Raw genomic sequence first — 72,089 nt, 5'->3', positions numbered from 1 at the left:
TTCATTTTGTTGATGTTTAAAAGTTATTAGTGTGTTTGAATAATTTTGTAAAAGTATTATTATAATCAGTTAAGAATAAATTCTATAAATTAGAGGCCAAAGAAGTTACAATAAAGTTGGAAGAAATAGGACTGCAGCCAGAGATAGTTGCCAGGGTTATCCTTGATGAAAAAATTGTTAAATGCTAACAGTGAAAAAAATCACTCAGTGGTTTAAACGAAATACTGCACAACGACATTTCATCTTTTTATAGGAATTGTTTTCAACCGCCACTCTACATAAGTATATTTATTAAAAAGTGTACAAAAAGCACGTCGAGGTAGAGCACGTAACTTGTAAGGATCTTTTTTGCAATATCATAGTTATTCAATTTAATTGAGCATTCCCTTACATAAGTTCCTTAGAATAATGTAAGTAAGGCTGGTTTTAGTGTCACGCGGACCGTCCGGCGCGGACCCGCTCCACGGCCAATCTGTATGAACTTCTAGGGAGCGTTTTAGAGTAATGCGGTCCGGAGGAACCGCTCCGCTCCCTAGCAGTTCATACAGATCGGCTGTGCGGAGCGATCCGCACTGACAGTCCGCGTGACACTAAAACCAGCCTAAGTATCCTACTAATATTATAAATGTGAGGACAGTGTCCGAGAGAACGAATGGATGGATAGATGGATGTTTGTTACCTTTTCACGTTTAAACTACTAAACTGATTTAGATGAAGTTTGGTGTCGAGATTGTTTAAGATAAAGAAAAAAGCATGGAATAGTTATCGCTGTTATTGGGGGGCACGCGCGTTATTAGAATTTCTGTGATGGACGATAGAAGTCGCGGGCAAAAGCTACTTATTGAAGAAAAGAGTCATACATTCATACTGATAATAACAAGACTGTAAATAATAAATCAAGACGTTTGAATATAATTGTTAACAACTCAATATGATTGATCATCTCGATGCAAATTACCTAACTTTCACTTGTGATTGGAATGGAAGTGAACGTGTTAACGTGTATTCCAAAACTGACACTAATATGATAATGATGATTGTAACCAATTAGTGTTGTTGGAGTATAGATGTTTTTGTATCGATAATTGGGCAGGATTAGTAAAATGTTAGTAGGTCATCAGAATAATAGGATCGTTGCATTTGTGTCTAAAAGTTGATAAGAAAGTGCCTATTTTATCGGAATAAATAAATAAAAAATGTATGGAATAGACACTAAAATCGAAGACAATATACACAATTGCCAGCTAAATATGCAAGCAAAAAAAATTACTTTGAAATAATAAAGCATTTAATAGAACTTCACTTACACAGAATCTATTGCGTATTAAGTAGGTCAAATCCTGTTTTACCAAACTCTGAAAAATCACGGGAGTCTTACACGTTTCGTTTAAAAATACTTTATCTAAGTTTTCTTTCAGTAAAATTAGTCTTTCGCAATTATCGTCTTGCGTAATCTAATTTTAATTCTGCTCATGCTGAGATTAAAATATGCACTTATAATATGAATTCAACATTATTTTCTTAATGTTAAACGGTTGTATCGTTGAAACAATGTATGCTCCAATTTAGCCAATACAATATCTTTAACGCATTCGCCAATCGCATCAACGCTAGTAGCAGTATAAAATTGGTAATGAAGCGATCATATCCAGTTTCTATCATCAACTTATTATGACTGTCGTTGATGGATGGACGGATGGCTAAGCTCACTTTCCCATCGTGTTCTAGGCTCCAGAGAAAGTGGAACCATTAAGATAATATTCTTAGTATTATAAACGTGTCCGTAGAACCTAGAAATATAATTTGCAATATTTAATACTAGTAATTTATCCAGGCATTAGTAAAGTAGCAATTTCACGGAAAAATCGACGTCCTGACTTTCTAAGTAAGCTTTTCTTCTTAGTTTGAATAATATCCTCGATGACTATTTCTCGGTCAATGGATAATTGAATATCAGTAATGGGGCTATAATTAAAGCAGTTTATTTCTAAAACCAGTTGGCATTCAATACCAATGCTAGTCTTCTAAATAATTCAAAGGTTGACTGACTGACTGACACAGTGATCTATCAACGCACAGCCCAAACAACTGGACGGATCGGGCTCAAATTTGGCAAGCAGGTAGATGTTATGACGTAGGCATCCGCTAAGAAGGGATTTTACGAAACTCCACCCCTGAGAGGGTAAAATGGGATCCACGCGTACGAAGTCGCGGGCGGCCGCTAGTTGTACCATATTAAACGATTGCTAGTTTGAAGTAAACGCGACAATCGCCACATTGGTATAATGTGCGAAGAAGCATCCAATAGTTTTCATGCACTAATTGTTGTTGCTGAAAAAGTTAATCTTTTAATTAATTGTTAAGTGGTACGAAATTGATCATTATCGTCGTTGATTATCGAGTAAATCTTAGAAATTGTTGTTTGAAAGATAAAAAAAATCGGATGCGAATTGAGCGGCTTTCTGTGGATATCTTCTCGTATCTTCACTTTTCCCTGTACTTGACTATCCTACTCGTTGTACATTATTTTTATTTTATGTCTTTGTATTTATTATTATTTGATATCTAATAATATCTATACTAATATTATAAAGAGGAAAACGTTGTTTGTTTGTTTGGTTGTAATGAATAGGCTCAAAAACTAGTGGACCGTTTATAAAAATTCTTTCACCATTCGAAAGCTACATTATCCACGACTCCACGTGTAACATAGGCTAAATTTTATTTTGAAAAAAAAAAAACAGGGTTCAGGGGTACACGCGCGCGAAGCCGCGGGCGGAAAGCTAGTTATTTATAATTTTAAGCGTTCTTCATTTATAATTTTAAGCGTTCTTGGGTCAAAAGCTTTTTCAGGCATACGGAGAACAGATAAAAAATATTGTATTTTTTTTTTCAATTGTGCTTTTAAAAAGCCTTTTTAAACGTCAGAATTCCCGTTTAGAGTTATCCCATACAAATTATTTTTACTTATGAGTTGAGAGATTTAAAATAATCATATTTGATTTTGCTAAAATCCACTCAAAGCATCAGGCAGTGGGTTATACCAATAAAATCAATGTTTCCCATCCTATTTTGTTAAATATTTATAGAAACTCAGCGTCCGATGGTATCTCGGCTTTGTAAGCCTTAGGCTCACTGTGAAAGGGACCCAAAGGGAAACCTTGTGAAAGTCTGCTTTCACCAATAACCTAAAATGTTGGTATTTATTTGTACATATCTTTACAGTTTACTGCTGAAGACTTTGTGGTATAATATATCTATCGACACTGATAATACAGAGGAAATATTTCATGGTTTGTTTGTATTGAGTAGAATCCGAAACTACTGGACCAATATGAAAAATTCTGTCATCACAAGAATCTCACATTATCCCTGATGATCATCTATGATCAAAAGTTCTTAATTTATCAATGTAGAGTCTACTCTACATCGATAAATTAAGAACATTTTTATTGGCGGTACAAAGTTCGCCGGGTCAGTCATGTGCTATGATATTGTCTTAAGTACTCTAGCCTGTATTTTACAGTGAAATCAACGGTGTTGATATCATGTTCATTATTCAATGCTTGTATCATAATGTAAAACAGTAATAAATTATTGTAGTCCCAACTAATATTATAAATGCGAAAGTAACTCTGTCTGTCTGTCTGTCTGTCTGTTACGCTTTCCCGCTTAAACCTCGCAACCGATTTTGATGAAATTTGGCATAGAGATAGTTTGAGTCCCGGGAAAGAACATAGGATAGTTTTTATCCCGGTTTTTGAAACAGGGACGCGCGCGATAAAGTTTTTCTGTGACAGACAAAATTCCACGCGGGCGAAGCCGCGGGCGGAAAGCTAGTACTGAATAAAAACGTGAATGGTTTGAGATTTTATTCTTAAAAGCATTTGTTATGAATGTAAATTGTTCTGGTACTACACAATGAAGTTACTTGACCATGGTAGTCCATTGTGACGTGATAGAAAATTATTTATTCAATGAATAAAAATGACAAAAATAATGTTTCGTATTTCTTGAATTGTTCGTTTTTGTGTGGTGTCTTACGAGGAATTTTAATATCTCTATTATCATACTTGATGTTATTTATACCTAAGTTACTGTCATCACTATTGTTGTAATTTTACAATGTGAAAAAATAACAAAAATAGTAGTAGGTACAGTCAGCGTCTAAGAAGAAAGAAGACAAAAAATTCGTAACACGTCTTTGTTACGATTGGAGTAGGGTAAGGTGGGGCACAATGTTACACGGGGTACAATGTTACAATGCATATTTCTCCGTCAATTTCTATTGGTTGTATGATGTTGGTATACACGTTTGTCAAGCTCATAAGAGCTGCTGAACTGAGCCGCTGAACATCATACAACTATAGAAAGGGACGAAGAAATAATGCATTGTAACATTGTACCCCGTGTAACATTGTGCCCAACCTTACCCTAAGGTTGCGTTGTTAACTTTTTGGCCACTTTGCGTGTCACGAACTATTTGAAGCTGACTTTACCTACACAGGTCTACTGTCGATTGATATTTTTACAAATTGGGACATAAAATCAATTTGCTTCGCAATAAAAATTAACAGGGTATCCCAACTTGACTATGAGCGGGTGCCTTTTTGTCAGAGGGGCACAAGCAGTTAATTGTCCACTTTTTTTATCTCTCTCTGTTTGAATCTATGTCTTGCCTGCTTGTATACCTTTCTTGCAAATAAAAAGTTTTCTATTCTATTCTATTCAACTTAGCCATAAGATTATCTTAAAAAATAATGACTCAATACGCAGATGCACGTCTAAATATACCAAGCAGACTTGTCTGTGCTTAGGCATAAACATAGATATCTGTTGCTACGCCTGGATCTTTCTCACGCACTACTTCTCACGATCAAGTGGATCCATCGAAAGTAATCATATCGCTCTGTTATACTCATGTATCTGGAACATCACATTCTGCGGATTTTTATACATTAAATCCGCATTTTTTAACACTTAGTGATGCAATTTTTTCTTATCGATAAAATATTTTGAAAAAAAAAATACGAATTTTCCACTATCGGCATAAACACGAGTCGTTTTAATCATACAGGTATCGATTTATCCCTAATTTTAACGAAATAAACGAAAAACGAAGTAATTTTGTCTGGTTTAAAAGCTTGCTAATATTATTTCACATTATGATGACTGATATTGACGTGCTAATAGATACATACCTACCTACGTTTAATCTACTTAGTGATAAGCTTCGATTGCTTTTATTTTAAAATAGCGTCGTATCAATCTTCAGTTTTCTTTAGACTAATAAATATTGCTTCTTGTTTCAGAATCTCACCATGGACGACTGAACACGAATAAAAAGTGCTACCAATAATTTAAGTGAACAAACCAAGACTGATAGTGAATAAAATAAATTTAGTGCCACCACAATGGAGTTTAGGTCACAGTTTTTGGCGACAGCAGCTCTTCTTGTCATAATCGGTAAGCTATTTTGTTTATTCTCTATTTCTAATCATTTCTTGAATATTTTGTCAAGGAGAAAAACAGGATAGTTTTTGTCGTCCATGATGCAATGAATAAATGAATTGTGAATCCCTATTTTTAAAAGGGGAATGCGCGCGATTAAAAAAAGTTAGTCTTTGTTTTCACGAGGACAAAGCCACGGGAAAAAACTAGTTTGTTGTTAAACATGACACGCAATCATTAAGCTAAAAAGTGGCACATATTTTTTTTTGTAAAGTAAACTAATGAAGTACGCTTTAGCTTCTATATGTACCTAACCTACACGTATTTGGCTATCCAGGATGACAATTTTTTTGCCTTCAAAAACACCTACAAAGGAGTGTAAGGTTAAAAACTTCTGTCAAACCAATCGTAGAGTGAAAATACAAAATACTCTCCATCAAAACTCTTTAAAATTATGAAAACAAAATCCATTACTGACACGCATTAAAATGCAATTAACAGTGGAAAAAAAAACAAAATAGTATATCTGCACGGACAAAATAAAGCTGTTATTTTTAACACAAACCAGCTTTTAATTGGCATTCGATTCGATGGCACTCCATGTGCAATAGTGTGTTATACTTATCGTTTGGAAATCTATCGATAAATGATAAGGCGTTTTTATCATGCAGTGTAAATTGAAAGTAAAGAATTAAGTGTTTAAGGACGTATACTAATTATTTTTTAAGTAAATAAACAGAAAAAACATTTAGCATATTTAAAGGGCGTACGTCCACATTATATGTTAATTACATCAGTCAATTTGTGTATCTAATCATTTTTTAGTTGCTCCATGAGTAGATCCACGAAAAATCTATCGATATCTCAAAAATGTCGAGATTTTCAGCGTCACAACACTAATTTTGAAAAAAGGGTTTTGACCCTTATAATAATATCTTCAACAAAGAAACTTAGAAGCAACTTTAGTTTTTGAACTTTTTGATACGTGAGCGAGAGAGCACGTCTTTTTTTAGCTTGTCAGTCATATCAGAGTGCCTGAGAGACTCTGGTTCGCTACTGTGGAGTGTTGAAAAAAGGCTTGCCCGTCTCGCGTGAACTGTGTAGGCCTGTACTTTTATATGTGGTGTAGGTACTATCATCAAATATACTGTATACAGGATGTAAAAATGCATTATGAAGTCTGAAACTTTACATTTTGTGTCTCCACACGTTTATATTAATATAAAATGTAGTTTTTACTTCTAACTAGGTAACAAACTGTAACTTATAATTGAGTTAGGCAATGAAAGAAATTTAATACTAAAATAATACTCTAGTCATCTTGGGTCATATTTAAGTACCTATCATGACTCTACTCAATACTGCACTAAAAACTAACCTTAAAGGTTACTCACATACGGTTTATATCTGTGTAAAGTTAGTATTTTTACTTTTTTGCAAAGATACGAGGGGCGGCTGAAAAGTTTTGAGCCTAAGTATCTTCAAGTGTTATTATTGACTCGCGCTAAATTCAATTAATTTGCCAATAATCTCCTTAGTATATGTACAAAGTTTCATTTCATTAGCGTCATCAGTCTTTTAGTAATTCATCCGTAAACAACATCATGTCTCAGTCATCCGCGCAAAGTACGAAATTGAAGTACACAGTTGTCATAAAATACCTCAAAAAGAGGAACAAAACGCTGACGGTATCATTTAAAGAGCTGTCTACAGTTTATGGGGAGTCTGGGCCTTCATTTGCCACCATGAAAGATTGGATCCGATAATTCAAGCATGGCAGGGAGTCGCTAAAAGATGACCGCAAGTTAGGGCGGCCAGATTTCGCCATTAACGAATAAAATAATGAAAATTTAAAGAATCTTGCTTTAGAGATCAGCGAATTAAGCTGTGACATATAGCTGAAGCCATAGGCATTAGCAAGGAACGTATTGGCGATATTTTTCATACTCATTTGCACATGAAATAGGGGTGCGTGCGATGGGTGCCAAAAATGCTCACGCCGTTCGACAACCAGCGTCGAGTCACAACTTCGCAGGAGTTTTAGGACATCTTTGGCCATAATCCTAACAATTTTTTTTCTCACATTGTCACTATTGATAAATAATAGATCCGGCAGTACGATCTAGAGTCAAAATAAGAGTCAATGCAATGGATTCAAAAGGGAAAACGCCGCCGCGGAAAATCAAAGTGGAGCGATCGTCACCCAAGCTCATAGCCACTATTTTTGGGATTGTGGAAGAATTTTATTCATTGACTACATACTTAAAAAAAACAACAATAAACGGGGATTATTATGCTGTACTGCTGATAAAAGTGCGTCAAGTGGTTGTTGAAATATTAAGTGGCAAACTGGCGAAAGGAAATCTGTTATTGCAAGACAATTCGCCCGCGCACACTGCGCATTTTGCATGGCTTACCCCGGGTAAAGCTGGATTTCAAGAAATTAATCACCCACCACACAGTTTAGTCTGAATCCCTAGCTATTTTGTCTAATTCTCAAATCGGAAAAAAGACCTCCAGGAACGAAGATTTTTGAGTGACAAAGAAATGAAGGCGACGTTAAAGGCTCATTTCGAAGGCAAAGATTGCGATTTTTTTTTCAGTGGGTTAAAAGCTCTTTTACACAAATGTAAGAAGTCCATTGTAGTAGAGGGAGATTAAATAGAAAAATATATTTTTTATACTTTTCTATCGGCATTTTTAATACCCTAGGCTCAAAACTTTTCAGCCGCCCCTCGTAAAGTCATAATGAAGCGCCACACATACCTCTTGCTCACACACTGACCTTTTATTGTGGTAAATAAATAACTGTAAGACGCAAACTTTTTGTGAGATTTTTTGGTTAAAAATTGTGGACAAAAGAAGCGAAATTCTTTTGATGAAATTATAGTAGAAAGATAAAAGACATTAGTGAGGTGAAACCAAATAATGATGTCAAAAATATTAAGTACGAATTTACAACATCATGGCAAGAAACAACTATCTACTATATAAAAATAAGTCGGGTTTTCCTCCCTGACGCTATAACTCCAGAACGAACGAACCGATTTCCACGGTTTTGCATTCGTTGGAAAGGTCTCGGGCTCCGTGAGGTTTATAGCAAAGAAAATTCGGGAAAAGGGGGTAAAACGGGATCCACGCGTACGAAGTCGCGGGCGGCCGCTAGTAGTCTTATAAGTATGCCAATTATTTAATGCTGTGAACCAGCATGAAAGAATAACATGTTAACTGTTAGCGTTTGTAATATTATTTAACTTGCCCTATGATCTACTTTTTTTTTTAAATTGACTTCAGCCAGTTACCAAAAAATTTTCAATTCAATTGAAGACAGAAGCAAACTTAGACTATCGAGTTCAGAAACGCATCGCGTGCAAAGAACATCACTTTTACTATATTAAAAGCTCTCGTAAAATGAAAAAAAAACACTCCTAACGACACGTCTTTATAAAATAATGATAATGACATTCTAACGTAATGATTTTAAACGCTGCATGTGTTTGAAAAGCATTTATCTGATTACTCATTCTATATCATTAAGCCCAGTGTAAATAAATAAGGTAGAGTTAATTTTATAAGTCAGTGTACCTTATTAGTAAGGTTCGTGTACCTTATAAGGTTCACTGACTGCTTCAACAATCAGCTTGAGCTAAGCAAAGCTCTACATGACTACAGTAGGTAAAGGTAAAAGTTTTAAAGGAAGTNCACGAACGAAGTCGCGGGCGGCCGCTAGTTGTACGATATTAAACGATTGCTCATCATCATCATCAACAGCCCTTTACAGTCCACTGCTGGACTATGAGCCTCCTCCACTATAGTGGAGGGTTTTGCCATAATCTCCACGCTAGGCAGGCGGGTTGGAGATCGCAGTTTAAAAGATTGATGTTTTTCAGAGAGCGCTGCTGCCCATTCTCTGTTTGATGTGTAGTCCCTAAGTCGCCTCTTACGACACCCGCGGGAAGAGTAGGGGGTTGGTGACAAATGTATTCTACTCTGCCGTCACCACACGGCCGTGACAAATGTATTCTACTCTGCCGAGTTTGAAGTAAACGCGACAATCGCCACATTGGCAATGTGCGAAGAAGCATCCAATAGTTTTCATGCACTAATTGTTGTTGCTGAAAAAGTTAATCTTTTAATTAATTGTTAAGTGGTACGAAATTGATCATTATCGCCGATTGATTATCGAGTTGTAAATCTTAGAAATTGTTGTTTGAAAGATTAAAAAAAATCGGATGCGAATTGAGTGGCTTTCTGTGGATATCTTCTCGTATCTTCACTTTTGCCTGTATGTCTTTCCAGATTTTTACTCTATTTTTATTATGTGGCTCAGTATTTGATACTAAGTATTTACAATTTTAATAGTTTTTGATTATAGAGCTTTTTCAGGCATACGGAGAACAGATAAAAAATATTGTATTTTTTTTTCAATTGTGCTTTTAAAAAGCCTTTTTAAACGTCAGAATTCCCATTTAGAGTGGTCCCATAGAAATTATTTTTACTTGTGAGTTGAGAAATTTCAAAGTAATCATACTTAATTATTCTGAAATCCACTCAAAGCATCAGACAGTATCTTATACCAATAAAATCAATGTTCCCCATCCTATTTTATTAAATATTTATAGAAACTCAGCGCCCGATGGTATCTCGGCTTTGTAAGCCTTAGGCTCACCGTGAAAGGGACCCAAAGGGAAACCTTGTGAAAGTCTGTGCTTTCACCAATAACCTAAAATGTTGGTATTTATTTGTACATATATTATCTTTACAGTTTACTGCTGAAGACTTTGTGGTCTAACTTATATCTATCTACACTGATATACAGAGGAAATTTTTCATGGTTTGTTTGTATTGAATAGAATCCGAAACTACTGGACCAATATGCAAAATTCTGTCATCACAAGAATCTCACATTATCCCCGATGATCTACATTGATAAATTAAGAACTTTTTATTGGCGGTACAAAGTTCGCCGGGTCAGTCATGTGCTATGATATTATCTTTAATACTCTAGCCTGTATTTCACAGTGAAATCAACGGTGTTGATATCATGTTCATTATTCAATGCTTGTATCAAAATGTAAAACAGTAATAAATTATTGTAATACTGAATAAAAACGTCAATGGTTTGAGATTTTATTCTTAAAAGCATTTGTTATGAATGTAAATTGCAGTTCAATGTGTGATAGAAAATTATATATTCGATGAATAAAAATGTCAAAATAAATCTTTTGTGTGGTCTCTCACGAGGAATTTTAATATCTCTATTATTATCATACTTGATGCTATTTATACCTAAGTTACTGTCATCACTATTGTTGTAATTTTACAATGTGAAAAAATTAACAAAAGTACCTACTACTGAGGTACAGTCAGCGTCTAAGAAGAAAGAAGACAAAAAATTCGCAACACGTCTTTGTTACGATTGGAGTAGGGTAAGGTGGGGCACAATGTTACACGGGGTACAATGTTACAATGCATATTTCTCCGTCAATTTCTATTGGTTGTATGATGTTGGTATACACGTTTGTCAAGCTCATAAGAGCTGCTGAACTGAGCCGCTGAACATCATACAACTATAGAAAGGGACGGAGAAATAATGCATTGTAACATTGTACCCCGTGTAACATTGTGCCCCACCTTACCCTAAGGTTGCGTTGTTAACTTTTTGGTCACTTTGCGTGTCACGAACTATTTGAAGCTGACTTTACCTACACAGGTCTACTGTCGATTGATATTTTTACAAATCTATATATATAAAAGAAAGTCGTGTTAGTTACTTCGCTTATAACTCAAGAACGGCTGAACCGATTTAGCTGAAAATTGTCAGGGAGGTAGTTTAGAGCCAGGAGAAGGACATAGGATACTTTTTATCCCGTTCGAAATTAAAAAAAAAGTCTGCTTATTTATTGCCATTAATGCGGAACAAAGTTCGCCGGGTCAGCTAGTTGGGACATAAAATCAATTTGCTTCGCAATAAAAATTAACCGGGTATCCCAACTTGACTATGAGCGGGTGCCTTTTTGTCAGAGGGGCACAAGCAGTTAATTGTCCACTTTTTTATCTCTCTCTGTTTGAATCTATGTCTTGCCTGCTTGTATACCTTTCTTGCAAATAAAAAGTTTTCTATTTTATTCTATTCAACTTAGCCATAAGATTATCTTAAAAAATAATGACTCAATATGCAGATGCACGTCTAAATATACCAAGCAGACTTGTCTGTGCTTAGGCATAAACATAGATATCTGTTGCTACGCCTGGATCTTTCTCACGCACTACTTCTCACGATCAAGTGGATCCATCGAAAGTAATCATATCGCTCTGTTATACTCATGTATCTGGAACATCACATTCTGCGGATTTTTATACATTAAATCCGCATTTTTTAACACTAAACTTAGTGGTGCAATTTTTGCTTATCGATAAAATGTTTTGAGCAAAAGATCGATAATACAACTATCGGTAAAAAAAATGGGTTAAAAAAATGAGTCTTTTCAATCACACGGGTATCGATTGATCCCTAATTTTAACGAACTAAACGAAAAACGAAGTAATTTCGTCTGTTTAAAAAAGCTAGCTAGTATTATTTAGATAATTATAATGACTGATATTGACATGCTAATAGATACATACCTACGTTTAATCTACTTAGTGATAAGCTACGATTGGTTTTATTTTAAAATAGCGTTGTATCAATTTTCAGTTTTCTTTAGACTAATAAATATTTCTTCTTGTTACAGAATCTCACCATGGACGACTGAACACGAATAAAAAGTGCTACCAATAATTTAAGTGAACAAACCAAGACTGATAGTGAATAAAATAAATTTAGTGCCACCACAATGGAGTTTAGGTCACAGTTTTTGGCGACAGCAGCTCTTCTTGTCATAATCGGTAAGTTATTTTGTTTATTCTCTATTTCTAATCATTTCTTGAATATTTTGTCAAGGAGAAAAACAGGATAGTTTTTGTCATCCATGATGCAATGAATAAATGAAATATGAATCCCTATTTTAAGTACGCTTAAGCTTAATGCGTCAGAAATTCTTCCACTTCTATAATGTACCTACATGTATTTTCACTATTTGTAAATTTTTTTGCCTTCAAAAACACCTACAACGTTAAAAACTTCTGTCAAACCAATCGTAAAGTGAAAATACAAAATACTCTCCGTCAAAACTTTATAAAATTATGAAAACAAAATCCATTACTGACACGCATTAAAATGCAATTAACAGTGGGGGAAACAAAAACAAAATAATATATCTGCACGGACAAAATAAAGCTGTTATTTTTAACACAAACCAGCTTTTAATTGGCATTCGATTAACTCCATGTGCAATAGTGTGTTATACTTATCGTTTGGAAATCTATCGATAAATGATAAGGCGTTTTTATCATGTAGTTTAAATTGAAAGTAGAGAATTAAGTGTTTAAGAACGTATAATTAATGTTTAAGTAAATAATCAGAAAAAATATTTAGCAGATTTAAAGGGCGTACGTTTACATTAAATGCTGATTACATCAGCCAATTTGTCTATCCAATCATTCCTTCGTTGCTCCATGAGTAGATTCACGAAAAACCTATCGATATCTCAAAAATATCGAGATTTTCAGCGTCACAACACTAATTTTGAAAATTCACTTTTTAATTACCGAGTAGGTAATTGACCGTAAATAAGGGTTTTGACCCTTATAATAATATCTTCAACAAAGAAACTTAGAAGCAACTTTAGTTTTTGAACTTTTTGATACGTGAGCGAGAGAGCACGTCTTTTTTTAGCTTGTCAGTCATATCAGAGTGCCTGAGAGACTCTGGTTCGCTACTGTAGAATGTTGAAAAAAGGCTTGCCCATCTCGCGTGAACTGTGTAGGCCTGTACCTTTATATGTGGTGTAGCTACTATCATCAAATTACTGTATACAGGGTGTAAAAATGCATTATGAAGTCTGAAACTTTACATTTTGTGTCTCCACACGTTTATATTGATTGATATAAAATGTAGTTTTTACTTCTAACTAGGTAACAAACTGTAATTTATAATTGAGTTAGGCAATAAAAGAAATTTAATACTAAAATAATACTCTAGTCATCTTGGGTCATATTTAAGTACCTATCATGACTCTACTCAATACTGCACTAAAAACTAACCTTAAAGGTTATTCACATACGGTTTATATCTGTGTAAAGTTAGTATTTTTACTTTTTTGCAAAGATAAAGTCATAATGAAGCGCCACACATACCTCTTGCTCACACACTGACCTTTAATTGCGGTAAATAAATAACTGTAAGACGCAAACTTTTTGTGAGATTTTTTGGTTAAAAATTGTGGACAAAAGAAGCGATATTCTTTTGATGAAATTATAGTAGAAAGATAAAAGACATTAGTGAGGTAAAACCAAATAATGATGTCAAAAATATTAAGTACGAATTTACAACATCATGGCAAAAAACAACTATAGTTTTATAAGTATGCCAATTATTTAATGCTGTGAACCAGCATGAAAGAATAACATGTTAACTGTTAGCGTTTGTAATATTATTTAACTTGCCCTATGATCTACTTTTTTTTTTTAAACTGACTTCAGCCAGTTACCAAAAAATTTTCAATTCAATTGAAGACAGAAGCAAACTAGACTAGTTCAGAAACGCATCGCGTGCAAAGAACATCACTTTTATTATATTAAAAGCTCTCGTAAAATGAAAAAAACACTCCTAACGACACGTCTTAATAAAATAATGATAATGACATTCTAACGTAATGATTTTAAACGCTGCATGTGTTTGAAAAGCATTTATCTGATTACTCATTCTATATCATTAAGCCCAGTGTAAATAAATAAGGTAGAGTTAATTTTATAAGTCAGTGTACCTTTTATTAGTAAGGTTCGTGAACCTTATAAGGTTCACTGACTGCTTCAACAATCAGCTTGAGCTAAGCAAAGCTCTACATGACTACAGTAGGTAAAGGTAAAAGTTTTAAAGGAAGCTTTCACAAATGCAGTCGGAGGCATCAAATACTCTTCACCAAATTAAAACTATCACGAATGGCACTATGTTTATTTATTTATTTATACTTTTGCACATAAAACTGTACAGTGGTGGACTTAATGCCAGGTAGCAATCTCAGGTTTATGGGGGCAGATTATGATCAACTAACATTAACTGCTTCGTTCATGTCATCTATGAATGACTCTACATTTGATCAAATTAATAAATATTTCACGTATTTTACACCGGATATATTCGTCAAAACAACACGAAAATCTAATTACCGTCACACTGCATCGATACATGTTAATGATCCATCGATCACTCGCTCGTTAACGGTTATTGACACGCGCGTGCGCGGGATCTATAGATCAATGATCTGGAGGTGTCGTTGTAGGCGCGAGTTTATAACCGACTAGTTTTCCGCCCGCGGCTTCGCCCGTGTGAAATTTTTCGGTTTTTTATATAACCTATAAACCTCAAGGAGCCCAAGACCTTTCCAACGAATGCAAAATAGTGGAAATCGTGCTGGTGGCTAGTGGTTCTGGAGTTATAGCGTCAGGAAGGAAAACCCGACTTATTTTTATATAGTAGATATAGACGGCGGTATATCAAGCTAAAGAAGCTTATGTAGTGGGAATTGGGGTGGTTTTAGAATAATAAAGTATAGTTTGATGTACTGTACAGATACGTACTCTATTTGTAGTGAATAAATTGCAGAAATATTGTGACAATACAATGGAAAACGTTCCTGAGTTTTAGTGAAGAATTTTCTAGAGCCGACCTTTGTGGAAAATTATTTTACGTTTAGTAGATTACATGAAGCGAAAACGTACGACAAATTTCTTATACATACTAAAATAGTCAAGAAGTATCTACATTTTAATGAAATAATTTGAGCACAAAAAGTCATAAAAGTAATTTATTTTATGCTGTTAGACTTTTAAAAAGCTTTATCGAGCGGTGCTACCACTACTTTTGCTACGTTTTTTTTTCTGTCAATTTCAAACTTACTCCATCTTAAATCTGCCCCAATTACCTACATAAAATATTTCAACAACTGACCCTATCTCTCTCCAATTAAAAACAAACCTGTAAAAAATACACGAAACGTTGCCAAAGTTCAACAAGGTTTGCAATAATTTCAGAATATTCAAACAAGACTATGAATATTCCGCAGTATAATGCAATCTGCATTTTAATAACTATAAAAAGTGCCCGGCACAAATAAAACTTGTACCTACATAAAAGGCCGCAGTATTTAGGGTTATAAATACGCGAACATTTATGGGAGTAACTGTATTTTAAGCTTTTTCTCGCTTGCCAAAACGGTAGAGTCTTATATGGGTCACTGGTGACGAACTGAACGGGTTTGACGCAGAATATGCACTCGAAAAATGCGCACTTTTCTATATCAACAGCTATCTGCTTTGCACTGGAGGGAAGTCCAACCTTTACTTCGAACTCCTTAGTTCTTCTGATTAATTTCGATGCGGGTCCAATGACAGTTTAACTTTCCTCTGGGACAAACTTGATCTTCACTGGTTGGGTTTTTATTGGCGGTCAAGCTGTAGATCCTGGCTACACAGGAGTTGCAGCGGTGGGAACGAGAGGTGGGAATAGTGGTCCCGCAAACCCGGGACTATTTCCAGGGGTACTGAACTGAACTACGCACAGTGGGTTATAAGTACAAAATAAGTGAAATTAGACTTTAAAGTCAGGTTTAAGGAAAAATGCACTGTTGTTATTATAAGGCCAGTATGCAAATGATGCTTAAATATAGATCTCGATACTAGAGCAAAGATTCAAGGCAGGTGATTGGTCTGAATAATTAAATTTAACCAAATAGGCTTGGTTAATTTATGATCTAGTGTAAATAAAAAATTACTTCGTTTTTCAATTCTTACGATATTGACTTGACACTTTATTTACTTTCTTTAAATACATAGTTGTTTTTAAAAGAGATTATCCGAAAGGAGATAAAGTACAATTTACTGCTATTCTAAGAATTTTATTTCAATGCAAGTCAAGATCTTAAAGTCTCAGCCTAATAATAAAGATACAAAGTTGTGGTTTCTTCAGCCCACATTGTGGGTTCTAAACCTAGATTTTAGAGTTGCCTCGATTGACCTTGAACGTGTGATTTTTTAAAGCAGGTTAGTCTATATCTCTGAATAACCAAAGTTATAAATTACAATTTAAACAATTTTGCACTTTAAAACAAACGCTTTATGACAAACTCAATAGTAAAAGTAAAATAATTCATGAGAGTTTTTTGACCAATAAATCTCACCCAACACATTGTCAAAACTTGACACGTTTCTTTTGATTAAAAAAAAAAGTAAAGCCGCATCCACACAGTGGTGTAAGTTTGTTCCAAATTTGGCCCCAATTTCAAAATAATACTTCGAAGAGCACTCATTTTGAAGCGCACCTAATGTAACGCACTAAAAGTATTCCTCGAAGTGTATTTTTAGTGGCGCTAAATTGCGGTAGCGTTCAAATATCCAAATGTGGCATAAAATTGTACTACACTTTAATTCCAATGACATTTTTTCCCGTTTTCACGGTCTACTCTTTTTTCATTCCCATCTTTCGTTCTGCCTCAAAAGCATTGGCACTATACTACAACTAGCTCCAGTTAACACAGTACCTACACTGGACGTTAGGAAGGATTTGAGTCCATCTAATACCGGTGCTACACTTTGGGTATATTGGCTCCAAGTTCTATAACTTGGAGCCATTGTAGATCAGATATTGGACAATGTGTGGCGCCAGCATAAGGCTGTCCAAGACTGATACATATCGATATGTTGGCTCTAATACAATAATATCTTTGTGTAAATATGACCAACGTGAAGGCAGCTTAAATTATGTAAATTAAAGTTTATGATGACTTGTGAGAAACGACCGAGTTTTTACTATTCTTAGGCGACGACATTTCTAAGATTGATCGAAAGTCGAATGCTTTTAAATCAAATTTATTTACAGCTCCTAGTTTAAAGAATCTTTATACTTTGATTCTAAAATTATCCTCTACATAATATTATTTTAAATGGATGTAATTGTTCTGAGAATAAATTCGCAAAAATACTCGTATTCTTAAACACAAAGGACATTGGGAACTTTAATATGAGAAAATGCCCCACGGCGGACAAAGATGAAACGTATTTTATTTCAAAGCTTTATACTTGTATGTATATTCACTTAAAGCGCTATGTTGTGAGATAAGGGAATTCTGAGATATGACGANACTAGAAAGTGGACAGTGAGTGATGTGGAGATGTGGACCGCATTCGTACGAGCTATTACAGGGGTCAAGGTCATAGTTAATGTTATGGTCTGTGGACTAGATTTTGTGTTAATTGGCGGTGGACTTAGATCGCGGTTAAGATATGATTGAGACGGTTATTTTTAAAATGGTTTGCCTATTTCTAGGTGTTAGCTGCACTTTGTATCAATTGACGAATAGGATATTTTATTATCTAAGCATAATAAAATTGCTATAATTCTGCATTCTGTTATTGACACTTTTTTCAAAGAAAGCTATTTCAATTATTTAATTTTCATAATACTTTCCCAAACATTTTATTTGCCCTTTTTCAAGACCGCTTTACACGACAAGAAGATGCTTTATATCTAATCAAAAGATTAACGAAATTGATTAAATGTTTTAGCCATGATTCTATACGTAAACAGATGTTAATCAAAAAAAAGAGTTTCATTCATTTGCCCCTTTTACTCCACTGTGTTTTCCAGAACTCTACCTGCAATATTAAAACTAAATACACCATATCTCCTTACTTTAACAGTGCCATTAATTGCCAGGATATTCTGTGCCACTCTGTTTTTGTCCCTACCGTACTACTACTAATTTGTGCGGTGTGTACAAAGAGCTTCAATGGGTAGAATATTTTATCCCACTCTGTGTTTGCTTTTGCTAGCTCTGCTCTTAGCTTAATGTAAATATACCCCTATTCTAGCTCACAGTAATTCGAGCTATCTCGAATGTTAACCCGCATGCCACCACGTGCGAACGCGTTACACTGAACGTGTTTTTTTGCGAACGGTACACTTGCGTACAGGATGTATAAAAAGTGCGGAAAAAGTTTGTGTTGTAATGCGAAATAAGAGTTTGTTAAACTGAACATGTTTTGTATAGTGAGTTTTAATGCAAGAAGGACGTTGTTTAGGGGTACAAAGTTCAAAGATTTCATTTCTCTTGTTCCTGAATTTTTTTGTTTTTATCGCATGCCAACCATTTCGTGTGATACGAGGGCGGCACTGAAAATTTCGGGAATCAAGGAAGTGAAACAACATTACTATTTAAAAATGTATTTATTGCTTTTTAAAGTATTCTCCGCGAAATTTGACACATTTTTCCATACACGAAACCAATCATTGAAGCAACCATTGCATTCGGAAGTTTGGGTCNGATTTTAATATGACTGGAACAGTGGAAATATTCCATTCCCGATACTTTTAGTGCAGCCCTCGTAAGTATTACATACGATAACGATATAGCTTATTATGTGATGATGTAAAAGTCCAACCTTCATTGTTTTTGGTTCATAAGGAAAGTCAATATTTATTTCGCAATGCTAATCATTTCGTCTGATACCTACCTCCAGCGACAGTTTTATTTGCATCTAAATGATTATTGTCATACATCATTCATTCAGGGTGTTATTGATGTCTTCAGTTCTGCAAATTCATATATTTTTTAGCGTAGAGTTTAAAATGATGGCCCTTTGCATCAATATAATAAATAAATAAATATCTTTGGACATTTTACACTGCGCCTCTAGGCCCAAACTTACTTGTACTATGGGTATTAGACAGCTAATAAATAAGTATTTTTCTACCACTTCGGAACAACATATCAGCCGCTGCTGAGAACAAGTGGCCGAAGAAACTCAGTCACGTTTGCTAGTTTTCCGAGACATGGTCTCCAGTTTACTCAATTTTAATTGATTCTGCAAGATATGACTGACCCACTACCACATAGGTTACTTACATTTGTACGTTTAAACTAAATGCTTTAACTCTTGCTAACTAGAAACATAATTCCTTAATATCACTAAGCCTGAGTAATGACAATTTTAATTCGTTCTCAATATAAGAGAACGGTACAAATACAATATTTTATATGTCATAAAATCAAATTAAGTGTCGATGTTAATTGGTAATAAAACGTGACCGTTAATAATTTTTCGATTTATAGTTTAATTTGATTCATTTTGTAAACATAAATTAATGATTTTATGTTAAAGTCGAAGAAATTCAAATTATAGAGCGTAAGTAATTTAAAGTTAACTGTTAAAGTATTTAACAACCATGTATTATACGTGATTAAAATGCAATAAATAATGCCATCAACTGCAGAAAAGAGAGTTCATTCTTGTTCATCTAGCTGCTATAGTATGTAGTATAAATGATAGCTAGTAATTTAGGATCACTTTGTCAACAGCAAAGTGTATTCATTGCCACTGTCCACTTTCTTTCATCATAATTCATGCCACTAAAACCATAGGTACTAAATTAGTATCATTTAGCAAATGTCCGCACACGCACTAATTGGTTGACTTGAGACCCAGCAGAACGAAACGACAGATATTCATTCACTATAGCCTGAACTGATTGAAGACCCATCTAGACCTGAAATAAGAATGAGACAATATCCATCTGATTTCGATGTCTTATAGGTACAGTTATAAATAGGTACTTTAAGATATAATATACATATAGGTACAGTTATAAATAGGTACTTTAAGATAGCAACATAGACGGGACTATTCCCACCTCTCGTTCCCACCACTGCAACTCCTGTGTAGCCAGGATCTACAGCTTGACCGCCACAAAAATCCAACCAATGAAGGTCAAGTTTGTCCCGGGGGAAAGTTAAACTATCATTGGCGAAAACCGACACTAAGGTGACGAACCTTTTCATTCTGCGACTGTACTTTCAACTGTACCATATGCGGAACTTTTCCATAGTTTTAGTATCGTGTATCATTGTTGTTCGTCTCAAACTTGACCTTCACTGGATGTGTTTTTATTGGCGGTCAAGCTGTAATCCTGGCTACACAGGAGTTGCAGCGGTGGGAACGAGTGGTGGGAATAGTCCTGTATTTTCTACCTTTCTATTTATTGTAGCTGAACCGTAAATGTCTTAATTTTATCATAACTACTAATAAAAGGTAAATCTCTATAACCTCATCCTCTGCATAGATCGTAAAGCCATACCTACGTATAACCATAATAAAGCCATGCAAACGTTCTCCCACAGCCATATAAATCTAAATCTCAGTGTGTTGAGAGTTTTCTAATGTGGTTCGCGATCAGGCTCGAGGATCGTTAATTCAATAATCAGTGAACACGAAACCTGCATAGCTCGGGAAGAACAGCCAGGCTATTATTCAGGACAAGTTATAACTAATTCTGGGCGGAGTTGTTCTGCACACAAAGGACCGATTCTANTTGAAACAGGGACGCGCGCGATAAAATTTTTCTGTGACAGACAAAATTCCACGCGGGCGAAGCCGCGGGCGGAAAGCTAGTATTTTATATGTCATAAAATCAAATTAAGTGTCGATGTTAATTGGTAATAAAACGTGACCGTTAATAATTTTTCGATTTATAGTTTAANTGAGACCGCTCGGACACCGAGCCCACAGCGTGGTAGGGGTGGGGTTGCCCGCTCTTTTGTTTTTTAATACTACTACGCTGAATATTGTGTGCGGATTGGGTTGTCGTACAGGGGTACTACATGGTAAAATAAATCTCTTCGGCGAAAACAGGATAATTTAGATCGAACTTCACTTGGTAAGTTCGTTTGATCATTCAATTTAGGATCACTTTGTCAACAGCAAAGTGTATTCATTGCCACTGTCCACTTTCTTTCATCATAATTCATGCCACTAAAACCATAGGTACTAAATTAGTATCATTTNATAGTTTTTATCCCGGTTTTTGAAACAGGGACGCGCGCGATAAAATTTTTCTGTGACAGACAAAATTCCACGCGGGCGAAGCCGCGGGCGGAAAGCTAGTATTTTATATGTCATAAAATCAAATTAAGTGTCGATGTTAATTGGTAATAAAACGTGACCGTTAATAATTTTTCGATTTATAGTTTAATTTGATTCATTTTGTAAACATAAATTAATGATTTTATGTTAAAGTCGAAGAAATTCAAATTATAGAGCGTAAGTAATTTAAAGTTAACTGTTAAAGTATTTAACAACCATGTATTATACGTGATTAAAATGCAATAAATAATGCCATCAACTGCAGAAAAGAGAGTTCATTCTTGTTCATCTAGCTGCTATAGTATGTAGTATAAATGATAGCTAGTAATTTAGGATCACTTTGTCAACAGCAAAGTGTATTCATTGCCACTGTCCACTTTCTTTCATCATAATTCATGCCACTAAAACCATAGGTACTAAATTAGTATCATTTAGCAAATGTCCGCACACGCACTAATTGGTTGACTTGAGACCCAGCAGAACGAAACGACAGATATTCATCCACTTGATTTCGATGTCTTATAGGTACAGTTATAAATAGGCCTTATATGATAGCAACATAGAGTCAAATGTACTTTGAACTGTAGGTACCATATGCGGAACTTTTCCATAGTTTTACTATCGTGTATCATTGTTGTTCGTCTCAAACTTGACCGTCACTGTTTGGGTTATCGGCGGTTGAGCTGAAATGAGCTGTAGATCCTGGCTACACAGGAGTTGCAGCGGTGGGAACGAGAGGAGGGCATTGTGTCTCTTTAGCAGACTGGTTTTACTATACTGCCTATCTTTGAACTCCTCCTCTTCTGATTAATTTCGTTGCGGGTCCAATGACAGTTAACTCTCCCCCGGGACAAACTTGACCTTCACTGGTTGGGTTTTTATGGCGGTCAAGCTGTAATCCTGGCTACACAGGAGTTGCAGCGGTGGGAACGAGTGGTGGGAATAGTCCTGTATTTTCTACCATTCTATTTATTGTAGCTGAACCGTAAATGTCTTAATTTTATCATAACTACTAATAAAAGGTAAATCTCTATAACCTCATCCTCTGCATAGATCGTAAAGCCATACCTACGTATAACCATAATAAAGCCATGCAAACGTTCTCCCACAGCCATAAATCTAAATGTGTGTTGAGAGTTTTCTAATGTGGTTCGCGATCAGGCTCGAGGATCGTTAATTCAATAATCAGTGAACACGAAACCTGCATAGCTCGGGAAGAACAGCCAGGCTATTATTCAGGACAAGTTATAACTAATTCTGGGCGGAGTTGTTCTGTAGACAACACACAAAGGACCGCCTTCTATTCTCAACGGAAAACGGAATGTAGTTTAGATTCGTATTTGATTTGCAATAACATGACTTGAAGATTTCCGAAAATATTTCTCTTAAAAAAGGCTTTTAAGGAGCCTTCTTATTATTCTTCCTTTCAATTCTCTCGATATCTTGTAGTTTCCTTTAGATTGGGGTTTAACTACTATACTAAAGAAACATCGTATAAAAGTCTGTCACGAAGAAAATAAGACTAACTGGTAATGATCAACTACGATTCAAATGCTTTTTCAATGGTAGGTCGGTTTTAAACTAAGTATAAGAATTGGTCTGGCTGTTCTATCATGAACTGTGGTGAATTAATTAACCAGAGGATATTAATAAATGATCTGTCGATTATTTTATTGGATGCGGCAAAATTTATATTATTGAGCTGTTACAATCGGAAATAGGAAGGCATAAAGTCAGATGTTAATTATGTATCTGTCAATTATAATATTATTTATGAACTGATAATGTGTGTGATAAATTGCATATGGCTAGATTAAACATGACAAATGGAGTTAGATTTTTAATATTTTTATTTTGAGTTAGTAAAAATTAAGCAATATTAATAACCTGTGTAACAATTTATTAAATGGATACTGTAAAGATTTTGTAAAAAAAATACATTAATCTACTTGAAAACGGAATGACTCCCTATAGTTATTATTTGACTTTTAGTTTTAAACTTAAAATTCATTTATAGATGAACTACACTGAAATGTCCCACCGACGACATTGACAGAAGGGCGCTACCATCTTCGTGCAACTATAAGGTTTCCACCGTGGCAAAAGTCGGAACTAGCGACCCGCTATTGACGGTGGGCCCCCTGTCAGTGTCAAATAAAGGACAGTTCAGTGTAGTTCATTACTGTAATTAGACCCACAGACATTTTAAAATCATAAACAAAATAATACAAAAGAATTAAGAAGGCCGCTACCAATCGATCGACATGGAAATCATTGGGGGAGGCGTAAATGTTCAGCAGTGGACGTCCTATGGCTGAAATGATGATGAATGAAAAAAAAAATGTGTTTAAACGCCCATTTTGTTGCACAATTGCACCTATTTTTACCCCAAAAGATGACTGCGTTTAACCTGACGTGTCATCGACTCTACACAACACTAATATTCAGCAAAAACACCTCTAAAACTGAGCATACCTTATACAAAAATGTCCACGGCATGCGCAGGCATGCAACGGTTACAAAACAAAGCGAATCCTCGGCACACACGCAACGCATATTTGAGCAGAAATAGCACATAAAATCGCTTAAACTGTTGAATTTTAATACAACAACATTCGTGTACACAATACTGAATCAATTGCAAACCAACGCGGTGGTTCTCTTGCTGCGTTTCAGCCAAATGACTGCCACTGCTGGACAAAGACCTCCCCTTGTCTCTTGCTTGCATTTTTATAATTTCCTTCTTTCTTGTTTACTATAAAGGTGAGTATAAACTAGAGCATTTTCTCGAGCATTTCGATGTAATGTAACGTTCTTACAAATGGTACAATACAGGTAAAATGTACGACGTTTGGTTCGTGAAAGGGTGATACACTAGAACATATAGAGCGGCTCGTTCTGTTACAGGTAAATGCTCTAGAGCAGGGTTTCCCAATTTTTTTTTGCCAAGGAACCCTAATTGATTATACTTTTCCTAGCGGAACCCCCGTACTACTCTGCCCGCACGCCCTTGTGCGTAAACAAGTCGGTGCGAGCGAACAACGTCGGTCACGAAAAGTGGGATAATATTTTTTACGGAACCCTTGCGGCCGGAACCCCAGGGTTCCGTGGACCACCATTCGGGAACCGCTGCTCTAGAGTCCAGTCTATACTCACCTTAATATTATTATATTGTTGCTTCACAAGTACAAAGTTCATCATCATCATCAGGTCATTTAGTCTCTACTATAAGAGGATGACCCTCTTTAATTTCTCTATGAAGATTTGCTCTACACTCGCTATGCCAGCCAGACGAGGGAGACGATTAGGGATGCCTCTAGAAATCTACGGGAATATTCCTATGCGGAAATCACCGCGCTAAATCTTTAAGAACTTTAAAAAAATATACGTTGTCTATGTCTTTAATTAATAGTCGTAGTTCTGTCCCTGCCCTCTCAGTGAGGGAGAACCCAGCGAAAAACTTTTGACCAAAAAAAAGCCTTATTTGACTTTAGATATTTTTTCTGTGTCCGCTATTTAGAAAAAAAAAACTGCCATGTAATAAGGGTAGAGAAAAACAAAGCTTCTTTTGCATTTTACTAGCATGATTTTGCACATCTATTTTCAACTGCTATGGTCAAGCGCAGAAGTAAGTCATCTCCAGCTTTCTCTAAGATTTACATTAGTTTTGACATAAATCGACCGGTGTACACCATGAAATGTATAACGGAATACGAGTTTATGCTAGTAGAAAACATTACAAAACTATTTATAATCTTCGAATGGTCGTAAATCATTGTCCGACCCAGTTTGTGAAGTCGGGACGCATCATAGAAGTACTTTCTATTGATTTTAAACTTGAATGTCCAGTTATGATTTACTTTGTTGCGGGTAGACAAGTTTAAGGTTAAACAAACGTTTATGTTTTATGATTCAAATTAAAGTAACTTTAATTTAATTTGTTTCAGGTACGTAAACAACAGTGATTTAACGGAGAGCAGTGGCTATGATGTAAGAATGTAAGATTTGGTTTTAACCATCAACCCTCTTTTTCTACTAACAAACTGTAACACAATTTCTTTGGCGTTTTAGTGATGGGTTTTTGTCCCTCATACTGCAATGAAGCTTTTAGATTTTTGGAAAGGAAGATTCAAAATCGTAAGGTCTTTAAATCCTACCACTTCTTTGAGTGATTAACATTATTTGACCTTTTGGTGCATTCTGTCTTCCTTTGTTTTCATCAGGATAACAAGGACAGAAAATCTCTAGTGAAAATGTTAATAAAGAAAAATAAAATAAAATAAAATAATATAGAACATCTTTTGTTTTTAAAAGATAATTATTTCAGACACCATAAAACTTGATTATCAATCTAGAACAATGTTATCAGAACAAACTATTCCAATGATTTATCATAAGAATAAAGCATGAAAAGTAAGAGTCGATGAATCTAGAACATTTGCAGTCGTATACGTAGATCATATCGTAACTAATTGACCAATCATCATGTCCAATGATGTAAAACCCAAGAAAGTAGATTCCTCATAGTTTTTTCCTGTTCTTATTTAAAATAATGATGCATAAAGAAAAGTTTATTTGCGTTATTGCTTTGTAATTGATATCAACGATATAATCTTGATGTATGGATTCAATAAGGATATGGGTGCGGGTAATTACAAACGCGAAGTGACCATCAAGTTTCTTTTAAATGTCCATTATTCACGTAGTATTAATAATTATGACTTAAACACTTTAAAATATTGAATGTTCTAATTGAGTTGTAATAAGAGACTGTATTCTACTCGTAATTAACAATCATAATATTAATAACGGTATTAACCCATTGTGCTATAAATACGAGTAGCATATTAGTGTTACTTTCAGCATTTGTATCTGTTGTGATAAATTTCATAATAGTAAGTACTTCAATCTAACGATATTATTGAAAATTGGTGTCAAACCTGCATAAGATACCATCGCTGTCTTTAATCTATTATGTTTCTAATAAGCAACAACCTAATGGGATACTAACATCTTGTATCAGCCTAGTATCGTTTTTACGATCTTAATTAATCAATCATGACCCAAACAAGGTGGATTTAACACTATCTAATAGTCTTCGTCAAGGCTCTCTATTCGGGCCACTTTTCTATGTTATTGACTTTTTATTACCAATAAAGTAGTGTAGCGTAGAACTCATTAAATAATTAAAGCAAGTGATAGGCTTTACTAAAATAGAGCCTTTTACGGCCACTAATTGGGCTCCAGAAGCAATTACGTCTTCGACGGAGGAGTTTACACGCCTCGGTTATATTCTTATGGTTAATCACAGGGTACTGTAAAGAGATTCAGGTGAAAGTAAGATATTGTAAATTGCATCTACTAAAAAGGAACTTGTCTTGTTAGTTATAATGTAACACCTACTTCAGACCAAAGATAAGATGACATTTTAAGAAGCTTTTTCGGTTTTCAAATAACATGAAAATATTAGCGACAGACCTGCTATTTCGCTCACCCATTTTCGATTGCTAATAAGAATGACAGAGGCGAGTAGAGCCGATGACAAAGTAAAACAAATGATTGTGTTTATTAACTGCTTGTTTTTTGTTCGACTATTTAAAGTTACATTTTAAAATAGCAATTTGTTGTTGTAGAAAAAAACCGAAGTAGTGTTACATTTAACGTATTTTTGTGTTCGTATAAATTAAGGATTATCTAAATTGACATCCATTTGGATCTTAATTTTGGTTCGGGCAAACTTGACTCCTATTTCCACATTAATGGATAAAACATCCTTTTAATTAATGTAACGGTTTAGCTGTGATATTTCACATAGTTCATCTATGCCAAATGAGCCAAAATATGAATATTCATGGAATTTAACACCACCGATCCAATGCAAATTGGCTTTTATCTGGCCCATCTTAATTCGGTGGTGTTGCTATATATCATTCAGATTTATTGACAAAGTTTGTTAATTTGTTGCCAGTGTTGATATTAATCGCGTATGTGTAGTGTGTAATTGCTTTATGATACATGGATAGTACAATATTATGTTTATTAACAGCATTATTATACTGTGTGGCATGCATATTATTGATACTAGCAATAGAAGTGTAATCAACCTACTTTTCGGATTTCTATTACAGTCATATTATTATTCAAATGTATGTTTTCTTTTGCATGTTTAATTTTGTAATTATTTTATTGTTATTCGCCTGGCTAGCCACCATGATAAGTTTATCGTTGAGAACATTGTGGTGTATCGGCAGTTGGAGGTAAGATAGCCAGTTTCTCTGTGGTTGAGGATTCTGGGTGAAGCTCGCTTCCACCTTCGTCCTGATCATCACTTTCCATCATATGAGACGCAGACCAAGAGCTTCTCCGTTGTGAATAAATCTTAACTTTTTAAATATGCGTCCCCACATTGAGTACCTACCATGTTATGTTGCCAGATTGTTAAGAACATTGCAGGCTTGAATCGATCGGTTTAAGTCAAAAATAAAAATGATTCTGTCTCGTAGGGCACGTTGCTGTCGTCGGGTTGATTATGCCATATCAGATATTAACATGTGAATGAGAAGCTTAGTTTTCTTCTTTTAAATATTTCCACTATAATTATTTTCATTCACATTATGCATAGTCTAACCTATAATTTGAGCCTAGGTCAAAACCCCAAGCAATGAGGCGGAATGGAAGCGCTGAACCATATAAATTATATGCCCCAGAGGTCAATGCCGATTAATTACTTTTTCTGGGAAAATACTGAATGGGCGACTGAGTTTCATAACCTACTAGCTTCCTGTGACTCCGCCCTACATAATTCTTAATGTGTAATTAAATTACTCTTTAAACAATGTAACATTCGATTCCGATTATATGTAATTATCACTTCGTTTTGTCCTTTTAAAATATGTAAGCTTAAAAATAGTACTATTTGAGTAAAAAATCTTTTGATAGAGTTACATTTTCTTAAAGCTAAATGATGAACATTTTTATTGTGAGCTGAAATTTTGTAATTTTCATTGTAGGTAATTATCGTTACAGTAGACAAGTACCTCAGAATACATTTATGTTTCAAAATAGCACACGTACTTATACAATACATAACTGTACCCAAACTACTGAAGGTAAAATTAACTCTATACAAAAATTTCGCACTCACATCTGTGAATCAAGATTACAGTGCAGTTGTATTCAAAATCAGTTCATTGTGAGAATATCAAAACTTCATAAATCAAAGATATCAATATTAATCATATCAGATCTGTCTCTAAAAATAAACCACAGAAAAAATATGATTGACAAGGGTCGCGTAAAGTTCGATGACCATATACTTTAAACATGTTCAATTTTATTGATATTTTAAGTTCAAATATTTGTTATTGATTCAAAAGCTTTTTAAGGAATGTTCTTTGTTTCAAATTGTAAATGGTTATCGTCTGAAAAAGAGACATCAAATAAAATTTTTATGTCATCCTTGTTTGGGTTATTATAAAGTAAATAGGTACGAAAAGGAAATAAAATAATGTTTTTCTTGTAATTTATAATACAGAAAAGAATCTCGTTATTGAAATCAAGCTGTCATCATCATTAAGAACTTTTGTGTAATCAAACTGGAAAGTTTGTAACAACTCAAAAATTATATAATAACTATACTTAAACCCTTTTTTGTGTACAAGAATCTTTGTAAAGGTTGGCGTACACGTACACGCGATCCAGGAACAAACGAGTCCTTAATATAGTTCCAAAATACTGGACTGTCCTGTCGATGACATTGACAGTGGGGCACCGTCAATACTGGATCGCTGGTTCAGATTTTTGCCATGTTNGGAATTATCTAACGGTAAGAATAGTCAAATTTGTCAAAACATCAAATATGTGCAGACTGAACTGACCACGCATCCTTGTCATCAATATAGTCTCGAACCTTGTAGTACCCTTTGGACATAAGGGTATTTTTTTATATGTATCTTAAATTTGTTTATTGGCAATTCGATAAGGTTGTGTGGTATTTTGTTAAATGTAATTATCACTTCGTTTTGTCCTTTTCAAATATGTAGGTAAGCATAAAAATATTTTGATAAAGTTACATTATTTTTCTCAAAGCTAAAATGATGATTGGAAATCATGGTTCTCAAAACCAAGCCGTTACCATAATAAAAGAAGAAGAAGAAATGATGATTGTCAACAAACATTTTTATTGTGAGCTGAAATTTTGTAATTTTCATTGTAGGTAATTATGGTTACAGTCGACAAGTACCTCAGAATACATTTATGTTTCAAAATAGCACACGTACTTATACAATACATAACTTTACCCAAACTACTGAAGGTAAAATTAACTCTATACAAAAATTTCGCACTCACATCTGTGAATCAAGATTACAGTGCAGTTGTATTCAAAATCAGTTAATTGTGAGAATATCAAAACTTCATAAATTAAAGACACCAATAATAATCATAATATCAGATCTGTCTCTAAAAATAAACCACAGAAAAAATATGATTGACAAGGGTCGCGTAAAGTTCGATGACCATATACTTTAAACATGTTCGATGTTATTGATATTTCAAGTTCAAATATTTGTTATTGATTCAAAAGCTTTTTAAGGAATATTCTTTGTTTCAAATTGCAAATGGTTATCGCCTTAAAAAGATCCATCAAATAAATGTATCCTTGTTTGGGTTATTAAGTAAATAGGTACGAAAAGAAAACAGAATAATATTTTTCTTCTTGGTAATTTCTTTGCAGAAAAAATATTCGTTATTAAAATCAAGCTGTCATCATCATTACGAACTTTTGTGTAATCAAACTGGAAAGTTTGTAACAACTCAAAAATTTATTTAACAACTATACTTAAACCCTTTTTTGTGCACAAGAATCTTTGTAAAGGTTGGCGTACACACACACGCGATCCAGGAACAAACGAGTCCTTAATAAGAAATGGTTCTCAAGTGTAGGAACGGGCTACCCTACCTCATGCTGCCAAAACGTTGTGTAAAAAAATTTACTCATAAAGCACGATGTTGTTTCATGAAGTACTCCATAGGGACTAAAATTCATGAAATTATGCACAGTTTCTCATCATCCACGCGTCCCTACTTCGAACCGTCGCGTTTTCGAGAAATCAAGCGTTGCCCACCCTGTTTATTGAAATCTATTCAGATTTATAATTTATGAGTGAAAAGGCAACGAATGTACAGAGCAACGATTGTACATAGGTAATTATAATTCGTATGGATTCATGTAACAACATAATATCCGCATTTAATGTGACGGATTACCGGAAGAAAAAGTTAAGTGAACCTTGAAAGGTTTATTGTGAACAATAAATCAATTAATTATTTTTACTGTCAATAACGAGTTAAAGTTACATATTTTTTAGACACCTGAAAAATTTATTAGTAAGTAAGATTATGAGTAAATAAGCGGTTTACGGTTTACGAGGTATTAAAAAAAAACTACTTACTAGATCTCGTTCAAAACAATTTTCGTTGGTAGTTTTTATAGTAATGTACATCATATTTTATGTCTTTTTTTAGATTTTTAATTTTCTTATTTTAGAAGTTTGAGGGGGGGACCCAACTTTTTTCCACTTTGGAAGCGTCTGTCACGCAAACTATTCGGTTTAGAAAAAAAATGTTTTAGAAACCTCGATATCATTTTTGAAGACCTGTCCAAAGATACACGTACCTATGTGTTTAATGAAAAAAAATTTTTTGAGTTTCAGTTCTAAGTATGGGGAGCCCCCAATATTTATTATTATTTTTTTTATTTTTGCATCAAAATCTTAATGCGGTTCACCAAATACATCTACCTACCAAGTTTGAACAGTATAGCTCTTATAGTTTCGGAAAAAAATCGCTGTGACATACGGACGGACAGACGGACGGACGGACGGACGGACGGACAGACAGACAGATAGACATGACGAATCTATAAGGGTTCAATTTTTTGCCATTTGGCTACGGAACCCTAAAAAATGACGTAGGTAGGTAAATTTTATTATCTTCATAAAAATGGTTTACAAAAAATACATGGCATATCTATCTAAATATCTATCAAGGCTTCCATCTTCGGCTTGATCGTCACTTACCATCAGGTGAGATACAGGCCAAGAGCTTCCTCGTTGTGGATAAAAAAAATAAAACTCAAAGGTGACTGACTGACTGACTGACATAGTGATCTATCAACGCACAGCCCAAACCACTGGACGCTGCATGCCTTTCAGCCCGATTCGTCCAGTGGTTTGGGCTGTGCGTTGATAGATCACTATGTCAGTCAGTCACCTTTGAGTTATGTATATTTAAAAGATTTAAAGGCTACTTAAGAGCAAATTTTTAAAGTTATTTTCTATTAGTCTTTTATTTTTTTTATTTAAATGTTTGAGGATAATAATATTTTGTAAACCCTATTTTCAATAGTCCATGCAAATAAATAAATTTTGACTTTGACTTTGACACGGTTGGTCAGTGTGCGTTCACCTTATCCCCAGAGCCTTAGACAAGGACGACGCGTGGGAAAGGGACAACAAACGGATATACCGTAAGCCCCAGATCCAAGATCGTTTCTCAGTACCGATTTTGTTTTGAAGGGTTGATGGGTACATGCCGATTGCGCCGGCAAAGGTGCCTTGATCAATGTGGTTTTTATTTTTATTTTATTCACTGTAATTGAATGGTAAAAATAGCTCTTTGGTGTTGATTTGCAATCGTCTTGCTTTATTTTATTATCTACCTATCTCATCTGTATCAAAATCTTATCTTATCTATTTTCTCATGCTTACCAATTGACAAAATTTAAAGAAAAGAATATTATAACTAATGCCCGTTTTCACCATCAATTCTTAATTTTTAAGCGACTCCTATGGTAACGCAGGAGTTTCATAGGGGCCACTTAAAAAATAGGGATTGATGGTGAAAACGGGCATAAATAAAGCTCCTAATAGTCAGTGCCTAGACTTACTACCAGTATTAAGTACTGTAACTGATTTGACGTTCATAAGTGCCACTTGTGGACTAAATTGAATAAATATTTTTGATTTTGATTGATCAAGTCACGTAGAACTTCGGGGTCTAGCCAAAATGACAGCAGTGTGCTTGTTAATTTCGAAATCGCTTCATGAATCCAAGATACATATAAAAGCTGGAGCCAAACGATCACTGTAAAATTTGTATCTTTGTATGGAGTATTATTTTAAAGCATTTTAATCTCAATAAGTAAAATTATTTGATTTATAGATAATAGAAGATATTAAAGTCCCACATCCTCAAAGGTCCGCATAAAGGTCTTGATAGCAAGACGTGATCGCCTTCTACACCTGAGTCAAAAAGTGATACTTAATAAGGTCAATGTGTCTTGTCTACCGACGAGTGTCTTGTTTTTGGTGAACAATTTAATCCGTAAGCCTTAGCTTAAGATCTACCTACATTTATTTATTTTGTAAATAATTGAAATACCTACCTTGTTTCCCATTTTAAGTGAAATTGTACAATTTCTTTAGAGAAATAAATTCTTAAATCTGAAACCTAAACCTGAATTTATAAGTAAAACCTGCTTTTTAAAGGAAAAACTACTTCTTATGAAATGCTCTCTTTCACTTTCATAAAACTAACTCATTAATTTCCTTTGATTGAATTATTACTAACATCGGTGCATTGCGAAGAACTTACATGAATACAAATTTGAATTTTAAATATTATTATGTTATTTCAATCAACCGTAAACGTAATTAATCACGATATCTGAGTAATTAATGCTGAAATGATTTTATTAATATTTGCAAAAAATATTAAAAAATTATAAATAATAACTTATTAAGTATTATTATTTCTTTATTAATATTTTGTAGGGTTATGAAAATGCATCATTGCGTCATCGACGACGAATCTATGTCATAGTAAAGTGTGGCAAGAAGTTTCAGATTTTACCTCCGATTGCATAAATGAGTATGGGAATAGGTACCTACTTTAAATAAAAAACATTTCTTCCTAGCTACAATATTGAACATACATACAGTAACTTCTATAGGTCTAGTACTCAACTCCAGTATGGGCAGGCCTGTTCATCTCCGCGAGTTTACATCGAAAACAAAACACGCACGATGGCCCACCTACAGGATACTATTCGACAAGGCCTCACATACGAGCGAACATTGACTCACGCACGCGTATTCTTGTGTATGATGGAAGAAAATAAAGAAAATGGTGTACTAAATACTGTGCAGTATTTAACTGCCTAAATAATAATAAAAACAGAATGTACTTTTTAAGTTGCCTCAAGACACTGAGAGGTAAATAAGTAGTTAATATATTTCATGCTAAATCATGTATTTCCTCCGCCATTTTCCGCAGTTTGGCACCTCACGTCACATCATTTTACCGAAGTCAGCCCTATAGCTTCGGCGCAGTGCCGATCACTGACGTTTGTCAACAAAATGGTGCTTGACTCTTGAGACAGGCTAAATTACACCATATTGTTAATGACATTGAGCATACATTTTTTTAAATACCTTCGCGAAGTAAAACTTCTGTACGTAGTACTACATTATATGTTACTCCAGAAAAAATAACGCATCGTTTGATACACAAACCATTTGGATACGCCTCGTAGTTTAGTTATTATTCAAAAATTTCACTAAATCTCTTCTCCTGTAAAATTGTGTTTTGTCGATTGCGGCTTTATTCCAGGCACCCATCGATATAGTTGAACGATGGTAGCGCCCCCCTGTCATTGAGTTTGGTGGGACAGTTCAGCGTGGGTCATCTATAATATGAAATGGTTCTCAAGTGTAGGAACTGGCTACCCTACCTCATGCTGCCAAAACGTTGTGTAAAAAAATTTACTCATAAAGTACGATGTTGTTTCATGAAGTGCTCCATAGGGACTAAAATTCATGAAATTATGCACAGTTTCTCATCATCCACGCGTCCCTACTTCGAACCGTCGCGTTTTCGAGAAATCAAGCGTTGCTATTTGCAAATAATTTTTGGTCCACCCTGTTTATTGAAATCTGTTCAGATTTATGAGTGAAAAGGCAACGCATATACATATTATACATACATATACCTATAGCAACGATTGTACATATAATTCGTATGGATTTATGTAACAACATAATATCCGCATTTAATGTGACGGATTACCGGAAGAAAAAGTTAAGTGAACCTTTCACAATAAATCAATTAATTATTTTTACTGTCAATAACGAGTTAAAGTTACATATTTTTAGACACCTGAAAAATTTATTAATAAGTAAGATTATGAGTAAAAAATGACGTAGGTAAATTTTACTATCTACATAAAAAATGGTTTACAAAAAATACATGGCATATCTATCTAAATATCTATTAAGGCTTCCACCTTTGGCCTGATCGTCACTTACCATCAGGTGAGATACGGGTCAGCTTCCTCGTTGTGGATAAAAAAAAATACAACTCAAAGGTGACTGACTGACATAGTGATCTATCAACGCACAGCCCAAACCACTGGACGGATCGGGCTGAAATTTGGCATGCAGCGTCCAGTGGTTTGGGCTGTCCGTTGATAGATCACTATGTCAGGCAGTCACCTTTGAGTTATGTATATTTAAAAGATTTAAAGGCTACTTAAGAGCAAATTTTTAAAGTTATTTTCTATTAGTCTTTTATTTTTTTTATTTAAATGTTTGAGGATAATAATATTTTGTAAGCCCTATTTTCAATAGTCCATCCAAATAAAGGAATTTTGACTATGACACGGTTGGTCAGTGTGCGTTCACCTTATCCTCAGAGCCTTAGACAAGGACAGCGCGTGGGAAAGGGACAACAAACGGATGTACCGTAAGCCCCAGATCCAAGATCGTTTCTCAGTACCGATTTGTTTTGAAGGGTTGATGGGTACATGTCGATTGCGCGGCAAAGGTGCCTTGATCAATGTGGTTTTTATTTTTATTTTATTCACTGTAATCGAATTGTAAAAATAGCTCTTTGGTGTTGATTTGCAATCGACTTGCTTTAATTTATCATCTACCTATCTCATCTGTATCAAAATCTTATCTTATCTTATCTATTTTCTCATGCTTACCAATTGACAAATTTTAAAGAAAAGAATATTACTAATGCCCGTTTTCACCATCAATTCTTAATTTTTTTTTATGCATAACAAGGCAGGTATTTGACCACAATCGCACCTGATGTTAAGTGGGATGCAGTCTAGGACCCCTATGGTAACGCAGGAGTTTCATAGGGGCCACTTAAAAAATAGGAATTGATGGTGAAAACGGGTATAAATAAAGCTCCTAATAGTCAGTGCCTAGACTTACTACCAGTATTAAGTACTGTAACTGATTTGACGTTCATAAGTGCCACTTGTGGACTAAATTGAATAGATATTTTTGATTTTGATTTTGATTGATCACGTCTCGTAGAACTTCGGGGCCTAGCCAAAATGACAGCATACAGTGTGCGTGTTAATTTCAAAATCGCTTCATGAATCCAAGGTACATTATAAAAGCTGGAGCGAAGCGATCGCTGTCAAGTTTGTACTGTCTAAAATGGATTTTAAATCATTTTAATCTCAATATGTGAAATTGAGGAGGTGGAGGAGGCTCATAGTCCAGCAGTGGACTGTAAAGGGCTGTTGATGATGATGATGATGTGAAATTATTGAATTTATCTGTTACACGAGTACATCAAAGTAAAACTTCTGATTGAAACCTGCTTTTTAAAGGAAAAACTACTTCTTATGAAATGCTCTCTTTCAATTTCTTTAAACTAACTCATTAATTTCCTTTGATTGAATTATTACTAACGTCGATGCATTGCGAAAAACTTACATGAATACATATTATTTTAAATATTATTATGTTATTTCAATCAACCGTAAACGTAATTAATCGCGATATCTGAGTAAATTAATGCTGAAATGATTTTTAATATTTGCAAAAAATATTATAATTTAATAAATAACAACTATTATTATTATTTCTTTATAGGGTTATGAAAATGCATCATTGCGTCATCGACGACGAATCCATCATGACGTAGTAAAGTGTGGCAAGAAGTTTCAGATTTTACCCCCGATTGCATAAATGAGTATGCCTGGGAATAGGTACTTTAAATAAAAATTATTTCTTCCTAGCTATAATTATTGAACATACATACAATAACTTCTATAGGTCTAGTAGGTACTCAACTCAGTCAGTATGGGATAGATGCGGGAGGGGTGACATTGACATAATTATGACGTGAAGAGCATACAAGTCTGAAGTCTCGCTGATATTAGTGTACGGGCGGGAGGCAGTGGTTGTAAGGCACCGCTCCCGTGCCCGGGATATGCGGTCAGGAAGGGAACTAACTCCCTAGTGAGCCTAGAGTCCCTATTCCCTAAGACACTAAGTCCCGAGAGCCCTAGCCCTGCCTAACAATAGATACTTAGACATAATAAGGGTTTGATAGGAAGGAAGCTGTGCCCAGGTCGCCCAGGGCAGCAGCGTTAGGACGGCAGGTAGGCGGCGGGGACCCGCTGCCAGCCGGGCAGACTCACCGGACTGATCATAGCGACGGCTAAGGGTGTCTTGGCCGCAGCGGGGGGAAATGAGACACAACGACGGACGGTTGATATCTGTTTATTGTTATAATGCTATTGCTATTTATACATAAGTTATTTACTGTACACAATGAAAGGTATATGCTAGTAGTAAAGGTATATACTCTTTGTTACATAATATTTGTCTAACTAAGCTACTATTTAATAATCAAAATTTCGCATAAGCTGTTTAACACTAGAAAGGCCGCCGTCCCATTTTTGTCCCACTCGCGAGTTTGATCGTCTCTAACTTTTTTATTTTGCAACGAAAGTCCATGAAACTTTTTGACTTTTCCTGATTTATTGAATTTTATCATTTTTTAATGTTTTTGATAATATAACATAATTAGAAAAAAAATTAAAATCGGTTTTACCTAGAAGCGCCACTGGGTCATTTTTGTCCCACCTTGGTATTTGCAACAATAATTCGATGAAGTGTCCTTGTTTCGAGGAAATACGAGAATGGGGAGGTGAGGAACGTTTAGGTGACTCGTCACAATGCAGAAATGTAAATATATTGTACTAGTTTTTGCCTGTGACTTCACCTAGTAAGAAATTAAGTTTATCATAGAAAGACCTAATTTCTTGACACTTATCGTTGTTTTTTGAGCAAATAACGGAATATTATTGTTAATTATAGACTATAATTATGTTATTCTGAAATATTAACAATAAAACTGCAAAGTTTTATTAAGATCGGCTTAGTATTTTTTGCGTAAAAGAGTGAAAAAACAACAATCGATCTAACCATGAATCCACACTCACTTAGTTCAAGTTCAAGGCCTATATCCACCCATTCATCCTTCCTATCCGTTCATCGGTTCATCCATCCATCAATTCATCAATATTTATTAACTTTTACATTTATAATATTAGTAGGAAGGTGACTTCAAGACATGGGCCAGTTCATACATTGTATGATTTGATACATTTTTAAAATGTGTTACTTATATATTTTTTTAAATTTAACGTACATACTTTTCATTGTAACTGGTAAAAAACTTCACTGTGTGTGTACGGATAACAGAAAAATAACCATACCTATAGAAGTTCCTAAACACATAGTAGACCAGAGAGACAAAAAACCCTACAAAAAAACTTTGTGCAAAATGTGCACTATTATTTGTAAGATATTTATTATTTCTTCAAAAAGAATAATGAATAGTTAAATTAGTAATTTCGTAATTTTTATACAGTATAACACCATGTAATATGTGACTATTTTATATGAAACCAAAAATATCTGTCTTTTAATAATTCAAAATTAAAATTGAATACATTTATATTTTTAAAGAAATAAGTACATATTGATTTAACTGTATAGATAAACCATTTTTTAAGGATACTACAAATAGTTTTAACCATAATGTTCATGCCTGAAACTAAAAACTGTTACAAAATATATGCTGGGACAAAATTGACCCAGCGGCGCTTTTAGGGGGGTCGTAATCTTCGGCACTTCTAGTGTTAATTAAATTACCTGTCAAAGCTGTATTAAAATTTAAAATCACTTATTTGTAGACCGATTGTTCTTGGGCGGGCTGCGCCCTTTTGCTCAACTGGCATCCGCAGAATACCAGTGGTCGTGACGTGCTCTCTGCCGTCACGGCTTATACTGAGCAGATGCCATTTTGGTGCATGTACTTTACTGTTTGGTTTTGTTATATCTATTTGTTATTTTATTTTGTACTAGCATCGAATAAATACTTTTCTTTCTTTCTTTCTTTCTAGTGTGCCGTCGGTGTAGAGTGCCGACGGTGCACGCTGAGGGTTCATGGGTCGCCCGGCGGTCGATGCTGACGGTGCAGCAGGATGTACGATCGTGCTCGTACAATTAGACTGTCACAAAATCACCCTCCCATGCCGCTTCCATACCTCAGGCACTTTAACTGACTGAGTTCATCGTTACACTTATAAATGGACAATACCGTTAGATAACTACTGTACAAGAACAACAGGAACAAAGAAAAACAGCGTACAGAATGTAAAAAATATGTTGACCAAGGCTAAAACCAATATATTCGAAATATTCTGCAAAAAGGCCAGAGACAAAAAACGCTTTTTTTCAATTAAATTTACATTAAAATAAATTTACAAAAAAGTATTTCATCCAATTAATACGTTTCATTGTTTCATCAATATCATAAAATTAATGTACTTAAGTATACTAGATTCGTGTCTACATTGAAATCAATAAACTTACTACAAGCTAAGTGATGCAGAAAAGAAATTAATAAAAACATACTAATAATATCGAGCGTGGGATAGCTAATCGCTGGAGTTTTCCAACACACCCTGTATACAGGGTGTAAAAGTGCTTTTTAAAAGCCTACTTACAAAAATAAAATGAGATTTATGAGTTTTTTTTATAGGTTTCCCAATAAATAGTGTCAAGCCGAAGCCCAGAGGTAGAGCATCACTAGGGCTATTCGAATCACCGCAACTTTTTATAGTTTTCGAGTAATGATTTTTTTTTTACAAAATACAGGATTTTTAACGTTTTTAGTTAACATTCGTGTTATGGATGTAAATACTTGTGAAGCAGCTAGGCCTAGTATCCATCTAATAATAATAAAAAAATCAGGCATGTATGTCTATTCGCGCCACAGTGACCAGAAAAATGCCTAAGCACAGAAATTTAAAACAATCATAACTCGAAAACTATCAAATATCGCGCCACATATATGAGGGTGATTCGTATAGCCCTAGTGATGTTATACTTCTGGGCTTCAGCTTGACACTACTTTTGGGACACCCTGTATGACCGATAGTGCGTTTAACATAGTATATGCATTACAAGCGCAATTACGTCAACGAGAGAGAAACTTAGCAATCATATTTTCTTCGAGAGCGACAACCTACCGTCAGTTTACTCTATCTTCTATACAATATAATAAAATTATAGAGATTCTGTGAAGGTTTAGCAAAAGTAGTTCTGGAAGGCTAGATAAGAATTATCATAAGTAAGAAGAATCTTTTATTTTTTGAAACTTAATTCCGTCTATCCAGTGTGATTATGAAAAATCAAAAAAACAACAAAACAATATTTAATTTAGTTAAAACGTCATGCCATGTAGAGTCACGAAGTCTACAATCTGCATTGACAAAACACCGAAAAAATGGTAAATTGTTATACCAACAAACAAAGACCGTTTGCCATCTAGTCCCAAAATAAGCAAATCTTACTACAACTGGACTGCATCTCACCTTATTCTATATAAAAAGTAGCTACATAAGCAAGCATTTACTAAAATACATAGGCTAAGATAGTTCTTACTCCACGCAAACGAAGCCACGGGCAGACCCAGTCTATAATAATCTCAATACTTACTGGTCATAGTGAAAATAAGACTTGAGAAATCACCAGTAATCTTTGAGATTATGATACTTATGTATTAAATAAATCAATTTCACTGCTAAGTGTTTAAATTGTAGCTGTAGATAGTAAAAGTTATGAAAACAACTTCAAAGAACAAGTTCCAAGCCCAAAGAAAGTTCTCAAGTAAAAGTTCTTGTTTTTTTAAAAGCTACATTGATGTTCAGTTGAGTGGCAGTGTGACGAATTTAAGTACCTAGTTAGTCAATTATTGTTAATGTAACATCTGACACTTATGTACTTTTAATTTCTTCTGATTCTAATACATCCTATTTATCTATTTAAAACTGTACTGCACAGAACCATTAGTGCAAAAGGACAGTTTAGTACTAAAATACATAACAGCTGTCAGTAGACTATTAAGTATTATGGTAAGTTTATTTCGATTGTTTATTGAAATGGATTTGATATTATGAGTGAAGTTAAACAACTAAGTTGTCGTTCTACGACAACTATGGAACAAATAATGCGAAAGACAGACCTCCATAAACGATTTGGTCAGCTTGAAGAGTGTTTATGGACCAAATACTAAAACTTCCTCGATTTTTGTTAAGATTGAAGCAAGGATCACTCAATCCACATGCACATCATTTAATTATGGTAAATTATAGAGGATGTATTACTGCCGTTGAGACTAAATGAATGATGATGATGCTGAAAAAAAACGACAGTGTTTCGTCCCAGTGGGACGAACCTGTTGTGGGACGAATCACTGAACTAGCCCAATAGCGAACCTACCTCACTATCGACTTAGTAATACCCAACCTACCGACATAGATAATGTTCACGCCAAAAAAGAAAGTGACAAAAAAGAAAAATCGACAGAAACCAAAAGTACTCACTTGTCACTTGCCAAAACAAAGGCGTATGAGATCTCACAGCTTTCCCGACCTTAAATTAACACAAACATGTTTATTCATGTTAACAAATCGAAGAGCCCTTCAAATATGTCATTTGCATGTAAATGCTAATTGGGAAAAGTATTGATTGCTAAAAAACCTTTATTTTTAGAAGAACCTTTGTTTTTAACCTTCTGCCGCCATTCACTATAATTGGCGGCGAGCTCGAAGGTCCTCAATGTGCGAGGGGTTTGCCGCGAAGATCGGCTATGGCTTCTTCTAAGCACTGGTCCATTTATTGTCCCGAATCAGTGGTAGGGTTAATACTGGGACGTGTAAAAGCCTACTTGCAAATTTTGAGTTTCTTTCCGTCTTACGCCGTAGTGTGTACCTCACTTTACTAAGGTATTTACCTCACGTACGCCCGATTCGAAGTGCTGTTAAACTTGCTAATATTGACGTAAACCGCATGTGAAACACCATATTCAAATGTAGAAATCACACACGCCCTTGTTAGGCCCCACGAAAGTGAATGTTAAGGCCCTACATAGTGATTGAGCACTTTCGATCTGTCTAGCTATTCATGAATAAGTACACTGCCGGCCATGTTAACTGCATCAGCAATGGAGTTTCTTGAAATCCACTACCGGTCATGAAAAGTGCGATGACGTTTTTTTGAGATGGTGTGATGACATTTTTTTAGGTATTTTTTGGTGTTGTGGAGATGAATACAAGATGGTGTTTCAATTCGGATTATTTATTAGTATTAGTATGTAAACTCTTCCCGCGACCTTCACCAGATCGTCGGGTAACGTAGGACATGTCGTTATGGAAGGCCTTTGTCCAGCAGTGGACGTCTTTTGGCTGAAACGAACGAACGAATGAACAATGTAAGCTCTATTCAAGGCTAGATACACGCCAAGTATAGCTTCTTTAATTTTTTTATATTGAGCTGAATTTTCTAGTTATACAACACATTTTGACTGACACTATTTTAAGATAATTCATCAAATATATTCCATATAAACACGTTAGACTAAAGTAATAACTCTGAATAAAAAGCAAAAAAGTGTCAACATTTGCTGAAGCTGATTGACGTTTAAATTACTTAATTGTTTTACAAGAGCTAATAGAGATTAAATCACAAATAGTAGCACATAACTTTTCGTGTTTCATGAACAAACTCAATTAGTATTTAACACGACATTCGCGTTTGTTAAAAATACTATTTTGTATTTTTATCAATACAGTGCAAAGTGGTGAAAAACAACTATTAGTTATTTCACATTTTTTTATTTCTAGCTGTTTGGCCGCTGCTTCACACATGAGTTTCTGCCCAAAAACTGCCAAAAACTAGTATAAAAGTATTCTAGTTTTACCCTGGGATTCTCTATCTTTACATCATCTCAGTAAAACCACTTAAAAGAACCGCGTGAGAAGGTGACAGCAGATGTTATCTACTGTTGCATTTATATTATTCACTAGCTGTGCCCGCGACTTCATAAACGTGAACACGTTCGCAATATTTTTCATTTTTATTCATTTTGCTCTGCACCTATTATTACTCGTAGCGTGATAGTATATAGCCTATAGCCTTCCTCAATAAATGGGCTATCTAATACTGAAAGAATTTTTCTAATCGGACTGGCAGTCCCTGAGATTAGCGCGTTCAAGTAAACAAACAAACAATCAAACAAACTCTTCAGCTTTATAATATTAGTATAGATACAGATGAAGAAAAAATAAATGCATTGGGTGCTATTTTCATGTCAGTCAGTGTAAATCCCTATTGTGTCAGATGAAAGTAATAATATTAAACGAATGACATGACTGTTTATTAATAGCTTTAGCACTATGATGTGAACCAGATAAAACTATACTTTTTATATTAATTGAATGACAACAAAATAAATGTAATTTTACGTTCATGTTTGTTTAACGTCTAATTGAAACTGAATTATTTGTTAACGTGTTTAAGTATCATTAGCTAAATAAAATAATTAGTTAGGGTAAACCAGAGAGTGATTGCCCACTGGTAGTGATTGCCCGCTTTAAGAATAATATTGTCAGGTGCTGACTTTGAATCATTCTAGCTAGATTTGAATTTACTAGGTAGATGGCTCCGAGATCAATGTACAGTAGATTTAAAATTTACAATAGGAAACACTAAAAAAAAACAGTTATGGCGGATTTTGTCAAGACGGGTGAAAATGTTACTCAAACAGGTAAAGACTTTAACAATTTTACTAAGGAATTACTTGCTTAGAGGTTAAAATTTTTTTGCAAGTTATTTAATATTCAACTAATGGTGTATAGTCATGATGAAATTATAAGTGTTTTCTCCATTATCAATGAAAATAACTGATAAAATTTGATTTCTAACGGTCATTTTAACGGTGGGTAATCACTGCACGTAAATCTGTATATTTTTAGTTATTGCCCACCATCATTTCAGTTATTGCCATATGTTAATGTATAGTTATTGCCCAGGGCAATTATTATTAGAGTGTTGCCACCATGCAGTAGCAGTGTTTAAGTTGCTCATTGCTAGACTTGTTTTGCAATTTACAGGCATAAATATTGAAATGGCTTTTAATGTTTCATTTTCAGTATGCCAAAGACTCCAAAAGTTCAATATAGCATAGAAAATTTGCAAAAAGCGATCGAAGCTGTACAAGATGTATCCAACAATTTATCTACAAGATAAATTGCTGAAAAATATGGTTTGGCTTGAAAACATTGATAAAAATTCAAACGCAAATACAAAAAATGAAAATCCTACGTTAAATCTACTAGTGAAAATGTTAATTGTAAGGAAATAGATACAACTTTAGGGAAGAATAACCAACAGCTAATTGAACATTCTGAGCCACTTCAACTGATATCAAAGAAGATAAAAAAATAAATACCTACATATTATAAAATTCAAATTTTTGCGTGATCTATGTTTTGAAGTAGATGATTCTGTCTCTACCGATTCTGACTCATCAACATCAGCTCAAGAAATATTTGATAATATGTTAATAAGGCCAAACGCAAGTTATTTTGAAATTTTGTAGACTGTACTACTAGAATTTAAGTTTAATGTTTTGTTTTGTTTATTTAAAGCCTATTTTGTCATTTTCAAATTGATTATTTTGTTTTAAGATACTGGGCAATTACTGTGCTTTGATGTGGGCAATTAATGTAAGTAATGGGCAATGACTGTACTTTTTGGAGGATTTTAAATTTATTTAAATATTTTCTAAGTTACGTAAGTTTTAACTAAAAACTGTTAATATTCTGTTTAACAGTTTATTGAGTTATAAGAAAAAAGTCATAAATGGTCGATAATTAAAATACTTTCTTTAATTTTTCATTTCAATGTGTTTGAAATCTTTAAGTGGGCAATAGCTATACGGTTTACCCTACTTAATTAATAACAACAAGGTATAGTTATGTTACCTTTATCAAAATCTTACATACTTTGATAAATCGTATACTCTTTTGAAACATAAAAACTGTGTAATTATAATAAATTGGGAAATTTTAATTAGCAGCTTTCTAGCTGGAAATATACTATGAGGAAGTCGTATAAAAAACCAAGTTCCTAGTTCCAAGTAAGTAAAATAAAATAACTTATAACTAACGCTTCCTCGTATCGTAGATAACTAAAATGATTATCCGGGAATGCGAAAGTTTAGTAAATAAGCGCTTTTAGTATCGGAGGTCGTTGAACCGGCGCGCGCGCAGCCAAAGCGCGTTGCAGAGGGCGCGCGTGTCGCTCGCCCACAGGGCTATTAGGGTTGTGGCTAATTTGAAGCCTTATTTAGTCAAAGTCAAAGTCAAAATTTATTTATTTGTATAGACTATTAAATAGTTCTTACAAATCGTCAAATATTTTGCTCTTAAGGAGCCTCTACATGTCTCATAATCTTTTTACCCTACCAGCGCTTCGATACCAACATTTGGCAAGTGCTGAGAAGAAGCTATAATGAATCTATTTTTGAAAAAAGGTTTAATTTAAGCAATAAACATATTGAGTATTGAATTTTTTCTATTCTATAAGTCTAACATGACTTTTAGAATAAATGAGCCAGATTGGATACTTGGTTACAATTTATAAATAAATAAGTATTCTCAAGCTACAATTTTATTTACCTACCTGATTTTAGGCCTGAAAACATAAATCGTTTTCTGTCAACTATAAAATTTAATTTTCTATTAATACAAATACAGCTAATGGCATAACAAAATCAGGCGGGTTGGAGATCGCAGTTTAAAAGATTGATGTTTTTCAGAGAGCGCTGCTGCCCGTTCTCTGTATGATGTGTAGTCCCTAAGTCGCCTCTTACGACACCCGTGGGAAGAATAGGGGTTGGTGACAAATATATTCTACTGTGCCGTCACCACACGGCCTTGTTCTGCATAATAAAATCTAATGTTTTGGCAGCCCTGTTACCAGCATTGCACGCGACACATCCATTACTCAGTGCGTCCGTGTTATCTACGATTATACCACTATTTAGTTGGTTAAGTTCGCTGAGAGCAAACCCGTCCGGAGCGAACACTTGGATTTACTTTTCAGTAATTCTAAAATAGTTTTGCTATGGGTAAAACCGATTTAAGTCCATTGCTCCAAAAATATTTGACAAATAGTGCAAGGATGTCAAATAGTTAGCTGGGAATTCCTATTTTCTTCTGATTAATTCCAATTTATATGGCACCCAAAATCTCAGCCTTCATCAGATAGGTTTTAGCCGTTTATTCCCGTTGTTCCCCCTGGTGAGGAGTTGCAATGCTGGAGAAAGTCAAAGGTGACCTGTTTATTTTTGTCTATCCCACCAATCAACACACCAGAAATCAGAGTTGAGACTGGACTATTCCCACCTCTCGTTCCCACCACTGCAACTCCTGTGTAGCCAGGATCTACGGCTTGACCGCCAAAAAAGCCAATTAAAGAAGGTCAAACGTTCCGGGGGAAAGTTTAAATGTCATTTAATCCGCAACAAAATTAATCAGAAGAAAATAGAATGAGTTCGAAGTTAAGGATCGACTTCTCTCGAGTGCAAAACATCTAAAGAGCAAACATCACAAACAAATGCGTATTGTATGGGGATAGAACCCACAACTTTTGTCGTAGCCTCAACCACTGCGCCACACAGGCGTCATTAAATAATGATGATCATTATCGAGAACTGGTTTCGTAAAACGGTGCTTACATCCGTTTTTGCAGGCGAAATTTCGGACGGACATAATTACGTCTTAATCATTTCATTGACGACATACCCAGCATACCTGTACAGTCGCTAAATGATTGGAGCGGGAAATGATTTTATACATATTGTATGGGACTTTACACCATGAACTATAATCAAGGCATATCCTTTCTAAAATAACTATTCATTTAACCCTGTAAGCAATAAGTTCTTTTTAACCTAAATTAATTAACTTTGAATAGCAGTTTCATTTTAGCAACTAGGTAGGTATGCGAAACCTATCAATAATTTTAAGCACTATTATTATTTCATCAAAATAAATTTTTATGTTCACTGATTCCTTATGAATTAAATCGTTATCAAATTAAAGATAAGGGAGCCATGATGTACAATCCTGCAGATTCCAGATGATGGCCCAGTATCAGGTTATGGTAACATGACAAATAATGTTTATCTGATTACCAAGTTTGAATAGTCCAGACTAGGAAAAAAAAGAAAACTACCTATATATAATGTAAAAGAAAGTCGTGTTAGTTACTCCACTTATAACTCAAGAACGGCAAACCGATTTAGCTGAAAATTGTCAAGGAGGTAGTTTAGAGCCAGGAGAAGGACATAGGATAGGGGAGACTGGGTACGGTTGAAACAAAGGACGGTTGAAACAGAGCAAATATCTCGTAAACGGTTCCGCGGGGAGTGAGGGGTCCTAGGGGAAAAAGAAGCGGAAGACAGGTCCGAACACGAATTTAGTGCCTAATAACTTCCTAACGCGTTGACGTTGTGTATAAAACACCATTTTGTTTTTTACTACCCAAAGTAAGTATTTTTCTTCAGACATTAACGCTTATACTACCTGTTCTTTTTATGTAAATGTATCGAGTGTGCGTTTGCGATTATAATGAAGCTTGTAGAATAAGGGACAGTAACTATTTTTAATGTGTGATTATTAGTGTCGAAACTATAAAGTATATTTTACCAAAAGTGGGGTTGGGGACGGTTGAAACAATTTTTTTGGGTACGGTTGAAACAGAAAATGTATTAATTAATATTCGTAGTATTAATGATAAATAAAACACGTTTTATTAGTAATTATTGTATTATTTGTATGTATTTCAACAGACCCCAATCGCTGTTTCAACCGCCCCTGGCATGGGGACGGTTGAAACAAAATTTCTTTTTTTTTTAATTTCGTATATTTCTAAAAATAGTAACCCGGGAACTATAATGATACAGCCATATCATAGCTAAAACTTCAAATTTAAATTTCACATATCGTAATCGTCACTTGGTTATTAAACAACAAAATTATAGACAATAAAAGCAAAATTGTTTCAACCGTACCCAGTCTCCCCTACTTTTTATCCCGTTCGAAATTTTAAAAAAAGTCTGCTTATTTATTGCCATTAAGGCGGAACAAAGTTCGCCGGGTCAGCTAGTAATAAATCTTATCTTTTCAGTGATGCGAAAGAGCCTACCGTTCTTACACTGCGCTAAAGCGATGGTTTAATGATCGCAATTAGCGTTCATAACGAAAAACCAATTTATATTTTTATGACGATACAATTATGAATAAGGCTGTGGGCAACTGGGCACAACAGTAAACAAAATATTACTGTATACGAATAATACTTATATCTTTTTTTCTTCTATTTTTAAATGTAAATCATCAATTGAAATGAAAAAAATGCAAGAAAATGGGCAAATGAGGAATACAGCGGCCACTTTGCGTCCTAAACACTAACGAATCAAAAAACACAAACGATATGGACACTTACTTGTGTATGGCACATGAAGGGTCTTCTCACCGGTGTTCCACCACATGAAGATGAAAAGGTCCGTTTACCTCACTTTCCAATATCCTGCTGGATCTTAGGGAATCCGATCACAGCCCGAAATCACCACATTTTTGAGTAATTTACACTATTATCAGTTTTGACGCGGCACGAAACACGCACATTTTGAGATCTCAACGTAATAAAAAAAGTCTTCTTCTTCTTCTTCTTCTTTTATTTTGGCGACGGCTTGGTTTTGAGAACCATGATTTCGCCAATGTCACGTAAACAGCTTTGACAAATAAAAAAGTCTATGGCAGGACCGCACGTCATTGACGGCGCCAGTAATTCAAATTTCGAACTACGGCATTGTTTATGCGTTCTAAAATCGAATGAACGATTTATTCAAATAGTAGGAAAAACAAAAGTGGCGTAGTTTTTTTTTTAAATACCTAAGGGTTGAATTTTTAAGTAGGGTTGGTACGAAATTAAGTAATTATTTTTGGAACATCAAATTAACTCATGTTTGCACTAGAAATTAGTATTTACTGTCTCTTTTAAAATCTTTTTTTATGCACAACGAGGAAGCTCTTGGCCTGCATCTCACCTGATGGAAGGTGACGATCAGGCCGAAGTTGGAAGGTTTTTTTAGAACAAGGCAGGTATTTCCCGCAATCGTACTAGATGTTAAGTAAGAGGTACTCGTAATTATATTCGAGAATGGTACGAGTACATATTATTATAAATTATCTGCTCTGAAAGTGCCTATTCACTCTCGCCTTTAAAAGGTGGATCTGAGCCATAAAAAAGATATTGATTATTTAATGTAGAGCTTCTTCTTCTCTTCTTGTGTGTCAAAGAAAAACTTTTTGCTCTAGACTAGTATTATATTATCTGTGCTCTAGGTCAGGGGTGGCCAACCGGTCGATCGCGACTATTAGTCCAGTCGATCGTGGAAAGGCAAAAAATACTACATGATTGTGTACTAAACTATACTGTTTCATTAAAAATTTTATGAAGTAGGTAAGTGGTGCCCAGGGTTTCGTTCTTAAACAGTAGATCTTATGTCTAATAAGTTGGCCACCCCTGCTCTAGGTGGTTTGATGGAAGAGATCACTTTAAAGTGATAAGACCGCCTAAATTGTGTTGTATCTTTTGTATTTTTCTTTTCTTGTCTTATCTGGGTGTATAATAAAGTATGTTCGCGGTAATATTTAGCTATTCAAAATCACGATATTACTTTATTAAATAAAATTATTTTATTACAATAGATTCTGTTACAACGAAGATATTATATTATTGCAGGTTTTATCTCGGTGTACTATTATCTTATCGGTCAAAGTCTTTTTATATTTACCTCTACTCAAAACTAAGCTTAATGTAAACAGTAGCAATCTTAATAATTCATAGTAATAAAAGTACAATCAACCACATAGAGCCGTTTATTGCCTCATCAACCTCTAAGTAGTAATTTAATTAAAAATAAAAGACAACTTTTAGGAATTAACTGTACTTAAGTACAGTCAGTCACGCATCAAGGTATAAACCCTATGGCAACTTAAATTATGTAGTCGTGATAAGGGTTTTAACCACCTCGGTGATCTAGTGGTTAGACCACCTGCTTCGACGCAGAGGTCCCGGGTTCGATTCCCAGTGGGGGCAGAATTTTCTGTTCGCTTTGGTTGGTGGTACGGCTTGTTCCAAGTCCGCCTGGCTAGCTACCACCATCTTACCTAAGTCTGTAACAGCATTGTTGTGTTCCGGCAGTTACAGGTAAGATAGCCAGTTCCTCTGTGGTTGAGGATTCCGGGTGAAGCTCGCTTCAACCTTCGGCCTGATCATCACTTACCATCAGGTGAGATACAGGCCAAGAGCTTCCTCGTTGTGGATAAAAAAGGGCTTTTTTGCAACCAAAACGTAGAGTCTCATATGCGGTCGACTGTACAGCTTCGAAGAGCCTTTATAATTAAATACAACTTAATTTAATGATTATTTTTATCATAACCGAGTAACTTATTGTTAAAAAACATACAATTTACGAGTTTACAAGAAACCATTTAAGAAAACGATGCAATTTTAAACGGTTTTGTAATTTGTTTAAAATTGTATGGTTTGAGAATTAACGGGACTGATGATTCATTATATCTGTTGGGAAAAGCCAGCATCTCTCTTTCCTTTCTTATTAAAAGGAAAGGGCTATTATGATCATAAATACCTTAATCGTGGGCATTATTGAAAGTTAACATTTCTTTGTACATTGGTATATGTAACTATTATGATTTTACGTTTGATATAATTACGTTTTTCATTTTGCTAGCTCAAGACACAAAAAAACTAAATATTATCTTTGTTGAAAATATGGTATTTATTTATTTATTTATTTATTTATTGCACATAATGAATACACTGTATATTGTTAGGTACTAGGTACTAACATACAAATGCACACCCGGTTGGGCACAGCAATACAAAATAACAGTTATTAAATATTATTAACAATAATTAAATTTATAAATCTTAAAGTCTACTTACTTATAACTTTTATAATATATAATACAATTGCAATTAACTTAAAATATTATAATGTTAGACATTACAGTTAAAACAATATTTATTTATCAACTTAACATGAAATACTATGTTTTTCTTCCATGAATTCCTTAACATTATAAAAACTTTTACTTATTAAAAATGTCTTTAATTTATCTTTGAATATGTGATCTTTAGGTATATTTTTTACATTATCAGGCAGCTTGTTATAAATTTGTATACAACGGTAGGCAGGACTATTTCTGAACATTTCTGAATTAGGAGTTGGAAGGAGAAGTTTGTGTTTTCGTCGGGGATTTTGATCTTGTTGAAATAGGTAGGTAAGTGTGCTTTCTGATAAACATTGCCGCTTCTAAAATGTATGTGGATGGTAAAGTAAGTACTTTCTCACTAATGAAATGAGGTTTACAGGTTACGAATTGAAATTATGTTTTATGAAATTATGTTTCTTGTAGATATAAAAATTATTTTTTTTTCGGTCTTTCTTTCTGTGACAAACCAAATTTTGAGACGTTGTAATGAGAAGGTTAAGACGTCTTCTCAATTCCCCATTCATAAGACTTTGACACCATGACTTCGATACGGCCATAAAAACACGTGGTCTTCAATGGGATATGGTAATTTTATTATGTGAAGTAGACCATTACACTGCTCTATCCATATGTACGTGAAGATTCATTTAGGACCTTAATATGTTAAGAAGAAACTTGTTATTGGTTTGTTTGCGACAATATACGAGTAGTCTAAAGCAGGGTACTCATCTAGCCGTGTAGCATGTAATGTATCAGATCTGTATCAAGTGAGTACATAGGCACGAGCCCGCTGCGAGCTGCTCGCGCGTGGTTCGCAGGGAGATCGCAGCGACCCGCCGACTGGCGTTATCACTGCGAGCACAAATGCGGCTCGCAGTAGGATTCAGGAGCTCGCAGCCAGATACGCGATAACCGTGGACGAGCCGTACCTACTCACTTGAAAGTTGGTTACGTCCACGCGCACTATGAGACCTCATAGTAATGTTTGTGAATACGGGCGTCTCTCTCGTATTTTATCGACTAGACATGAATCAATGAAAATCAATTTTAGTCTCTGTTGCAAAACTCTAACCAATCTAAGACCAAAAAATGTACATAGTTACAAATTACACAAAAGATTTTTGGGAACCGAACCGAAGACCAACGCTTTACCAAACCACTACACTACACTACCAGCTATTTGCTAAGACGTCATCCTAAGGGACCTTCCGTTCGCGGCCCCGCAGTTATTTGGGTCACATCCTATTTGCTGGCCTGCTAGCACAGATGCATTGTTGAATGCAATTGCGATCTATTTTAAGAAGGTCACAAGATAGAGAACTTCAAACTTCTATGTTCTTCTGGGGGCCTAGTGTGAGTTTACGTCAAATGAATTCGATGTCGACCGCGTAAAAAAGTAATGTATGACGGATTGTACAGCGCCCCTAGCGAAAACTTTCAAGAAATAAAATTTTCATATACACTCAACATCAAATAAACCACACCTTCCGCGACGCGAACTTTAAAGTTTTTTTTCTGACACAATCATGGTGCCCTGCCCTAACAATATTGGTGTTTTGAAAGCCCAATAAATATCTTTTAAGAAAATCACATTCAATTTCATAATAATGGATTAACGTATACCATAAATGTGACTTGAAAAAAGACCTCACTTTGGGCTCACCTCTGGGATCAATTAGACACATTTTTATGGTTATAAAACCAAATAATGATATCACGTGTCCTCTTTAACAGATGGATAGCGATTAATCCCAACTGAACAGTTTTATAGCTATAAAAGTTGGCTCAAGCGTAACTACCTATTTCTTTAAGAAGTGACTGGATCCTTCTAAAGACACATTTTTGGGGTAAAAACCTTTCCTTTAATGAAATGAAGTTTTGAACTAGGCTTTTAAATGGTGCCAATATTGGTGGGAAGTGGGGATGCAACATTTGAAAGTGCTTGTCGCGGGAGGTGCGATTTATTTGATGTCGAGTGTATTTTTTTAACGCGCTCACTAGTGAGGACGTTTGATTTAAACTCACACTCAACCCTCTGATCAATTTCGTTGCGGGTCCAATGACAGTTAACTTTCCCCCGGGACAAACTTGACCTTCACTGGTTTGTTCTTATTGGCGGTCAAGCTGTAGATCCTGGCTACACTAGAGTTGCAGCGAGCGGTGGGAATAGTCCTCAAGGTCACAAGATATCTACGGGACTATTCCCACCTCTCAGCACCAGTCAAGGCAAGATTGTGGGCACTTACAGGGCAGATATGTAGGTACCATTCTAGATCGCATCCAGGTGCGATTACGGTCTAATACCTGCCTTGTCATGCATAAAAAATGCCTTGTCATGCATAAAAAATGCCTTGTCATGCATAAAAAATGCCTTGTCATCCATCCTATCCTACTAATCCTACTAATATTAAAAATGCGAAAGTTTGGACGTCTGGATGTTTGTTACTCTTTCACGCAAAAACAACTGAACGGATTTTGATGAAATTTTACAGTATTATTGTTTATAACCCAGAATAACATGTAGGTTATAATTTATGACGATTTGTGACAAACTAAATTTCACGCGGGTGAAGCCGCGGGCAAAAGGTCCAATGGCAAAAGCTAGTAAAAAATAATTCTCAAATTGACTCTAAAAGGCACCGAACCCGGGTCTGCCCGAGGCGACTCAGCCATCTGGCCAAGAATGGCAACAGCTTGGAGCCTCATACATTTTCACGTTGGTAACAGACAAATAAGGGGATACACTATCTTAGAACATAGAAAACGCTGTATCGCTGCGAAGGTTCTTATGGGGCCACCAATACAGCGATTTTACGTTTTTTAAGCCATTTTGTAACGTCATTGATTGGGTTTTTATTGGCACTCAAGCTGTAGTAGATATCTAGCTGGGAAAGATCTGTCAAAGCATTAGATCTGGATAATATTCTATTAATATCTACTCTTATGAGTTAATTTTAATTTGGGGTTTTCCATCGTTTCTTGTATTTAAAACAATATACATTCTATGTCTGCATTATTTTGTGGGTTGTCCGTCATAAACTTTGAATTCTCTTATGAGTTTTTAAATTAAGCTTACCACATGAAGCAATAAAGATATTATGATTATGATTTTTATAGTGCTTCTGTAGCTCTATTTAACCGTTCGTTCGTCCGTTCGTTTCAGCCAAATGACGTCCACTGCTGGACAAAGGCCTCCCCAAGGTTTTCCACAACTATTTAATCTATTTAACCGACCTCAATAAAAGGAGGAGGTTCTCATTTTTTTTCTAGTACACGATATTAATTAATCTAGCAGCATCTTAAAACACAAAAGTATTTATCTAAAGCATCTTGGTACCTCTTATTTAATAACTAAGATAGTGTAGTATTACTTGTTGGTTTACTTTATCTTTCAGTTAAGATAGATTAAACAGACTGAGTGAGGAACTAGATATTGATTTATTCTATACTAGCATACCAGCGCTTAGGCGGCTGCTGAGCGAGCGTTTTCAAGCCTATCATGTAGGTTTTTTTTATATCGTGTTTTTTATTATAAATATAAGGTAACGGGAAGTCCAAATATGGTTAAATTGCTAATCTCTTCAATACAACATTAGGTGTATCGTGTACCATTTAATGATATCTGTTTTTTATAATTTCTTTAAATATCCACCACAATTCTATCTGTGGGGACCTATAAGTGGTTATCAAGTGTTATTAATGGTAAAATAATCAATTATGTAAACCCTGGTCTTCCTAATATAAATAAATAAATAAATAAAATTTTGACCAGTTGCTAAAACTTTGTCCATTCCAAAATAAACTCTTTTATAAAAGTACCTATTCGCTATTTTCATGGCCTCTTTTTAGAGGCTAGCCCGAGGCCCGCACTCGTTAGTACCACGAAAGTCCATTAGAGGTCGCTGTAGCTGATAAACCGCGGAGTGATACGGCAGAGTTTGAGGAGGATGCGAAAGGGTAAAGGATTGTGGAAGGATGTCTGGGTTTTGTATAAATCGTCCGAGATTTTGTTAGATGGAAGGGATTAAATCCAGGACCAAATAAAACATGTGCGTTCCCTTCGAGAGGCCACTGTGGAAAACGAAGGTTTCGTATACATAAAGATTCAGCTGTGGTAGGTAGAATTTATCATAATTATTTTTTCGTATAAGTACTCATACCTATAAATTTATTTATTTATTTATTTATTTAGGTTCACCATCAACTATTACATCAATATTTGCACAGACACTTTGACAATTCAATAATGTAAATGTATAGCTATATTAAGGTAAACACCGCTTACATAATATTAAATGTTTGCTAAGTATTTAAAGGAAAAGAAAAGAAAACAATAAAAAGTCTGTTAATCATTACAATTTACAACTCATTCAAACATGTTCAAAAGTCTCCATGACTGCCTTTCTAAACTGTTGACGGCTATCAAAGAATATATCCACCGCCACACTGTGCTCATTCAATAACTTGCATAGACGAGGAATTGTGGAGCTCCTACCCAGGACGGTTAGTTTTGCATTTTGAAATGCATGAGTCTTTCTGCATAAGATTTAAGTTTTTTTGTGAGACCAAAGGAGCTTGACAGATGCCAAAGAAATCTCTTCTGTACCCGTTCTATTCGTAAGGAGTGAACCGCATAATGAGGCCGCCACACAACGCTGCAGTATTCCTTGGAATTGGTTCATCTTAAAACACCTCCATAGTCGATAGCTGTTTATTTTCAGGATCATTATGCATAGATCCTTAATTCTTCAACTGTCACAATTTTAAAAACGGCTTTTAAAGCTTCTTAAACGTATTTATCAAACATTTCCAAGGACTAAACGACACAAGCGTCCTATTTAGCGTTTGAAAAATTTTGTGACATCCAGCGAGAAAAAAACGTATTAGCCATAATTATGGTCATACAATATTTTATTACTGCTAGTGGAATTAATGCCTAGAATTATCTCAATCATACGATATATCACATGACGAGGTTTCTCTTCCATTTTTCTGACAACATCAATGTTTTTCGCCACTATTAGTCATTTTGGACGACTTTCGCAAAGTTCACTGGTGAGCCAATGACATACAATATTATACTTCTTAAAATAGCGTTTTACAATGGTAAAGGACAGATCTTTATCACCAAAAGTGAAATTTAGCTGACCGCTGCAGTTTTGTATTGATTAACCACGTCGAAAGTCATAATAAATCTTCGCGCGAAAATTTCCGCAAGTCAAACCATGTTTTTGTAGTCATGATAATTTTCAATTCAATGTTAATAATACAAAACGTGCTCAAATGATAAAAAGTTTTGAATAAGGTAGTAGTAAAAAATGTCAAACTTTTCATTAAAAGTATCAGATGTCGTCTAACAACACGTTATGTTGTCGAGGCTCACAACTTAAATAGTGCCCTAGTAGTCTCTGTTGCAAAACTCTAACCAATCTAAGACCAAAAAATGTACATAGTTACAAATTACACAAAGATTTTTGGGAACCGAACCGAAGACCATCGCTTCACCAAACCACTGAACTACACTACCAGCTATTTGTTAAGACGTCAGTATAAGGGACCTTCCGTTCGCGGCCCCGCAGTTATTTGGGTCACATCCTATTTGCTGGCCTGCTGGCACAGATGCATTGTTGAATGCAATTGCGATCTATTTTACGAAGGTCACAAGATAGAGAACTTCAAACTCCTATGTTCTTCTGGGGGCCTAGTGTGAGTTTACGTCAAACAAATTCGATGTCGACCGCGTAAAAAAGTGACATTTATTGACAGGGAAACTTTCAAGAAATAAAATTTTAATATGTTTTTTTAACGCGCTCACTAGTGAGGACGTTAAAAAAATATATGAAACCTAAACTAACACTCAACCCTCTGATCAATTTCATTGCGGGTCCAATGACAGTGAACTTTCCCCCGGATCAAACTTGACCTTCACTGGTTTGTTCTTATTGGCGGTCAAGCTGTAGATCCTGGCTACACTAGAGTTGCAGCGCTGGGAATAGTCCTGAAGGTCACAAGATATCTACGGGACTATTCCCACCTCTCAGCACCAGTCAAGGCAAGATTGTGGGCAGTTACAGGGCAGATATGTACCATCCTAGACTGCATCCAGGTGCGATTACGGTCTAATACCTGCCTTGTTATGCATAAAAAATGCCTTGTCATCCATAAAAAATGCCTTGTCATCCATCCTATCCTACTAATCCTACTAATATTAAAAATGCGAAAGTTTGGATGTCTGGATGTTTGTTACTCTTTCACGCAAAAACAACTGAACGGATTTTGATGAAACTTTACAGTATTATTGTTTATAACCCAGAATAACATGTAGGTTATAATTTATGACGATTTGTGACAAACTAAATTTCACGCGGGTGAAGCCGCGGGCAAAAGCTAGTAAAAAATAATTCTCAAATTGACTCTACAAGGCACCGAACCCGGGTCTGCCCGAGGCGACTCAGCCATCTGGCCAAGAATGGCAACAGCTTGGAGCCTCATACATTTTCACGTTGGTAACAGACAAATAAGGGGATACACTATCTTAGAACATAGAAAACGCTGTATCGCTGCGAACGTTCTTATGGGGCCACCAATACAGCGATTTTACGGTTTTTGAGTCATTTTGCAACGTCATTGATTGGGTTTTTATTGGCACTCAAGCTGTATTATATAGTAGATATCTAGCTGGGAAAGATCTGTCAAAGCATTGGATCTGGATAATATTCTATTAATATCTACTGTTATGAGTTAATTTTAATTTGGGGTTTTCCATCGTTTCTGGTATTTAAAACAATATACATTCTATGTCTGAATTATTTTGTGGGTTGTCCGTCATAAACTTTGAATTCTCTTATGAGTTTTAAAATTAAGCTTACCACATGAAGCAATAAAGATATTATGACTATGATTTTTATAGTGCTTCTGTAGCTCTATTTAACCGTTCGTTCGTCCGTTCGTTTCAGCCAAATGACGTCCACTGCTGGACTAAGGCCTCCCCAAGGTTTTCCACAACTATTTAATCTATTTAACCGACCTCAATAAAAGGAGGAGGTTCTCATTTTTTTCTAGTACACGATATTAATTAATCTAGCAGCATCTTAAAACACAAAAGTATTTATCTAAAGCATCTTGGTACCTCTTATTTATTTTAATAACTAAGACAGTGTAGTGTCACTTTATATTTAAGTTCAATTTTGACCAGTTTCTAAAACTTTGTCCATTCCAAAATAAACTCTTTTATAAAAGTACCTATTCGCTATTTTCATGGCCTCTTTTTAGAGGCTAGCCCGAGGCCCGCACTCGTTAGTACCACGAAAGTCCATTAGAGGTCGCTGTAGCTGATAAACCGCGGAGTGATACGACAGAGTTTGAGGAGGATGCGAAAGGGTGGAGGATTGTGGTAGATGTCTGGGCTTTGTATAAATCGTCCGAGATTTTGTTAGATGGAAGGGATTAAATCCAGGATCAAATGAAACGGGAGTATACTTTTTGACCAGCTTATTCAGCTGTGGTAGGTACAATTTATCATAATTATTTTTTCGTAAGTACTCATCATACCTATAAAGGAAGAATACTTTATTTTCATAACTAGTGGCAACTGGCAACAGTCCCTTGGTGTCGTGTAACAGAGATTTTGCTCTAAAAATCTTTGTAGGAAGTAAGACAGTTCACAGTATCTATCTGCCTGTATCTCACAGTTTTAACCATCACATAACAAAACGACGGAGACAATAGATTCAGTCTAAACATCGATTCAATATTTTGAATATCATTTCGTATTAAGGTTAATATTATAATCTGGGCATAGGAGCCGTGTGGTGACGGCAGAGTAGAATACATTTGTCACCAACCCCTACTCTTCCCGCGGGTGTCGACTGCGGGAAGAGTAGGGGTGTCGAGAGGCGACTTAGGGACTACAAATTAAACAGTAAACGGGCAGCAGAGCTCACTGAAAAACATCAATCTTTTAAACTGCGATCTCCAACCCGCCTGCCAAGCGTGGGGATTATGGCAAACTATAGTGGAGGAGGCTCATAGTCCAACAGTGGACTGTAAGGGGCTGTTGATGATGATGGGCATAGATGGCCCAGTACAGCGCAAGAATTTGTCAAAACACCACACTTCTTCATCAACTTCCCTTTTCCAACTTTCAAGGTTATTTTAACCGACGTCAAAAAGGGTGTTCTCAATTACTACATCTACTAGATTTTTAACCTTATGCCTATTTCTTTGTCCACAGCGTCATCATGGTGCGAGGGCGCGCGCGACGCGTCATGTCCCAGGATCTGCGGACCAGCTCTGCAGGGAGAACCGGTCTGCGCTACTGATGGATACATCTACCCTTCACTCTGTGAGATGAGGAAGAAGACTTGTGGAAAAGGTAACTCTTGGGTAGTTAGGGTGTAATGATTTGGGGTCGTGGAGATTAAAATGTGAAGACAGTAATTTTGTGTTTTGAGGTCAAATAGTATGTGCAGTATCTTCGCCCTCCAGAAAGTTGAAGGGATGAATACTTACGAAAGTTGTCGCCCGTATTCACAAACATTATAGGTCTCACAGTGCGCGTGGACGCACAGGGTGACACACGAACCAATCAAAAAGCTTTATTCAACGCTGTGCGTTCGATTTGCTGCTTCACTTAATTTCAGATCTTCGTAACACGAGTTTGTTTCTTTGATACCTCACACACCGCTTTCAGTATAAACTTTTAGCTTCATATTTACCGATCACACAACAAAAATATATTTTAGGCAAATTCCTCGATCTTCGGGACGTCCACTGCTGAATACAGGCCTCCCCAAATGATTTCCATAATGGCCGATTGATTCCTTATTAGGTAGTTACAAAAATGATGACACCAAAAACAATAAACAGGAATTTGTGTTTTGATGTCCAAATCAATTTGCCCCATCTCAACCCATTTGTTCCCCCTTCCAGGCGTCCGACTGGCCCCCGACCAGGGTTCGTGCTCGCGGGCCCAGGGGTCCAAGTGCGAGCACCGCTGCACCTCCGAGCGGGACCCCGTCTGCGGCACCAACGGGAGGACCTACCTGAACCGCTGCATGCTGCAGGTTGAGATTTGCAGGTGGGTATACGAAGGATACATGAAGTTAAGTTGAAACTAACTTTTTTTTTTTTTTTTTTTTATCCACAACGAGGAAGCTCTTGGCCTGTATCTCACCTGATGGTAAGTGATGATCAGGCCGAAGGTGGAAGCAAGCTTCACCCGGAATCCTCAACCACGGAGGAACTGGCTATCTTACCTCTAACTGCCGGAACACAACAATGCTGTTAACATTGTTGTTATGGCGACAGACTTAGGTAAGATGGTGGTAGCTAGCCAGGCGGACTTAGAACAAGCNGAGCTTGACAGATGCCAAAGAAATCTCTTCTGTACCCGTTCTATTCGTAAGGAGTGAACCGCATAATGAGGCCGCCACACAACGCTGCAGTATTCCAAAGTGCTACGTACAAGGCAATTGTAGAGATTAATGCGTGTATAGGGCTTATGGAATACCTTTCCGTTACGCATGATGAACCCTAGCATTTTATTGGCCCTACTAACTATGCAGTCGATGTGCTCAACAAAGGTTAATTTTGAATCGAACGTTACTCCCAGATCTTTTAGCGATTTCACTTCGCTGAGAGTTGTGCCTTGAATGTGGTATTTAGATGGAATAATCTTTGTATTTCTAGTGAATTTTATGTGTACACATTTTTTAGAATTTAATAGCATGCCGTTTGAGTTGCACCAATAAGCCAGGGCATTAAGGTCACGTTGCATCATGGATACATCATCCGTACAGGTTACAACTTTTATAAATTTTAGATCGTCTGCGTATAAAAATGGTGTAGAGTTCTGAAAACACATAGAAACGTCGTTGATGAATATATTAAAGAGAATAGGGCCCAAATGGGAACCCTGAGGAACTCCTGAAGTTACATCTTTATTGCCCGATTTGAAGCCGTTAACAACAACATGAAAAGTACGGTTCTTAAGGTATGAAGCCAGAAATTGCAAAACATTATTCGTACGATTTTAACCTTATGCCTATTTCTTTGTCCACAGCGTCATCATGGTGCGAGGGCGCGCGCGACGCGTCATGTCCCAGGATCTGCGGACCAGCCCTGCAGGGAGAACCGGTCTGCGCCACGGATGGATACATCTACCCTTCGCTCTGTGAGATGAGGAAGAAGACTTGTGGAAAAGGTAACTCTTGGGTAGTTAGGGTGTAATGATTTGGGGTCGTGGAGATTAAAATGTGTAGACAGTAATTTTGTTTTGAGGTCAAATAGTATGTGCAGTATCTTCGTCCTCCAGAAAGTTGAAGGGATGAATACTTACGAAAGTTGTCGCCCGTATTCACAAACATTATAGGTCTCACAGTGCGCGTGGATGCACAGGGTGATATACGAACCAATCAAAAAGCTTTATTCAACGCTGTGCGTTCGATTTGCTGCTTCACTTAATTTCAGATCTTCATAACACGAGTTTGTTTCTTTGATACCTCACACACCGCTTTCAGTATAAACTTTTAGCTTCATATTTACCTATCACACAACAAAAATATATTTTAGGCAAATTCCTCGATCTTCAGGACGTCCACTGCTGAACACAGGCCTCCCCAAATGATTTCCATAATGGCCGATTGATTCCTTATTAGTTACAGAAATAATGACACCAAAAACAAAATGGGAATTTGTATTTAGAGGTCCAAATCAACTTGCCCCATCGCAACCAATTCGTTCCCCCTTCCAGGCGTCCGACTGGCCCCCGACCAGGGTTCGTGCTCGCGGGCCCAGGGGTCCAAGTGCGAGCACCGCTGCACCTCCGAGCGGGACCCCGTCTGCGGCACTAACGGGAGGACCTACCTGAACCGCTGCATGCTGCAGGTTGAGATTTGCAGGTGGGTATACGAAGGTTACATGAAGTTAAGTTGAAACTAATCGAGTAACAACAGGTTCTAAAACCAAGGCGTTTTATCAACAAATAGTAGGTAATATAGTAGGCCTATAACAGCTATAATGGTAACCATTGTGACTGCTTGTACTATAAAGGTTTTCAACACAGCGGTTTTTTTTTTTACTTTATTAGGGTAAAAAAACAATGTTGAATATGTTGCTTAAGAAATCGAATTGCAAAAAAAAAGTAAATTCAACATCAGCATCATTTACCACAGCTTACTTACTTAGGTTTGGTTCTATAAATAACATAAAAGAGCATAACTCCTGGATGATGTGGCATCTGATCATTCCTCATCACTCAAGTTCTCAGGCTCATTTACCATATTATCATTGTAATTTCCCTTTAATCACACTCCTTGCGTACTCTTCATGGAATGACTTTAACACTCAATGCCCTTGATTGAATTTTAACGGATTTTTTTTAAGATCCCTAAGATAAGGTTAATTGCCTATGTTGTGTCATTTCATTACATTTACATTATTATTTCTTTACATAAAATCTTTCACATCAGTCAAGTTGTAGATCCAGTTGCAATGATAGAAATAAGTTATGGAAATAGACCCATCAGATTACTTCTAACCATAAAGTTCTTATAAGGGTCCCTAGATAATAGCCATATATCTGCCGGTGTTACCTACTTGAATGCCTTTCGTGATTTAAATTCCTATTTTTCTGATATTTTCCAGAGTGGGCATCGGTCTCTCCCATCTTGGAGCCTGCAACAACATCAGCGCTCATCGCGAGAACTGCCCCGTGGATTGCTCTCAAGCGCCGCTGGATGGCCCCATCTGCGGGTCAGATGGGAACGTCTACAAGAGCACTTGCCAGATGAAGCTGCTCACTTGTGGGTAAGTAACCTTCTTCTGAGTTTAAGTAAAATCATCAACTCGTACTGCGAGAACTGCTCCGTGACTGCTCTTAGCCGCTCGACGTATCTTTAAGAAGATCCAATGGTAGGTAATATCTATAAGAGCAGTTGCCAGATGAAGCTGCTCAAGGTAGCCTTTTTCTTTATGACTACTCCTTAATTTTTTTGATTAATTTCGTTGGGGGTCCATCACGGCTTAAGGGTAACGTTCCTCAGAACAAACATGGCTTTCACTGGTTGGGTTTTATTGGCGGTAAAGCTGTAGATCCTAGCTACACAGGAGATGCAGCGGTGAGAACGATAGGTGGGAATAGTCCCTTTCCCCCGGAACAAACTTGGCCTTCACTGGTTGGGGTTTTATTGACGGTCTAGCTGTAGTTTCTGATACAGAATTGCAGCAGCGTGAATGAGAGGTGGAAATAGTCATGTTTCAAAGACTCTAGTTTCAAGAGGGTATAAGATGAATCAAGAGTGGTATCGATTGATATTGTCCAATAACGTCTCTACAATATTCTGGACCTCTGAACCTGGATAATGACTTCTTTAAATAATTTAAATTAAGAACCCATGTCTTAAAACCTTTTCTATCCCTTTTTCCAGACAAGGAGTAGTAAGAACCAGCAAAAAGCATTGCCAAACTACCCGCCACTGCCGCGAGTCGTGCTGGCGCGTCGCTAGGCCCACGTGTGGCTCCGACGGGAAGCTCTACGCGAACGCTTGTAGGATGAAGGCCACGAACTGTGGGTAAGTAGAAGGAGGAAGAAAAAAGATACTATTACACCCGTATTCACAAACGATACTTGCTTAAGTGAAGAAGAAATACGAACGCACAGCGTTGAATAAAGCTCTGTGATGGGTTCGTGTGTGATCCTGTGCGTCAGCGCGCACTGTGAGACCTCATAGTATATATGTTTGTGAATACGGGCGTTAGAGCCTACTTTAAAAATATGAAGCTGGTCGCAGTCACGCAGAAAGAACCCAATCCACAAAAATGCAAAAACTGAGTTTAATATACCAAAGAGGTTGTAAAACTATATTCGTAGTTATTCAATTACTAAAAAAACGATCCCAGCTAAAAACATCATGTTAATAAAATTGTAACTATGTCCAACTGGGGGTTCTAAAATCAAAATTTCTAAAAAACATTACTTAGCTACTTTTAAAATAGTTTTTTGCCAATTTTTTTAGGAATATACATGGTATTTAAAAATTTCCGTATCATACTAAAGTGTGGTAGCAACTTTTTGTGTTAGAACCGAAGATTTTTTAGACGCATATCCACGATTCCCCTCAGTCAAGAAATGCACTAATTTGTCCCAATTTCTCTTACAGCAAACACGTGTTCGAAGTACCAATGGCGTTCTGTGTGTCCCAAGAGCGGACATCTGGCGGGGAGCCGTGTCCCACCGACTGCTCGGGACAGAAGGAGAAGCTGGTCTGCGGGTCAGATGAGAGCATCTACAGGAACGAGTGCGAGATGAAAATGCTGAACTGCGGGTATGTTGGCTATGGTCTTGGTTAGGCATGGGCTTGGTTCTTATTGATGCAGATAAGGATATAACTCAAAATTTTGTAGAAAATTGAATGCAAAACCACCCATTTAAACTTGAAATTCAGTTTGTCACAGAAAGACCGATTTGCTGGAAATANCAGAAGTGCCACCAGCAAAAAATTATCAAATCATTTAGATTACGTTTTTATGTGATTACTTCTTTTGTTTTTTTAGGAATGCCGCCAAAAACCAATGCCGAAAGGCAAAAAGCTTACAGAGAACGACTCAAAATGGATAAACATGATGGAACAAAAATAATTTTATTAAAATAGTATGAATGATTACTCCCTTATTTTATTTCTAACCCCTTAATATTAAACCGTATTTGGGTGCATACTTACAAATATTTCGAATTGAATAAATAAAGAGCATTCACAATATTTCGCCAATGTATAACAAGCCTTATGGCCTTACTATTTCGTTACTACCGTTTCGTTACGTACATTTTTTTTGAGAAATACTCATATACCAAAGAGGTTGTAAAACTATAAAGTTATTTAATTACTAAAATGATCCCAGCAAATAACTTCATGTGGGTTGTTACTACGTCCAACTAGGGATTTAGGAATCAAAATTTCTAAAAAACATTACTTAGTTACTTTTAAAATAGTTTTTTGACATTTTTTTTAGGAAGACACATGGTATTTAAAAATTTCCGTATCATACTAAAGTGTGGTAGCAACTTTTTGTGTTAGAACCGAAGATTTTTTAGACGCATATCCACGATTCCCCTCAGTCGAGAAATGAACTAATTTGTCCCAATTCTCTTCCAGCAAACACGTGTTCGAAGTACCGATGGCATTCTGCGTGTCCCAAGAGCGGACGTCTGGCGGAGAGCCGTGTCCCACCGACTGCTCGGGACAGAAGGAGAAGCTGGTCTGCGGGTCAGATGAGAGCATCTACAGGAACGAGTGCGAGATGAAAATGCTGAACTGCGGGTATGTTGGCTATGGTCTTGGTTAGGTATGGGCTTGGTTCTTGTTGTGGCAGATAAGGACATAACTCAAAATTTAGTAGAAAATTGCATGCAAAACCACCCATTAAAACTTGAAATTCAGTTTGTCACAGAAACTCCGATTTGCTGGAAATGTTGTGATTTGGCAAATTAACTCGATTATAAATAGCCTATATTATGATGTGTAAATATAGTGTAAAATTTCATCAAAAATCGTTTAGCAACTTTTTCGGACAGAGCAGATCCATCCACTCTTACAAATAGGAAGGATCATCTAGCGCTTATACCAGTGCTTATTTTATTAGAACTTATTTTTCTGTTCACACTTGCCTAAAATAGTATAAAAGGCTCATGAAATGATATTTATTTATTTATTTATTTTATTCGGAAAACCAACAGCAATACAACACAAATAATGGGATATAAATAGATATTGTAAACATTATAAATCAATTTCAAAAAGAATAAGTCAGCTCGGGAAGGATTCGAACCAACATCTTCGCAATTGCCTCGACAATTGCGAACGCTTTAACCATTAAGCTACCGAGCCTTGATTTTCAGGGATGAAAATGGCTACCCTTTCAGCGTTTTATCGATTTTGCTGAAGCTTCTATCCTTAGGGAATTTGAACTTTATGCTGTGCTGACAAGGTTGAAATCAGATTGAAGATAAGCCTACTGAAACCTGGATATTTGTGTTAAAGTGTATTTTGATATTTCGCAAGCTCCTTTTAGCTCCCCTTTGTGAATGTATTAATGTTTTATTTGGTCTATCTTACGTAGAACCGAAATGGTTTCCAATTAAACTCAGCTTGAACTACGGCGAAGGATAAAACCTTGCCTTTAGGCCTGTTTTCAGTTAAAAACCTTTATTGGGTGACTCTACATCATTATTTTATTACAATTTGAAATGTTGAATTCTCGAAACTACCTCCAAAATTTTTAACTAATATTGTATTGTTTCCATCAATCCAAATAGAATATAAAAAACAGAAGTACTCCGTAACATTTTATTATCACGTCAGTGTAACCGTTGTTGTCCTAAAATTATAAGCCTCTATGTTTCATGTAGGTATGTGTCAATGCATCAATCTCTCAGCCAAAAATTCACTGAATTGTGAATCTCAATCAGATTTCTGTTATGCAGAAGTCGCTGTTAAGACCTTCTTATTTTTTTGCGTATGAAGTTCATTAAATTCCCGCTGAAAATCAGTTTCAAGACCAGCCCTGGCGNGAGTGCGAGATGAAAATGCTGAACTGCGGGTATGTTGGCTATGGTCTTGGTTAGGCATGGGCTTGGTTCTTATTGATGCAGATAAGGATATAACTCAAAATTTTGTAGAAAATTGAATGCAAAACCACCCATTTAAACTTGAAATTCAGTTTGTCACAGAAAGACCGATTTGCTGGAAATATTGTGATTTGGCAAATTAACTCGATTATAAATAGAATAATATCGATTATATTATGATGTGTAAATATAGTGTAAAATTTCATCAAAAATCGTTTAGCAACTTTTTCGGACAGAGCAGATCCATCCACTCTTACAAATAGGAAGGATCATCTAGCGCTTATACCAGTGCTTATTTTATTAGAACTTATTTTTCTGTTCACACTTGCCTAAAATAGTATAAAAGGCTCATGAAATGATATTTATTTATTTATTTATTTTATTCGGAAAACCAACAGCAATACAACACAAATAATGGGATATAAATAGATATTGTAAACATTATAAATCAATTTCAAAAAGAATAAGTCAGCTCGGGAAGGATTCGAACCAACATCTTCGCAATTGCCTCGACAATTGCGAACGCTTTAACCATTAAGCTACCGAGCCTTGATTTTCAGGGATGAAAATGGCTACCCTTTCAGCGTTTTATCGATTTTGCTGAAGCTTCTATCCTTAGGGAATTTGAACTTTATGCTGTGCTGACAAGGTTGAAATCAGATTGAAGATAAGCCTACTGAAACCTGGATATTTGTGTTAAAGTGTATTTTGATATTTCGCAAGCTCCTTTTAGCTCCCCTTTGTGAATGTATTAATGTTTTATTTGGTCTATCTTAGAACCAAAATGGTTTCCAATTAAACTCAGCTTGAACTACGGCGAAAGATAAAACCTTGCCTTTAGGCAAGCCATAATCCCAATCTGATTTTTGCTATGCCGAAGTCGCTGTTAAAACCCTCTTATTCTTTTTCGAATAAAGTTCATTAAATTCCCGCTAAAAATCAGTTTCAAGACAAGCCCTGGCGGTCTTAATGTACGCTGGGCGGATGCCTTTTTGTCAGAGGGGCACAAGCAGTTAATTTTCCACTTGAATATTTCTCTCTGTTTGAATATATGTCTTGCCTGCTTGTATACCTTTCTTGCAAATAAAACGTTTTCTATTCTATTCTATTCATTATTATTATTTTCTTCTCCATTCCAGAGTCAGCAACAGGAAAATAGTCAAGAAGGTTGACATGGAGAAGTGCCGGTCGAAGATGAACAAATGCCTGCGCGTGAAGTGCTCGGCCGACTACGACCCCGTGTGCGGCACCGACGCCAATGTGTACAACAACCCCTGCCTACTGAAAGTGGCTACTTGCCTGTGAGTACAACTTCGAACCTTGAACTCCTGTGTTCTTCTTCTTGTTGTCGTGTCAACAACAAACAGTGTCAGTAGTCTTCATTAAATCTTCTTGCGTGCAGTTGTTTATGTTTGTTGTGTTCTTCTGATTAATTTCGTTGCGGGTACAATGATATTTTAACTTTCCTCGGGACAAACTTGACTTGGTGTAACGAGAAGTGGGAATAGTCCCCTGTAAGTATTGCCAATCTTCGTTCGTTCGTTCATCATCATCATTTAGGCCACAGGACCTATGCTGAACATAGGCTTCCCACAGTGACTCCCATATTGCCCGGTTGGTAGACCTGCACCCTGCAACAAGTGCGTGAAGTGTTAGTCCGACTACGACCCCGTTTGTCTCCTGAAAGTGGCTACTTGCCTGTAAGTATAGCTTCGACCTTAACTTCGAAGTCCTCCTGTGTTCTTCTGATTAATTTCGTTGCGGGTCCAATGACAGTTTAACTTCCCCCCGGGACAAACTTGATATTCACTGGTTGGGTTTTTATTGGCGATTAAGCTGTAGATCCTGGCTATACGGGAGTTGCAGCGTTAGGAACGAGAGGTGGGAATAGCCCCGTTTAACAACAATCTCCCGGTTTCTTCATCCAGCTTGTGGTCCATTTTGTAAGAATATAAAGAGAAAGGTTGTTCTGGACGATACATACCACTATATAATGGACTTGCCTCGCTCTAAGAAAGTTATTTTACCTATTTGGGGCACACTGAAAACCAGCTTCTTGGCCTTCGTGGCCACGGCATGCTGAATGGGGTTCTATTGTGATGGGCATCGCTGTGTGACAGGGTGGCACTGCTCAGTTTACTGTCTCTTCCATTGTACTATGTTTTACGAACGCAATTTTCTTTACAGCAAAGGCGTGCAACTGGCCCACTTCGGAAACTGCACGGTGCTGCCCAAACTCGAGATTGACTGCCCCGACGACTGCGAGAATGACATCGAAAAACCCATCTGCGGCTCCGACGGAAACGTTTACAAGTAAGATCATCATCATCAGCTTATTTCTTTCCAAGTCCAAGTCCACTATCAGTAGTAGTGTAGTAAGTCTTTCTATTGATTTCTATTCAGCTCGGCCTTCAAGTAATATAAATCACAACTTAAGCTGACAATCTTTCTAGGCTATGAGAAGCTTATTTGTCTGATTTATTTTTGGTATAACTTCCAGGTTAAACGTCTAACGTTTAACTACATTTTCCAGACTTTCTTTCATCAATAGTTTGTTCAAAAACCCTTTAATAACCGTGATTTCTCCATTAATCTTCCTTTTACTCAACCCGTTATCAGGGTATAACCATAATGGTCAAAAAGAACCGTTTTAAACCTCTCATTTTTACGTACCTCTAAATCAAATCAAATGGTTACATTTTTGGATGAGTAGTGTCTGAAATCCTATTGAGGTTTGTCCACACTTCATGCTGTTCATTATTCATGACATTTCTTCATGTTGTTGTTCTCCAGATCGAAATGCGAACTCCGCCGCCTGACTTGCGGTCAGCATGTCGTTGCGGTGTCAGCAGCCCACTGCCGCACCACGGCTCTCTGCAACGAGCCCTGCCCCGATACGCCTGCATTCGTTTGCGGGTCCGACAACAAGTTTTATAAGAACGAGTGCATCATGAAGAAAGAGAACTGCGGGTAAGTGGACTTTCATCACCGTCACATTTTTTCAGCCACTTCTGAACTGCGGGTTGGTAGTAGAGTGGACTTTACGTACGATTGTTTTCTTTGATACCCTGGAAATGGGTCAGTCAGATCCGAACGATTAAGGTATTGGACTGGCTGACTTTTCCTCGATGGAATAGTGTCTGACTATTTGCAGATTTGAAGCAATTGAGAATGTAATTATTGTTGTCTTTGGGATAACTGGTGTAAATTGCTAGGTTTGAGCACGTCTCTGAATCACACATCATTCTTAGAATTTTCAATCCTCTACTGATGTTACACATAATTTGGAGTTCCCTGTATCACGCCTCATTCTCAGAAGTCTCATCATCATCATCATTTCAGTCATAGGACGTCCACTGCTGAACATAGGCCTCCCCCAATGACTTCCACATCGCACGGTTGGTAGCAACCTGCATCCAGCGCCTTCCTGCTACCTTTATCAGGTCGTCGGTCCACCTTGTGGGTGGACGTCCAACGCTGCGGCCTCCATTCCAGAACCCTCAAGTCTCAACCCTCGAATGAATAATGAACATTTCTGTGTTCCACACGTGACTGCCGCAAACATCAAACAGCTTTAAGATGCTGGACAAATTTTAATGCCATTATTCACGGAAATCATTACCTTATAATCTCACAGCTAAATCACATTTTTCTTTGCAGCAAACACGTGTACGTGGTGCCTCTCAAGCGCTGCCTATCCCGGTTCCAATACGCCGGCTGCGCACGCGTCTGCCCGCCCGAGTACGACCCCGTCTGCGGCACTGATGACAAGACCTACTCCAACAAGTGCTTCTTGGAGATGGAGAACTGCCGGTCTAGGTAAGACACTAACTTGATTCCTCAGTTGATGGAAAACTGACGGTCTAGGTGTGATACTTTATTGAAAACTACTGGTCTACTAGTAATACTTGATGGAGAACTGTAGGTTTAGGTATGGCACTTCATAGCAAAATGCCGGTTCAGGTATTTGATATCACACTGTATAGCGAAATGCCGCTCTAGAAAGATACATGACTTCTGACTTGAATCTACTGCCTGAGGTCCTGAGGCGTTACAGAAGCGATCTATGACAGAACTTTTTTTTTACCCACGACGAAAAAACTCCTGAGCTGCATTTATGGAAAGAGATAATCAGGTTGAAAGAGGAAGCGAGCTTCACCCAGGATCTTATTAGCCAGTTCCTCTGTGATAGAGAGTTCGAAAGTAAGCCTCGAACTATCGATGCTGGTAACATTGTTGTTATGTCGACAGACTTATGACTTACATAGCTTGTCTATAAAATGCTTATGAGAAAGACCTTGGTTGGGTTTTAGGAGCCACAGTGATGCAACTTCCATTTTCATTTTTTAAAACTTACCCGAAGCTTATGTGAAATTTAAACGTGCTAGTTCCTTACTTTCTTTCAATGATGAATGTAAGATTTTAAGTATTCCATCTCTTCGACAATTAAAATAAATGTATTCTTTCATTTCAGGAGTCTGGTCTCTCTCAAATACTTGGGCACGTGCGCCGAGCCGATCGCCGAGGAGCCTAAGAACTACCTTTACCGATAAACTATCGATATTTATACATCAGTATCGATAATCGCTTTACCCCATATCGTGCTGTATCTAGAGTTCATTGTAAAACTTAGTGCCAACTCTTTTAATGTAGGACAATTGATTTGTTTTGGTAACTTTGTCATTTCTTAAAAATTGAGTTTTAGGCTACATTTTTTGTTATTTTGGACCTTAAACCAAGGAGATAAGGTTTATAATATGGAATTATGTAATAAACCAAGTATTTATTTATTTATTTATTTATTTGAACACCAACAAGGTTACATTGAGGCTTCACTTGAGTATAAAAACATTAGCTTTTTGAAATGACAAAGGAACAATCAATATAAATCAATTCATAAGAATATGTACATTTATTTAATGACCAACTAATATGAATTTTCGTCTTCCATTTATCGCGTTTTTAATATTAAGAATTTTGTATTTTATGGTAATCAGTACAAAAGTTTGATAGAATCATTCAGAAGTTTTTGAGTCCACGATTTTTGGCGATTTTATTTTGACCTGTTCACTCTTCAAAATAAAAACTGCGCCAAAAATACTCAAAAACAAAAAAAAACTTTTTCTTAGTAATACACTAACTTACTCTAAAGTTAAACCTAAAAAGGTTTTTGACTGTTTATTTATTTTCTATTTATTGACTAAAAGTAAATAGTTTAAGTGATTTGTAAATAATTAGTGAATTTTCGTCATAATTACATTTAATGATAATATTTATTTATTCGTTTTTAGATTTCGATGCATTTAGAAAAAAAAACTATTTAATTTTTACTAACTGAAATATTTTGATTTGTGAGTTATGTCATTTTCTTTTTTGTGTGCTCAGTGTTGTATTCTTCAGTGTGGGATACACGTTAAATTGTTTTATTGTTATTAATAAAAATGAAACAATGTAGAATTATCTGACTAAATGTTGTTTGGCATTGCTTGGTATTGTTTAAAATTAAAAATGCTAATAATAGTTAATTGTGATACATTACTACAATAATTGTATGTGTAATCCAAATATAAATACCTTTACTGTATGTAACAATCACCATTATCTGAAATAATTCACTGCCATAAGACAATATTTCGTAATAAAATGTAAAACCACGTAACTTTTTATACAAGAAATGCT

At 35.9% G+C, this 72,089-nt stretch overlaps 1 protein-coding gene across 1 annotated transcript; it reads left to right on the top strand.

Moving 5' to 3' along the window:
- The first annotated feature begins 12,191 nt into the window (after positions 1 to 12,191).
- Positions 12,192 to 71,193, top strand: LOC114366008 (serine protease inhibitor dipetalogastin). The gene is made up of 11 exons (XM_028322765.1): positions 12,192 to 12,339; positions 59,019 to 59,159; positions 59,717 to 59,864; positions 62,432 to 62,593; positions 63,214 to 63,357; positions 64,939 to 65,103; positions 67,550 to 67,711; positions 68,598 to 68,723; positions 69,204 to 69,380; positions 70,071 to 70,229; positions 70,885 to 71,193. Exons 1-11 carry the CDS (start codon positions 12,288 to 12,290, stop codon positions 70,961 to 70,963), a joined length of 1,515 nt encoding a protein of 504 aa, XP_028178566.1. The 5' UTR covers positions 12,192 to 12,287; the 3' UTR covers positions 70,964 to 71,193.
- Positions 71,194 to 72,089: the final 896 nt, after the last annotated feature.

Source organism: Ostrinia furnacalis, unplaced genomic scaffold (genome assembly GCF_004193835.3).
Source record: "Ostrinia furnacalis isolate ACB-3 unplaced genomic scaffold, ASM419383v2 OfSCF0477, whole genome shotgun sequence".
Classification (NCBI taxonomy): domain Eukaryota; kingdom Metazoa; phylum Arthropoda; class Insecta; order Lepidoptera; family Crambidae; genus Ostrinia; species Ostrinia furnacalis.
The sequence above is the reverse complement of the archived record's forward strand: the minus strand, read 5'-3'. Positions and strand labels throughout refer to the sequence as shown.

Excerpts from the sequence above, each read along its gene's own strand:
- LOC114366008 (XM_028322765.1), top strand. The coding sequence starts at position 12,288 with ATGGAGTTTAGGTCACAGTTTTTGGCGACAGCAGCTCTTCTTGTCATA. Across the intron at positions 67,712-68,597 it reads CTGAAAGTGGCTACTTGCCT|CAAAGGCGTGCAACTGGCCC; the intron begins GTGAGTACAACT and ends TTTTCTTTACAG. Across the intron at positions 69,381-70,070 it reads ATGAAGAAAGAGAACTGCGG|CAAACACGTGTACGTGGTGC; the intron begins GTAAGTGGACTT and ends TTTTCTTTGCAG.